Source organism: Benincasa hispida, chromosome 10 (assembly GCF_027475165.1).
Source record: "Benincasa hispida cultivar pf3 chromosome 10, pf3_genome.v1.1, whole genome shotgun sequence".
Classification (NCBI taxonomy): Eukaryota; Viridiplantae; Streptophyta; class Magnoliopsida; order Cucurbitales; family Cucurbitaceae; genus Benincasa; species Benincasa hispida.
The window spans coordinates 60652112-60724200 of record NC_143487.1 but is presented as its reverse complement, the minus strand read 5'-3'; the positions used below and the strand labels follow the sequence as shown (position 1 = coordinate 60724200).

The window sequence follows — 72089 nt, the reverse complement described above, 5'->3', positions numbered from 1 at the left end:
ATCGCCTTCTTTGAGATGGATAGCTAATGGACTATATGGTCAATGGTGGCAAAATATTATGGTTCTGTGGTCAATGGTTACTAGCATCACACAAAGAATCGGGATGATGTTAGAAGGGTTCAAAATAGTGGAGTTAGTATAACGGCTACCACAATGCAAGACTCTAGTGCTAAGGATAAAAAGGCTCGTCATGTCAGATATGAACTTTTATAGTGTAATACAAGAAATATGGGAGCTTGACTATCATGAATTATCATTTATTTTATTCAAATGTAATTGGGTTGAGAATAGAACTGGAGTCAAAACAGACGAGTTTAGGTTTACTATTATGGACCTCAATCGTATTGGACATAAATTAGACCCATTTATGTTAGCCTCCCAAGAAAAACAAGGGTTCTATGTAAAAGATCCCGCAAATTAGGGTTGGTCAATTGTTTTAACATCTCCACAACGAACAATTCAGGATGATTTTTATGAAGATGAAATAGTAGCCATGCTATAAGAGTGTGGTTATGAAGGTATGTAAAGAATGCCCAATGTTGATACATCTACTGAGATTGATGATACAACATCTACATACATTAGATATGATTGTGAGAGTAGATGGGTTGATAAATAATGTATTAAACATGGTATGTCATTTACTATGGTTATATGTATTTAAATATTAAGATTATATGTTTTTTGTGTGAGTAATGTTTTTTTTTTTTTTTTTTGTGTGCAGATTGACATGGAAACTTCAACAAGTAGTAGCGAGGATGATAGAAATATGATCCCACAAAAACATAGTAGAATAAGTATACCACGTGGCCCAACTACAATGTCTGAGTTGGCACAAATAAGGACATCTGGGCAACGGTTGACCATCGATTATAATGAACATGGACAATCGGTTGGATCTGAAGCAAAGAAGATGCAGAGTTATATAGGAGTTTGTGTTCGACAATAAATTCAACGTATGATTCTTGGAAAAAAGTTCCAAACCATTTAAAAGACAAACTTTTTGATTGTGTAGAGGTATGTTTTCTAAACTTTTAATTCATGTGCATAGTAGTTTATTAGTTTATTGTTTAACTATTTTTTTCATTGTGTAGATGTCGTTCAATGTGGACTCTAAGTTCAAACAGTGTATACTAATGTCTGCATCTAGGAAGTTTTAGACTTTCAAGACAACGTTGACTCAAAAGTTCATACTTCCATTTAAGGATGAACCTCGGTCTTGCAATTTCCACCGCAACAATATTCTCATATAGAGCAAGATCATTGGACATCGTTCGTCAATGAACGATTGAGTGAAGAATGGGAGGTAAGTCATTCACAATAAATTACATGTCAACATTATCATTGTTTTGATAGGTAACTTCAACTAGATTTGTTGTATAGAAAATCAGTCGTGTTCAAAAGGAAAGACGTGCGAAATGTGTATATAATCACCACATTTCTCGGAAGGGTTATGCGAATCTTGCCCAAGAATTAGTGAGTTATTCGACTTAAATTAAATATTTTATTCTAATATGTTTATGCTAATTAAATATGTATGTTCATGTAGAACCTATCGAATGACCCTTCTTATCGGGCGACTTTATGGAAAGAAGCAAGAAAAGGAAAGAATAATGAATACTTTGATGAAGTTACTCGAGAATGTGCCAATCGGATTGTAAGTATATATTATGCAAAATTTAAGATGACATATATATAAGTTTAAGATGATATAGATATTGTGTGAAAATTGTAATATGTTTTACAGAATAAATTGGCTGAAGTTCATGAAGGTGAAGATGTTCTCACCGAAGCATTGGGTACGTGTTAGAGGAATGTGTGATTTTGTTTCCCATTCTCAATATTTCAAATTAGTAAAACCAAAGTCCTCTATGAGCCAAGAAACTGAAGGAGGCCCTAGTAAAAAAATTGTTCGACATGGTAAAATGTCAAGAGAAAGAACTAACAGTAAACAATCTCATCAGTCCAAATCATCTGTTGGAAGTGTTGCACTAAGTGCATCTGAAGAAGATACTGAGAAGATGTCTAAAGAAGATTTGGAGGTAATTTATTTGTTGTGACTTTTAAATTTTAATCATATTGTACGTGCTTAACCATGCATGACATAAGTTCTTTTAAATTTGTTAAGGGGACACCATGCCACTTGGCTATAGGAACTGTAGATAATATTGTTGCAGTAGCCACAACATTTGATGATGATGTATCATGCTTAACTGTTAAAGTTCTGATTGACATTGTCATTGGAGAAGATTTGCCTATACCAATTCCTGTGAAGGGTAAAATAGAGTTCTTAAAGCAAGCAATGGGCAACTTCGTAAAATGGCCTCGTGAACTTGTAGTTATGGTTGACGAGAAAAAAGTATGTCTCTTTTCAGTATATATGAGTTTGGTTATTTATTATTTTTCCTACTTTGAATTTTTGTAACTTTGGTTATGGTAGGATCATTCACCAATTAAGAGCTTCAGCCAGTCCTCCAAATATACTAACACCAATGGTACTATCAAACTATTGAACGGACATGTCATGCATAACATGAACGATGTAGACATGATCCGTATCACTTTGGACGAGCATATATTTGGAAGAGACAAATTTATTTATTTAGGCCTGCGATGATCTGATCCAATATTGCAATATGGTTGAAATAGGCTATATGTGTATTTTGACATACATTGCGTAAGTATTACTCATCTAGATTCACTCATGTATACTTTGTTTCATGTTGATAAATAATAACTTTTACTTTGTTTAGGTATCTTTGGGATGAATGTGGTCGTGATATTACAAAGAAGTTTTTTTTTATAATTGATGAAGCAAGAATATCACCACACGTGAAGTCTCAAGATATCCGACGATCAGAAATTTAGCCAATCAACTAGAATTGGCTAATTTAGACCAATTAGTCTCATTCCATATAACATAAGGTAAGTAGATACAAGTTCTTAAGTTATTTTTAATTTGCATTATACACGTACTAATATTTCAAAATTGTTGCTTATTATAGTTATCATTGGATATTGATTGTAATCAATCTACAAGAAAATTATGTTTATGTTTTGGACTCTCTTTGAAATAAGGTTCAAGAGGATTTTCATGGAGTTATAAATATGTAAGTGTAATTGAACTTTCTTAGCTCTTAATTGAAGTATTTATGTTTAATTAATGTTTTTAAACTATTTAGTGGATTGAAAAACAAGGCAAGCCAAGCACGATCTCCAACACCATCGGTCTTCTCCAAAATGAAAACCTGTAAAGGTAAATTTGCATTCATTCTTTAAAAATTTATGTTCATTCAACTTCTTTATAACAATTTAACAATTTTTTTTAACTTCTTTATAAGTAGTGCCCTCGTCAATTAGATTCTATAGGATGCGGGTACTATATGCAAAAGTATAAACACAAAGTAGGGCATAATCCTACTACTCCCATTACTAGCCTCGTACGTAAATTATTTATTTTTTATATAGTACTAGCTTTAATTTAATAAATGGACGTAAACTAATGTTGAATTTATCTTTTTTTTTTTTCCTTTTTGTAGTTCAATACAAAAGATGCATAAACGCAAGGAGAGATTGACGTAATTCGAACCCAATGGACAAGTTTTATTGGCCGATTTGTGTAAGGATGTAATTCTTGTTTTTTGTCTCAATAGAATGTAAATGCTAGCTTAGAATGAATGTAAATTTATCTAACCATGATCTTTGTGAATGGAATTAGTACTAATTGATATTTGTGAATGAGAGAAATTGGCTTGGTGTAAGTATTCTATGAAAGTCTGGTTCTGGTATTGTGATTCTTGTTTGTGAATAAATTCATAGGTGGAAGACATGATCTGTTTATTATTGGAAGATTTATGTATAATATATTTTTTGTATTCATGAGGTATTTGGTGTTAAGTATTCATGGAATTAGTACTAATTGATATTTGTGAATGAGAGAAATGATGGCTTTGATGTAAGTAGTATTCTATGAAAGTCTGGTTCTGGTATTGTTATGCAAATGTTAATGGATAAATTCATAGATGGAAGACAAATATTGATGAGTATATGTAATGGATTGGAAATATTGATTCTTGTTTGTGGATAAATTCATAGGTGGAAGACAAATATTGATAGGCTTGTCATGCAAATTTTTTTATACTTTTTAATATAAAACAACGACGGACATTTCCTGACCCAACACGAGACATATAATGTTGTTTTTAACTTATTGACCAAAAAAATGGATTCGGCAACGAAATTTTTTTTTTTAAAAAAAAAGGGACAGATTCGGGCTTCAATGTCGGTTAAGAATTTAAAAAAAAAAACAGGTTTTAATGTCGATTGGAAATTTCACTGAAGACCTTTAATGTCGGTTGCAACCGACATTGAAGGCTGTGTTATTGAAGCTCTTTTAATGTTGGTTTAAAACCGACATTAAAGGCAACCGACATTAAAAGGCTTTAATAATACTATCTTTAATGTCAGTTGTCAACCGACATTAAAGCCCTTTAATGTTAGTTTAAAACCGACATTAAAGCCCGAATTTCTTCTAGTGTATGACCAAGTCCCTCTCGGGCCAAGAGAGGGTGTGGCCACTATGTCCAAGCCTCGGAATCAACCCTTAAGAGAGTAATTTATTTACTTGCCCCTGCATCGGGGAAGGAGTGAATTCTATCTCGTATAGCTATGTTCCTAACTCGCCAGTCAGACGAATCCCCAAAATGGTAGGCTTGTTAAGTTGGCAATCTGGCCACATGACCGCCATCATGAACAAGAGTTGTGAAATGTCACCTATGGTCATCTAAGTAAAATGTAAGTCTCTATTATTAATGGCGTTATATAAAGAGACTAATCATTTCGTGGTCCGATCTTATACAAACTATTTGTATAGGATACCTCGCTCACATGTCTCCACATGAATGATTAGGATTAGATCATTTGTAGCACTTTACAACACTTGTAACACTTACAAAGTGGGTCGTATCCATAGTGTCACAAGGATAAGGTACCCAGCCTTATCCATCTACTACAGACCATTTAGGTTATTATTTAAACAAGATCCACTTGTATGTCTCTACATACTTGTTTAGAATACATGAAATAACCTCATATATTAGTTTAATTGATGAGTTTGTACAAGATTGGACCACGAAATCAGTCATTCTTACTTTATAACGCTGTTTACTTTTTAAGACTGACTATTTCAAAGCGATGACCTAGATAACTTGACCTTAATCCTGAGCTAACTATGAACTTCTGTTTATTCGAGATTATCCTTAGATTTTCATGGGTGAGGGTTGGCGCAACAGCACAAATTCAATAAACCTTCATTTCAGGGATAAGACCGAATAGATAGCTGGGGACATAGGGTGCAAGATGGAATTCACTCCTACTCGCTTTTAGGGATACTAGAGAGGTTGTTTCTTTAAGTGCTGACTCCAGGTCTTGAACAAGGGGTCCCACCCTCTCATTGCCCTGAGAAGGACTCGGTTTGTTGATTGGATCACAGACCAATTGTTCATTAGAGGACTAGTGGGACTTAAGAAACAAGAGGTAATCTCGGGGGTAAAACAGACATTTGACCCAGTCGTTATTACGAACAACATGTGAAAGGTTAACTTACTAATCATGGTTATATCGAGTGGACATAATATATCTACAGTGAGAGGAGTGTAACTATGGGCTTTAGTGGAGTGACCCATTAGTTAACGAATGGGGGTTAATTCGGTGTAAAGAGTTTAGCCAATTAATCTCGGATCGTTGGAGCCTATGATCTGTAGGTCCACGAGGTCCCCCTACTAGCTCATAAATGGATTAGCCTTAGAGTAGCGTGATAAATTAATTTGAAATATTCAATTTAGAAGTAAAAGAATCAGTAATTATATGTATTATAATTATTTGTTTAATTTTTGGAATTAAACGGAATTTGAGAATCAATTAATATTTAAATATGATTTAAATACTAAATTCATGAATAGGAATTCATGATGGTGGAATTTGTGTAAAATTAATATAATATTTGATATTAAATTAATTAGTATTAATTAAGTTGTTTGATTAATTATTTATTATTATTATTTTAGAAAATTAATTTATGAAATTAATTTTGTAAAATTAATAAACTTTTTCAATTTTTTGAAATCATTGATTTTAGAAATCATTTTGAAATTAGAAAAAATTGGAAAAACACAAATTTGGAAAAGTTGGTTTTCTCCACTAAACCCAAAAACTCTGATTTCCAAGGATTACTTCATAGTTCCTATAATACTCATGTACAACTAAAGTATCTCCTACAGGCATAGAGATAAACAAATTCTCATTCATATGCTTAGGCACTCTATCTATATGCAATGCACATATGCTAGATATGAATGAGTGCGTAGCACCAGGATCAAATAATGTATAAGTAGATTGATTACATAAAGTTATCGTACCAGTTACGACATCTAGAGCCTCTTCGCTTCCTGGTGTGTCATAGCGTATACTCTACCCTGCTGCTGCTGCTGTTGCTGTTGGGGTCGTCTAGCTACCCTTTTCTGCTTAGCTATACCAGATCCCTCTCCTCTAGTTTTGGTCGCTCTAGGTTGGTTTATAGTCTGTGTAAGTCCTCTTTGCTCACTCTATGCTCCATGACCAAGCTAAGGACAATCTCTCTTGAAATGTTCCGCTTGTCCGCACTGGAAGCACACATTCCTATTGCCATAACATACTCTTGTATAAGATCTTCCACAGTTTATACAAAGTGGTCTTCTCCCTGTACTAGCTACTGACTCGCTAGCACGACCTGATACTGATCTACCCTCTGTCCAGCTGTAGGTCTTGACCTCTTTCGACCTGAACTTTGTTGGCTCATGCCTCCAGAAGACCTTATACCCCACTGTCCACAGAACGGGGGTCTAAATCTCTTACTTCTTGTTTCTCCAGGCATCATAAACTGTCCTTCACCTGGTTGGAGTACATCTTCCCTTGCTACACTCTGCTCTACTCGGATAGTGATCTCAACTAACTGAGTAAAATTCACCCAATTGGATGTAGAGGTAACGGGTGTACGTATTTTTCTTCTTAGGCCATTCTCAAATCTCTTACACCTCTCTTTTTCTTCCGCGATGATCAGAAGGGCATACTGAGATAACTCAGTAAATCTTTGTTCATACTCAGCAACCGTCATCACTCCCTGAGTTAGCCTAAGGAATTCCTCCCTCTTTGCTTCTTTAAAAAAACTAGTGTAGTATTTATCCTCAAATACCTGTCTGAACTCAAACCAAGTCATAGTTTCTGAACTATTCCTTCTGGCTTCTATCACTTTCCACCATTTCTCAGCCCCTTTATGTAGCAAGAATGCCGCTAGCTCGACCTTACAGTCCTCAGGGCATTTCATAACCTTAAAACATTTCTCAATCAAATCCAACCAGATCTCAGCATTTATTGGATCTATAGCTCCATCGAACGTCGTGGCTTCTAAAGCTTTCAGCCTCTCAATGCCAAATTTCTTTTCTGGATCGTTTTGAATCGATCCTACACTTGGTGCCAATCTTTTAGTGATTCTATCAAATACTTGATCCTTCATCTGGGGTTCTACATCTACCCTTGGTCTACTCGACTCGTTTGCAGAAGTTGCTTTCTACTCTACTGAGTCTCTAACTCTTTTTCCTTTCGAATCTGGGTCCCGTCTAACTTCAGAACCTCCGTTGGTAGGGTCAACATTCCTTTCCTCAGTCTGCTTGCTCCACTTTCCACTTCTCCTCAGCATCTTTGCCTAATTATTAAGTACACATGTTAGGGACTTATCTATGGGACTTAATCTAATGCATGAACTCTCTCTTTCACCCAAAACCTTATGCTAGCTCAAACCTTTCCCAAGTTCACATATACCTTTGCTTTGATACCAAGCTGGTATCAGCTAACTCTTTAACTTTCCCAGAAACTTATGCTCTGATACCAAGCTGTCACACCCTGCCCCAGACCACCCTCTTAGCCTAGAGAAGGGCGTCACTACAGCAGTTATCAACCCTTTGCCTGACACTTACTGCATAATAATTCTTGCGGAATAACTTGGATACCAAAATATAACTTATATACAACGGAATGTCTTTAGGCCAAAATTTATTAATTCAGAACATAACATATTTAGACTCATTACAACACTAGATTCACAAGTCTCAAAACCGAAAAACCCTAGTCCCTATATGAACAACAGTAACATGTGTACAATATTAACAGTAACCACCTAAACAGACGGGTTACAAATCTTTTTATCCTTTAGTGGCAGAGCAAATGCAGAGCTATCTTCAGAGGATTTGACCACTACCTGTGGGGGGAGAGAAAGAAAACATTTGAAAATGGGGTGAGCTTGCGCCCAGTGAGTGACTTAAGAAAGATAATTGATTCTCATGCAAAATCCCAATAAAGAGTTTAACTGAAATATAAGCTTCTACAGTACTTGTACTGCAGTATAAACATTTTCCAAGCATAGAACATATAAAGCTATTTTAATCATAAAACAGTAAAACTATTTCTTAGTTGAGGATAACCTTACTGTGGGTAAAAATAATCCCAACACTAACTACTAGTCAAGAGAGAACCCTTTTGCTCAATCTCTGACTCTACCTACGTGCACGTGGCCATATTAAGTACCGTCGTACCTTTGGTACTTCTGCTCAGATACCTTCTCAAACATTCTTTAGTATCTGGTTGGTTTGGTACCTTCTCAAACATCCTTCAGTACCAATAGATACCTTCTTAAATGTCCTTCAGTATCTAGTTGGGCGGATACCTTCTCAAATGTCCTTCGATATCACATTTTAAGTAAAACTAGTCATAAATGACTTTCTCTTTTCTCTTTAAAGCATGTAAAGTATAACTCATATAAAAACATGGCTTTAAAGGTACTAACGCATGCTGCACATATAAATAGCTTTTTAACAAACTTCTCACTCATGCATGCGTTTAAAACATAAATCATAGCTTGCTTGGAAATCACTTTGTAAAACTAGTTGGCATGAGAATATTCTTCTTTAAAACATACTTTCTATAACACATTGCAATCAAACATTTAAGAAAATGTTTTAATCAAAACGTTTTAGCCACTCACCTTGATTTCTTAGGAGCTTTTCACTCTAGTAGCTCCCTTTTCTACCTCGGGCTCTCTTTTCACCTCTAGAATCCATATTCAAATTATAGCTTAGTTTACGCATATTTCTAAATCTTATTTTGAGATACTTTATTCTATAAACATATTTGAAAATGTCTCAGGAACCTTACCCTAAAATTTGAGCTCATAACTTCTCATGGTTTGGCCGGAATCACAGAATCTTTAATACTGGCCCAAACTGATCCGATAGCCTGACCCTTCTAACTTCTTCTCAGTTTTCAGCTCGATCTCTTTGAGTTTTTCTTCCGGCAGCCCTACCCTGAAAACTAGACTTTTAGAAATTTCAGGTGGCTTTGAAATCACTCCAAATGCACAAGTAAATTGGGAGAACATCTCGTCCCAAGTTGATGCGTCCTTCTCAGACCTCACTATCCAATGCGTCCTCTATGTCTAACACATGGATTTGGCTTCAACGCAAGGTTTACTCCACTCTCTCACTCTTTTACGGTATTTCTGAGTTGTGAACTAAAAATGAAGTCTCTTGGCTCTATTTATAGGCTTCCAAACATTCTTCAGAGTTGACACCACCTACTTGGCTGCATGGCCAAGTGTCTCCTTCTCATCCCATCAACGCAATGTTGTGGTCATCGCAAGCTAAGTGTCTTCTTCCCATGTTGCCAATGCATGAGCCTCCAATCTGATGCCAACACCTCAAATTCTTAAGACTTAAGGCTTTCCTCCCAAAAAGACACATGGTTTTGATGATGTTATCCTGATGATTTCATCCTTGTATGCGTCCAACTCTCTGTTGCTCAATGCCTAGTCCATAAGCAATGCATAGCCTCTACTCAATGTATAGCAAGCCAATTCACTATCATGACAATTCAACTTAGCCATCACAAGGAGCTAACCATCACAAATGCATAGGGTGACCGTCTATTCTTGACGCATGGCTCACTCGCATGGCTTGCTTGGTATGGGCGCATGGTGTTGGCCACCAAGGCATAGGCGCACTGCATAGGCTGGTCGCTCGACGCATGGGCTGCACGCGGCGCCTTGATGCTTGGCCGGGTGCTTAGGCGCATGGGCGTGCGGCGTGTGCTGGCCATCGCTCGCTCGCTCGCATGGGCGCATGGCATGGGTTGCACGCTTGGCTGCATGGCAGGGCACCTCGACGCACGGTATGGCTGCTCGGCAGGGTGATCGCCACATGGGTGCACGACGCAAGGCAGGGGCGTCTAGCGAGGCTGCTTGACGCATTGCAAGGGTGCTGGCTGAGGCTGCTCGACGCATGGCTGGGCATTTGGCTGAGGTTGCTTGACACATGCCACCCCCTAGCCCTCATGCCATCCCAATGCCTCACTTCCATTTTCCTTCCTTCACCAATGCATCCAACGCATCCATCATCGAACGCATCCAACGCATCCAATGCATCCATCATCCAACACATCCAACGCATCCAATCCATCCATCATCCAACGCATCCAACGCATCTATCATCCAATGCATTCATCATCCAACACACCTTTCCAACACATTGGTCCCTTCCAACGCATCCCACACAAAATTCTATACTTAGCCAAATTTTCCAAATTTTCCCCAAGAGTTAAACTTCCAAATTTCCTCTTTTCTTCAAATCTCCATTTTTTCCTCTACCATTCCACACTAGTTTCCACATCACACTAGTCTTAGTAGGGAACATACTCAAGTAGAGAAATTAGGATTCGGGGTTCAATATAGGACCCTACGAGATTAGGGCATCAACTTCAGTGATTTAGGATAAAAGCCATCGAAGTGTAGTCAGTTGTCCCTTCGCTGAATTGAGACACTGACAACCAATCATTACACTAAAATAACTCTTATTCCTATAACAATCAATCATCATTTATTCGATCAAGAAATCATTAACTTGCTTAATAATTTCCCATAAGTGTGACCCTCCATTTTAGATCCTAGAGTTCCACCCCAATGAACCAACCGGAGGGAAAAATTGATTGGGCAAAAACTAAAGCGATCCTATCCATCTGGAATTCGCCTTGATGTTGACATACTGTAAAAACTATCTGAAAAGGAACACTCTCAGGGCGCCTCAAGGCCGTGCAAGAAGGTCTCACGATGCAAATCAATGAAAGAGACTGTAGGACATATTGACACATATCCCTTTCCCACTTACTATTAATACTCTCTCCATTCACCTTAATATTGACCCATGCAAATATCATCTAAAGGGGGACACTCCCAAGGCACCTCAAGGCCAAGCATGAGTCTCACGATATGAATATTATGGGAGAAACATGAGTGAAAAAATTGACGTATCATATACTTCTTTTCTACCCATTGAGTATTTTAACAACCTAAGGTTTAATTTACTTGGAAAAAATACGGCTAATTATTTTTACTAAGCGATTGTTTAAGTTTTCCCAAAAGTAACATTTACTTTGGAAAGTTAAACAATTTTGATTAATATTCGCTAAACACTTTAATAAATGTTAATCAACAATTGCATGCTTGTAGCAAATCTATCTAATTCACCTTTCTAGGTAGGTTCCCAGGTAGGGGTATTCCATTTCCATCATTTTAAGTACCCCAGCCTAGACAGAACCCGCCTTCGACAAAAGGTCCCTTATAGATATGTTTGCTACATATTAATCTTTTATTGAAATCAATTTAATCCTATTAAACCAATTTAAAAAGATTAATCTAATTTCTAATCTCATTAGAAATTTGTGAACTTAGGTCTATGTGAACCATATTTTAAAACTATTTTAAAAAATGATTTTACCTAAGTTTGCATGTACTTCTTAGTGATTGATCTTAATTTCTAATTTCATTTATTTATAACTCTTATAAAGTAAATGAAACAAATTAAAACCTACATTACATTGATTGACATACTTTATAAAATTATAACATTTATTGTTGGGTTTTATGTCCTAAAACTCGTGGTTTATAAACAATAAAACTTATTCTGAAAATTCAATAAGTTGTTATTGAATATATGTATTGCTTAATCCAATAAAACTAAAAGATCCATGACTATTACATGAGTACTTGAATTTATCTTGAGACATAAAAGTGGATCAGGTTCGAGTAAATAGTCAAAATAGTCTATAGTATATGAATGAGGTTGGGTGCCTTATTCTGATAACACTATCGGATGCGGCCCACTTTGTAGTTATTACAAAGAGTTATAAAGTGCTACAAATAATGTGATCCTAATTCATACATGTTATGACATGAGAAGTGGGGACATCCTATCCAATGGGTTTGTACAAGATCGGATCACGAAATCAGTCACTCTTACTTTATAACGTTGTTTACTATTTAAGACTGACTATTTCAAAGCGATGACCTAGGTAACTTGACCTTAATCCTAAGCCAACTATGAACTCCTATTTATTCGGGATTATCCTTATATTTGTATTTATGAGGGTTGGCTGCGCCGGCTCAATAAACCTCCATTTCAGGGGTAAGACCGGGTAGATAACTGGGGACATAGGATGCAAGATGGAATTCACACCTACCTGCTTTAAGGGATAGCAGAGAGGTTGTTCCCTTAAATGCTAACTTCGGATCTTGAACAAGGGGCCCCACTCTCTCATTGGCCCGAGACTGACTCGGTTTGTTGATTGGATCACAAACCAATTGTTCATTAGAGGATCAATGGGACTTAAAGAACAAGAGGTAATCTCGAGGGTAAAACAGAAATTTGACCCAGCCGTTATTACGAACAACTTATGAAGGGTTAACTCACTAATCATGGTTATATCGAGTGGACATAATATATCTACAGTGAGTGGAGTGCAACTATGAGCTTTAGTGGAGTGACCCATTAGTTAACGTATGAAGGTTAATTTGGTGTAAAGAGTTTAGCCAATTAATCTCGGATCGTTGGAGCCCATAATCTGTAGGTCCACGAGATCCCCCTACTAGCTCGTAAATGGGTTAGCCTTAGAGCAGCGTGATAAGTTAATTTTAAATGTTCGAATTAGAATTAAGGGAATTCGTAACTATATGTGATATAATTATGCGTTTAATTTTGGAATTAAACGGAATTGGAGACTCGAGTAATATTTAAATATGATTTAAATATTAAATTCATGAATAGGGATTCATGGGAATTTGTATAAAATTAATTTAATATTTGATTATTTGAATTAATTAAATGACTTAATTAATTATTTATTATTAATTTTATTAGAAAATTAATTTTGTAAAATCAATAAAGTTTTCAATTTTTGAAATCAAATTGATTCTAAAAATAATTTTAAAATTAGGAAAATTTGGAAAAACACAAATTTGGAAAAGTTGGTTTTCTCCACTAAATTAACCAAGTAGCTCACACTAATCCCACTTGATTTTTTATTCAAATCTCCAAGCATGAGCTACTCCTCATGCAGTCTTCTTCATTGTATGATTGTCTTGCAATAAATAGAAAAGATTGAAATGGAAATCGGGGATGCATCAGTTGAGTTTTTGTTGAAAAACTTGGGTTGAAAAAGATGTTCTTCAATAAGGGTGCAGTAGTGAGCTTGTTGTTCGAATTTCCTTCATTCAAGCTTATTTTGAGTCCCACAACTCAATCTAAGGCTCCAAGAGAATAGTAGGGAAGACCTTGAGGTGGTTCACAATAAGATTTGGAGAAGATTTGCAGCTGAATTTGAGATTCAAAAGGTTCTACAAATGTATGTTTTGAAACTCTCTTATTATTGTATGAGCGTGTTTTATTTACAGCCAAATTTGATGAAGTAGAATGTTTATTGATTCTTGTTGCTTTTGCTGCATGCTGATATAATCTTACATTTATAAGATTACCTAAAGTAATGACATGCATCATGCAATGTTTATTTCATTACAACATATATATAACACTTATATATAACAAAGTAATGAAATTAAATAACATACATCACATGCATACATTCAAACTATATATTATAACGATTATAATAAAAATGATGCATGACTATGTTATTTCCGCATGCAAGCATATAGTATAACACTTATATTATATGATGCATGAGCATGGTATAAAATTAAATCATGCATATACATATATTATAACATTTATAATATAAATGATGCATGAAATTAAATGCATAACCTATGGTGGGTTTTGATTCTATATGACATACAATATGACATATAAAAAAAACATATAGCATATGTATATTTAAAATAAACAGTTAATGGACCGGGATAGGACACCTAAAAGTAAATTTAAAAGGTTATTTATTACATAAGCAAGAGTCCTCTGGTTCAAAACAGGTGAACCAGGCCTTGAACCGCTTGAACCGAACCGCCCTTCAACGAACTTTCTGCAGTGATCATGTAGCAAAATGGATGTGCGATCTTGTAGCAAATGCTATACGATCATGTAGCAAAGTCTGCATGATCTTGATTATATGTAGCAAAATGAATGTGCGAACTTTCTGCAGTGATCTTGTAGCAAATAATAATTATACATATAATAACAACCTTATTATATGTATACGTTATATCCATATAACACATAATCTATAATTACATATTGTATCAAATACAATATAACCTAGAGATGTATTTTCTCTCAACCATACATGACATTTAATATAAATCACATTTGTATTAAATTCACTTATATGAATCTCATTCATATAATGAATATTTGAATCATATTCAAATATTTAATTCCTCTCAACTTATTTACGGTATTTAATATAAATCATATTTTAATTAAATTTAATTACATGAATCTCATTCATATAATTAGTATTTGAATCAAATTCAAATTCCTCTCATATTACCTTATATTATAATATATCATATACAGTATATTAATTATATCACATATATAATTAATATAATTATCAATTAAATCCCTGTTGAGCTACAGAGGAGACCTTATGGACCTGTAGATTGAAGCTCCAACGATACTTGGATAATTAATTAAACTCTTTAATTAAATTACCCAACATCCATTCAATGTCGATCATTCCACTAAAGATCGACAGTTGCACTCTTCACACTACAAATAAATTTCTATGTCCATTGGATATAACCAATCAACAGTGTAATTACCTTTCACAAATTGCTCGTTAGTACAGTTGGGCCAAAAATATCATTTTTCCCCTATAATTACATCTAACTTCTTAAGTACCACTGATCCCCCTAATGAAGAATAAGTCATAGTTCAACTATGATCAAGTCCCTCTCGGGGCAAGAGAGAGTGTGGCCACTATGTCAAGCCCTGGAATCAGCCCTTAAGAGAGCAATTTATCTACTTGCCGCTGCATCGGGGAAGAAGTGAATTATGTCTCGTGTAGCTTTGTTCCTAGCTTCCCAGTCAGACGAATACCCAAAATGGTAGGCTTGTTGAGTTGGCAATCTGGCCACTCTCACCCACACAAATCAAAGAACTGCCTTCATGAGCAAGAGTTCACAACTCACTCAAGATTCAGGTCATGTCACCTATGGTCATCCTAGTGAAATGTAAGTCTCTATTATTAACGGCTTAACATAAAGAGACTAATCATCTCGTGGTCCAGTCTTATACAAACTCTTTGTATAGGATACTCCTGTCCACATGTCTCCACATGAATGATCAGGATCATATCATTTGTAGTACTTTACAACACTTGTAACACCTATAAAGCGGGTCATATCTGAAGTGTCATCAGGATAAGATACCCATCCTTATCCATCTACTACAGACCGTTTAGGTTAGTATTTAAACAAGATCCACTAGTATGTCTCTACATACTTGTATAAATTACATGAAATAACCTTAGATCTTAGTTTATTGGACTGAATATATGCTTATAAAATAGCATTTATTTTATTAACAACAATATGTTTATACAAATTTTACAAACTACGAGATTATAAAGAGATTTAGGGCACCAATCTCAACACTATTGAGATTGATGTGTCCTAATCTTAGGTGCCAAAGACGGACATTTTCTTTAGGAGTAATTTTAAATTTTTTATTTTGAGTTACCGTAATTTTAAACATTTCAGCGTTAAGGATGTCTTTAGTTGTTAACGGTCTTAGCATATACAACTTATCTTCAAAACTAGCACAACAAATTAAAACTCCATTCTTGTAAATAAACATTTTATTTACTTGAAAATTAAGAGAATGCTGTTGTTCAAGAAGACATTTTACAGAAATCAGATTTCTTTCCAAATTTGGAACCACATATACATTATCTAAGCCCTACCATTGCCATAGTTGAAATGACATCCCAGTTCCAACACGCATTGTCATCTTCCCAGCTTCCAGTTTCCGCCAGAAACTAATTCCTTGAAATGAAGAACAAACATGGTTAGTGGTATCTGAATCAATTATCCAGGCTGAATCATCATTCTCCACTAAACACGTCTCTAATACAAGTAAATCATAGTTATCTTACTTGGCCTTCTTCTTTTCTGCCAAGTAATTGGGACAGTTCCTCTTCCACTTTCCCTCATGGTTGCAATGGAAACAAATTCCCTTTGTAGCCTTGGCCTTCTTGCCCCTTCTGGACAACAGCTGGTAGGTTAGCTTTCCCCTTTCCGTCTTTCTTCTTCTTTCAATTTTTGGTGCCGGAAGAAGAAGGCACAGACTTAGTTCCAGAGAACGATCCCCTATATAACTTCTTTCAGGAAAGACAACATTTGCCTTACCCTTTTGTTCCTTGCTTTTCATCAAAGACTGAAAAGTCTGAAGCTCATTGAGCAAGGTAGTTAGGTTGAAGTCACTCTTGTTCATAACAGCATTGCTTCGGAACTATAGAAAACTTTCAAGTAAAAATTCCAAGATGGAGCTAACCTGATTGGCTTCATCGATGACAAACCCATTCATCTCTGCCACATTGAAGTAGATCATCATGTTGAGAATGTGTTCTCTAATAGATGCCTCTTCTTCCATACGGGCATTGAAGATGTGTTTTAGAGCGTCGTGCCTTGGTTGTGCGGACGGTTGTCCGAACATCCCCCACATGGACTCCATGATCTTACGGGCAATGATCATGGGCTCATGCTTCTTGGCCAAGACTTCTGACAAGATATACGCTCGGGCCTTCTCGTTTGTCCATGTCCAGCGCTCGTATGTCTCTTGAACATTTCGAGTGACATTTTGAGCAGGAATAGGAAAACAAACCTCCATAAGAACAAAACGAAGGTCATCGATGATTAAAATTGTGTTGATTGTGTTTTTCTAGGTTGTATAGTTTTCACCCGTAAGTTTATCAACAGCGAGCAAATTAAGTATCGCGGAAGTCATAATTGATAAATTGCTAAAACCATATAAATTATTTATATTAATAATCTATGCATTAACCCATTTGGAAAAACCAATCAAATTTAGTAAAATAATCTAATGCATCCTAAGTGACATCTATTTTTCAATGATGTTTTAGTGAGATAGGACAAAAGTCACTGTAGGGTGATCAGGTGTCCCTTCACTGAAATGAGACTATCTTAACTAATAGACAAAACAACTCCTTATTACTGTAACTACCAATCAACATGTTCGGTCCAGAAATTTTTAAACTCGCTTAACATTTCTTGTAAGTATAATCCCCCATTTTAGATTTCAGAGTTCCGCCCCAATGAGCCAACCGTAGAGAGAAAAACCAATTGGGACAAAAACTAAAGTAATCCTATCCATTTCTTGAGGTAAAGAATCATGCAAATGTCATCCGTAAGGGGACACAAGCAAAGATGCCACAAGGTCGAGCATGAAACTTTACTACCAACTAATTAGAGAGACCGTGGGATATGTTGACATACATCCGCTCCCACTTACTATAAACACTCTCCCTATTCACCTTGTTATTGATCTATACAAACACCATCCATAGAGGGACACAAGAAAAGATGTCTCGAGGTCAAGTATAGATCTCATGGTGTAAATGTTTAGGGAGAAACGTGAAAAGATAAAATGAAGTATCACTGAGTGTTATACCTAGGGTTATTTAACTTAGGAAAATTCGACTACTGATTTTTAATTAAGTGTTTGTTTAATTTGCCCAAAAGTAACACTTACTTTGGATGGTTAAACAACTTTGATTAATGTTTATTAAACACTTTAATAAACTTCAATCAACCATTGCATGCTTATAACAAATCTATCTAATTTACCTTTCCAAGTAAGTTCCCAGGTACGAGTGTTACGTTTTCGTCAACTTAAATACCCCAGCCTAGAAAAAACTAACCTTTGTTACAAATTTAATCTTTTAATTACGAATCAATTTAATTATTTTAAACTGGTTCAAGATTTAACTTAATTTCTAATCTTATTAGAAAAGTGATCTTAGATCTATGTGAATAATGTTTTTAAACTATTTTAAAAATGATTTTAACCTAAGTTTTGCATACAATTCTGAATTATTGATTTTAGTTTCTAATTTCATTGAACTATAACTTTTATAAACAAATTAAATAAATTAAAATCATATAATTGCATTCATTGACATACTTAGTAAATTATAACAATTATAAATTATCTAAGGTAATGTCATGCTTCATGCAATTCCATATCATTACTAACTATATATAACTTTTATATAATAAGGTAATGAAATATTAAATAACATTCATCCATACATACATTAAACTATATATTATAACAATTATAATATAAATGATGCATGACAATGTTATTAATGCATGCAAACATATAGTATAACACTTATATTATATGATGCATGAGCATGCTATAATAATTAAATCATGCAACTATATATATTATAACATTTATAATATAAATGATGCATAAAATTGAATGCATAACATATGATGGGAGTTTATACTATATGACATACATTATGACATATATTTATAATTAAAATCATACATTAAATGCATAATTAATAGACCGAGATTGGATACCTAAATAAATTAATTATATTAATATAACACATATTATTTTAATTAATCAAAGTAACTATCTATTACAAAAATTAACAGTCAACCGGTTCAAAACAAATGAACCGAGCCTTGAACCGCACAAACCGGACCGCCAAGCACCCGAATCGGCCATAAATCACTCAAACCAACTGAACCAAACCGACGCGAACCGAATAGTTCTTTCTGTCTCACAGCATTGCAACGTTGTGTCCATTGGATATAACCAATTAACAGTACGATGATCCTTCACAAATTTCTCGTAAATACAACTAGGCCAAAATTACCATTTTACCTCTATAGTTTCATTTAACTCCATAAGTACCACTGATCCCTTTAATGAAAAATAAATCATAGTCCAACTATGACCAAACCCCTTTCAGGCCAAGAAAGTGTGTGGTGCCACATTGTTCAAGTCCTGGAATCAGCATTTAAGTGAGTAATTAATCTATTTACCTCGACCTCCGGGAAGGAGTGAATTTCGTCTTGTGTAGCTGTGTTCCCAACTCCCCAATCAGACGAATCCTCAAAATGGTAGGCTTGTTGAGTTGGCGATCTGGCCACTCTCACTCATACAAATCAAAGGATCGCCCTCATAGGTAGAAGTTCACAACTCACTCAAGATTCAAGTATGTCGCCAATAGTCATCCTGGTGAAATGTAAGTCTCTATTATGAACGGTATTATAATGAAACTAGTCGTTTTATGGTCTGGTCTTATACAAACTCCTTTGTATTTTGTATAGAATACCCCCGCTCACATGTCTTCACATGAATGATCAGGATCAGATCATTTATAGCACTTTACAAAAATTGTAACATCAACAAAGCGGGTCGTACTCATAGTGTCACTAGGATAACGTATCCAACCTTATCCATCTACTACAGATCATTTAGGTCCTTACTTAAATATGATCCACTTGTATATCTCTACATACATGTTTAAGCTACAGATGATAACCTTGGATGTTAGTTTATTGGTTTGTGGGTTTAATGCTACTAAATGTCAAATAAAACACCTCATATTTTATTAAATAAATAAAATGTTTGTACAATACAATTACAAACTATAGAACCCTACGAGATTTAGGGCATCAACCCCAACATAGCTGCCATCGACGTCAAATTCTACCACCATCCACGTTTTCTTCTGTCTTCAGCGGTCAGCCACCAACGGAACCACTAGTCGTGCCAAGTTCCTGAGCCACATACGCTAGATCTCGTTCAGTTATGTGCCATCATCCAATCAGATCTAAAACTGTTGGCCTTCGTTCGACACTGTCGCCTTCCATCTCTGCCCTAGCCAACCATTCGTCGCTCTCTGTCACCGCCTAACCATCGTTTCGCCTTCCTTCAGCCATAACTTCACCAGATCTTGGATTTAAGGCAAGATCTAATTGGTTTGAGGGGTTTCTTGAAGAATTTTTGGCATGCCCACTAAGTTTTGGCTTTGACTTGTCAATACCCATCATGTTTAAATGTTAGATCGAGGTTTTTGAAAGGATTGCACTGCTGTTTGGTTGGCTCGAAATTTGGTAAGATTTGTGGTCCTTGTTGTTGGTCTTTTGGGCACCCACTAATTATTGGATTAAATGTTGGCTTAACTCTCATATTTTGAAGGTTTAAAGTCGTTCTCCATTGGAATTAAAACCTATTTTTAGGGGAGATTTTGGATTTGAAATCTTGGAAGTGATTGTTGATCAAGCTTCTTTTTGGGTAAGTTAATTGGGGATCGTTGGAATAAATTTTGTATGTTTTGGAATTGGCCCCAAAGATTGAAATTGGATGTTTATGTTTTGTGTTAGGGGCATTAATTCAAGACTTATTTTTGTTGGAGACTAATTGCTTACGTTAATTTTGGAATTTATGTTCGAGGTAAGTAATCTTACTATTGAAACTGTCTATGTGTCAAGCAATAAATTTAAGATGTTTAAAAACATTGTTGATCCGTTTACAAAGGCCCCCACAGCTAAGGTGTTTGAGGATCACCTATAGAGTATGGGTCTATAAGACAGGCCACGTCTAGACTAGAATAAGTGGAAGATTTATACTGGGCACGTGTTATGCCCTAGTTTATTATTTGTGTACTTTGTATTTTGACTATATTGTACACCCCACTAGCTTTAGGTTAAGTGGGAGATTGTTAGAGTTGATACCCTAAATCTTGTAGGGTTCTATAGTTTGTAAATGTGTTGAACAAACTCATTATTTATTTAATAAAATATATGATATTTTATTCTATATTTTAGTTAAATTAACCACAAACCAATAAACTAGCATCCAAGGTTATCTTGTAGCTTAAACATGTTTGTAGAGACATACGGGTGGATCACACTTAAGTGATAACCTAAATGGTCTGTAGTAGATGGATAAGGCTGGGTACCTTATCCTGTTGACACTACAAGTATGGCCCACTGTGTAGGTGTTACAATTGTTGTAAAGTGCTACAAATGATCAGATCCTGATCATTCATGTATAGACATGTGAACAGGGATACTCTATACAAAGGAGTTTGTATGAGACCAGACCACAAGATGTTTAGTCTCATTATATAACGCCGGTCATAATAGAGACTTACATTTCACCAGGATGACCATAGGTAACATGACTTGAATCCTGAGTCAATTATGAACTCCTGCCTATGAGCACAGTCCTTTGATTTCTATGGGTGAGAGTGGCCAAATTTTCGACTCAATGAACCTACCATTTTAAGGATTCGTCTGATTAGGGAATTGGGAACACAACTACCCAAGAAGGAATTCACTTCTTCCTCGATGTCAGGGTAAGTAGATAAATTGCTCTCTTAAGGGTTGATTCCAGGGCTTGAACAATGTGGCGCCACACCCTCTCCTAGCCTGAGATTGGTTTAGTCATAATTGGACTATGATTTATTGTTCATTAAAGGGATCAGTGGTACTTAAGGAGTTAGATGTAACTATAGGGGTAAAACAGTAATTTTGGCCTAGTTATACTTACGAGCAATTTATGAAGGATCATCGTATTGTTGATTGGTTATATCCAATGGACACAAAAATATATCTATGGTGCGAAGAAAGCAGTTTTCGGTCTTTAGTGAAATGTCCAACAGTTAACAGATGGTGAATAATTTAATTAAGAAGTTTGATTAATTATTCATGTACTGTTGGAGCTTCAAGCTACAGGTCCATGAGGTCCCTTTGGTAGCTTAATAGGATTAAATGAGAACCAGTTTTTGGATTAATTTGAATTGTTCAAATTAATAGAGGGATTTAATTATATATGATATAATTAAGTTATTTTAATTATATATGATATAATTGGTATAATGTATTTTATACATTATGAGAGGAAATATATATTTGAATAAGATTCAAATATCGATTATATGAATTTGATTCATAATTGTTAAATTTGATATAAATGTGATTTGTATTAAATTCCATGTGAAAGAGAAAAGAAACTATAGGTTATATTGTATATGATCAATATTAAAAACTATAGGTTATATGTCATATTTGATATAACATATAATTTTATATATATATATTAAACACAAGGGTCATCAACATTCTGATCAAAGCCAAATGACTTGACAGCAGTGTCAAATTTGATGTTCCAAGATCTAAATGCTTGTTTCAGCCCATAAATGGACCTATTAAGCATGTAAACTCTTTGCTCTTGATCTGGAACTATGAACCCCTCTGGCTGAGTCATATAGATAGTCTCCTCAAGATTACCATTAAGAAAGGCAGTCTTGACGTCTATTTGCCATATTTCATAATCATAAAATGTGGCTATGGACAAGAGAATCCGGATAGACTTGAGCATGACAACAGGTGAGAAAGTTTCTTCATAGTCAACTCCCTCAACCTGGGTATAACCCTTTGCCACGAGTCTAGCCTTAAAGGTTTGCACCTTTTCATATACACCTCTCTTTCGCTTATAGATCCACTTACACCCAATAGATCTTACCCCATCAGGTGGATCAACAAGCTCCCAGAGTTATTAAAGTACATAGACTCTATTCCTGGTTCATGGCTTTAACCCATTCATCTTTGTCAACATTCTCCATTGCTTTTTGAAAAGACAACGGATCCTCAACCCCATCATTCATAATGATGTTTTGGGCTTTAATCAAACCCATGTAGCGTTCCGGGGGATTCATAACCCTCCCACTACGTCGAGACAATCTCAACTCTTGAACTGGTTGACTGATAGGACCCCAATTATGTGGCAATATCTAGAAAGAAAGAATAGAGGAGAGGTGGTTGAATCGGTTAAGAATGACTTCCAATTCCATTGGGAGAAGTAGAGGTTTAAAAGAAAAAGGAGACGGAAAGAGAAGTAGCGAAGTTTGAATATCAGAAGTGAGAAAAGGGGGCTCTCGAGAGTGGGAGTTCGGAAGACGTTGCCGTGGAGAAGCCATCACAATGTGCCACTCATCGTCTACTTCCACTAGGTGATCATGTAGCAGAGCTAAGTGATCGTGTAGCATTTGGTAGGCGATCGTATAGCAGTTGGTAGGCAATCGTGTAGAAACTGATAAGCGATCGTATAATAGATTGTATGCATTCATGTAGAAGTTTGTGAGCAATCGTGGAGGATTTAGTAAGCGATTGTTTAGTAATACTGAACGATCGTGTAGAAACTGTAAACGATCGTTTAGCGTTTGGTAAGCGATCAAATGATATTGAAAGCGACCGTTTGGTCTTGTTGACTATTATCGTTTAATAAAGAAGTTGTTCATCGTTTAATTACTTTTCTAGAAGATTGTACCAACTGTTTCGTTAATAAAGAATTCAAGAATCAGTTTCCTAACAAATTGGTATTAAAGTAATCACCTGGACAAGCATGGTTCAGAAAGGTTTTGAAGAGAAACTAGAATTACTAGAACAAGAGATCTTGGGATTCAAAGTCGAAATATAGAAGGTGTCGACCATAAAGAAGAAGTTGGCATTGATAGCGAAGAGCATTGAGAGATTGGAACTGCGGCCAGAGAAACATCAAGAAATGCTCGTTTCCCATGTTATAGAAATGACCAAAGAAAAAGCAAAGGTGACGGAAGAGGTAAAAGGCTCGAAGGCCAATAAGAGGTGCAAAACAAACAGCTCGGTGAAAACATTCGGTGAAGAATGGAATGGTGACCAGAGTGAATTCAAGAAAGTAGAAATGTTGATGTTTAGCGTAAGTGATTCAGATGATGGCTATATAGAGCAGACCGCTATTTTCAAGCTCAAAATTTGATTGGATCTAAGAAGAGATGGTGGCGGTTGTGAATTTCGATGGCATCGCATTAGACTGGTACCGGTCGGAGGTAGATAGAGGGTCGTTCGAAGATTGGGAAGACTTGAAGAAAAGGATGGTAGCCCAATTCTGATCTTTAAGAAAGGGAATGATCTGCGGGAAATTCTTGACTACTAGACAAGAAATGACTATGGAAGCATGTCGATCTGTGGAGGTGTCGAAGGTCATTGTATTGGACCAAGACAATGAGTTTGTGAATCACTTTTGGCAAGAGTTATTCTGACTGTCAGATACCAAACTCCATCATACCTTAGTTTCTCAAACTCAGTCGGATGGTTAGATAGAGGTGGTGAATTGCAGCGTAGAAATGAGTTGGAGGTGCTGCTGTGGTGAACGACCAAAAGAATGGATGAACGGGTGGCATTGGGTGAACTATTGGAGTAACAATACACACAATGATTTTACTCGCTTTGCCCCTTTTCAAATTGTGTATGGACGACAAGCATTAGTGTTGATTTACTGTAGGAAGAATTGTACGGCCAATGTGACCTTGGGCCAACAAATGCGAGACAAAGATGTTGCATTGTACAAGTTTAAGGAGCATTTGAGGCTGGTTCAAGAGAAAATAAAGAAGTTTGCTGACAAGAAGCGACATGATGTTGATGATTGGTTATGGCCGAAGTTGCAACCCTATTGCCAAATTTCAGTTCAGCAAAAGCAGTGTGAAATTATCTCCCAAGTATTATAGAGCACATCAATGGACAAAGTCGGATCAATAGCTTACAAGCTAAATCTTCAGACAACAGTGTCGATACGTTCAGTGTTTCATGTGACGCAGCTAAAGAAATTGGGTGGAGAACCAGAACTTTACCTTGAAGACAAAGTAAAAGTGGAGGGTGAAGGTAATGATAGGATCCCAATTATATGGCAATATCAAGAAAGAAAGAATAAAGGAGAGGTGGTTGAGTCGGTTAAGAATGACTTCCAATTCCGTTGGGAGAAGTGGAGGTTTAAAAGAAGAAGGAAACAGAAAGAGAGGTAGCGAAGTCTGAATATCAGAAGTGGGGAAAGGGGGCTCTCGAGAGTGGGAGTTCGGAAGATGCTATCGTGGAGAAGCCATCGCAGTGTGCCACTCATAGTCTATTTCCACTAGGCGATCATGTAGCAGAGCTAAGCGATCGTGTAGCATTTGGTAGGAGATTGTATAGCAGTTGGTAGGCGATTGTGTAGAAACTGGTAAGCGATCGTATAATAAATTATATGTGTTCGTGTAAAAGTTTGTCAGCGATCGCAGAGGATTTAGTAAGCGATCGTTTAGTAATACTGAGCGATCGTGTAGAAACTATAAACGATCATTTAGCGTTTGGTAAGCGATCGAGTGATAATTGTAAGCGACCATTTGGTCTTGTTAACTTTTATCATTTAATAAAGAAGTTGTTCATCGTTCAATTGCTTTTCCAGAAGATTGTACCAACTGTTTCGTTAATAAAGAATTTCAAGAATTAGTTTCCTAACATTGACTAGACGTTTCGACCTCAACAATTCTTATTGATCTATTGGCCTGTTCAACAACTCTTGTTGAACCCTCAGCAGTTTCAGTCTCACTAGAGATCTCACGTAAAACGAGCTTACTCCGTGGCTTATGATCCCTTATGTGGTCTTCTTCTGATAACTGGCATTTTTGCCAGTTATTATAATTTAGAATCATGAGGGCTAATAAGTAGAAAATGTTGTGATAATACTTAGAATTTGTGAAAAAACGAGTTTTGCGTCAATAAGCACCTAAAACCTCACTGACCCAATATTATGCGTTATTTCGTGTCAAAGTGTCTATTTTTGTAGCTATCGCAGGAATCAAACGCATGCGTTTGTAATAAGCAATCACAGAAAAACGCATGTGCTGAAGCCAGGCGACCGCAAAAGATGAACACAGACGGTAACCCCATGCGTCCAACGCATGGAAGTTGCAGTAAACGCATGCATCCAACACATGGAGAATGCGGTGAACAAATAAAGATTGCGGCCATGGAGTGATAGCCATAATAGAAGATCGCAAGATGGGTAGAACGCGTTGATAACTTCAGCTAAATTCAGCTCAGACGCATACCTTGGGAGTATCAACAAGATAAGGCGATAGACAATGCCCATACCGCGACAAAAGAAGTAATGAACCATACCTCTATCATTACAGCTGTCAGCATCCAAGTTCTATAAATAGCCCTTGAGGCCTTCATTTTGAGACATCCGAGCTTCTGCCTCAAGGTAGAAGTTTGTGATCACAGATGAGAGCTTGAAAGAGATTTCCAGTGAGAATTCTTCATCTCCACAACCCAGACCGAGTGACGATCGGAGCATTCTCCGGAGATAGAGCTCGAGAGAGACATCTCCACCATTCAACCATGGCATCACCGGCAGCCTTGACGTAGAGTCCTTCATCTCCCTTCTAATCTCTGTATTGTATTACATTTTAGCTTGAGATATTAAGATATTTTGTGATCAATGCAAATCTTACTCCTTCATTACCGTCTTCTTCATCATTTTCATCTCTATCATAGTTTATCTTCAGCATTTATTTATCAAAGTCAATCACATGCTTAATTGTGTAGCCTAGAAATAGGACGCATGTAGCAACCCACTGAGAGGTGTGTGTTGTGCGAGTATAGTGAGTTAATCCTCTTTGCTTGGTGAAAGTCTGTGGCAAGACCTGTCTATGGGATGTTCTATTGATTGTCTATAAGTTAAATAGCCGCGTCTAACTGTCTGAGAAGGTAAGAGATGAAACGCACTAAACAAGGTTCATGTTATTCCTAGAGATAGGCACAATCCTATGCTCAACGCAACCACGCACTATAGAGATGTAGTCATGCGGTTGACCACCGAGAGGTGTGATGCGTTAGTACAACGAGCTGAGATTACTCGAACGATTTAAGATAGTAAACATCACTATGCGTTATTGGTTGTTGTGTTTCTACCTATTCTCATTGTAAACCGCCTATTGCTCAATCTGTTTAGTTAGGAGTAGAAGTAGTGTATAAGTCATTTAAACTTTTATGCTTTATTTTTTATTCTTCGCCTCAAAAGTATCACTTCAAAAATATTATTGAGTGGCAAGCCCCCGTGTTCGACCTCAGATTACCTGAGAAACTTGTGTTTGTGTTATACTTGGCGCAAGCGTAAGAAAACTTGTGATAGGAACGCATGATCAGTGCATGCTAAGATTAACGCATCATTATTCCGACGCATGACCTCAGAAGCATTGGAGCAAACGCATCAGTTATGTTTAACGCATGACTTCATGTTCAAACCCATTCGTCCTTAATAAATAAAATAAAACAAAACGCGTCCCTAAATAATACCAACATCTTCCAAGAAGATAGCATTTGTAGAAACAAACACTTTGTTCTCACTCGGATTATAGAAGTATCTACCTCTCGTTTCCTTGGGGTACCTACAAGGAGGCAAACCCTTGAACGCAGTTCCAACTTCTTTGGGTTAGTCACTAGCACATGTGTCGGACAGCCCCAAATTCTGAAGTGGCATAAACTACCTTTACGGCCTCTCCATAACTCAAAGGGTGTTTCAGAAACACTTTTCAAGGGAATGTTGTTCAGGATGTAACATGCAGTCTCCACTACAAAATCCCAAAACGAGTCTGGAAGATGAGCATAACTCATCATAGACCAAACCATGTCCAACAAGGTTCTGGTTCTCCTTTCTGATACACCATTCTACTGAGCTGTACCAGGGGCCGAGAGTTGGGACGCAATCCCATGTTTTATCATATAGTTTTGGAATTGGAGGTCCATATACTCTCCACCACGATCAGATCGTAGTGTTTTTATCTTCTTACCTAACAAGTTTTCAACTTCAGCCTTATACTCCTTGAACTTGTCAAGGGCTTCAAACTTACGTTGCATTAGGTAGAGATATCCAAACCTTGAATAATCATCTATGAAAAAGATGAAATATTCATACCCACCCCGAGCTCTAACATTCATCAAACCACAGAGGTCTGAATGTACAAGCTCCAAGGCTTCCTTGGCTCTGTAACCTTTTCCAGTAAAAGGTTGTTTGGTCATCTTGCCTTCGAGGCATGATTCACATACCAGTAAGGAGTTTTCTTCTAAACTCTTTAGAAGTCCACTTTTCACCAACTTCTCAATCCTATTGAGGTTGATGTGACCTAACCTCATATCCAAAGATGGACGTTTTCCTTAGGATAAACCTTTGGTCCTTTAGCTATTGTTGTCGTACTGAACATTTCAGTGTTAAACAAGGCTTTTATGACTAACAGCCTTAGTAAATATAAGTTATTTTCCATTGAACCAAAACCAATCTCCATTCCATTCTTGAAAATAAACGCTTTATTCTTAGAAAAGGAAATGGTATAGCCTTGTTCAATAAGACAAGAAACCGAGATTAAGTTCCTCTTAATATGAGAAACTACAAAAATATTATCCAGTAATAGATAACGTTTCTTGTCAACAAATAACTTCAGCCTGCCTACAGCAACAGCTGAAACAACCTCACCAGTACCGACTCGAAGAGTCATCTCTCCCTATGGCAACGTTTGCCAAGAACTGAATCCTTGGTAAAAGAAATTAACATGATTGGTAGCATCTGAATCAAGGATCCAGGCAGAATCATCATGCTTTACCAGACACGTCTCCAAGACCAATAAATCATATTTACTGTCTTGTCTCCTATTTTGGAGAGTAGTGGGATCGAGGTCGTTTGCTCAAACACGATTCTTTCCACTGTAAGTAATTGGTCATATTAAAAGCTTTAAATGGAAATACTAACGAGTTGTTGAAAAGAAAAACACATTGACCTACGTTAAGTTTTAAGCAAATACTCGTTGTAAAACAAAACACATCCAATAAGGTTTTACCAAAACTAATATGAACCCCGTAGGACATCTAGTTTCGCAATGACTCTTCAAAGGTTTAAGATAAAAGTCACCGAAGGGAGGTCAATTATCCCTCCTCTAAATTGAGAAATTCTCAACCAGTCATTAACATCAGAACAACTCTTGCTCCTCTACGACTAGCCATCATTGATTTGGTTAAGAGATCATTAACTTACTTAACAATCTCCCGTAAGTGTGACCCGCCATTTTAGGCTCTAGAGGTCTACCTCAAAAAGCCAATTCGAAGGGTAAAAATCCGATTGAGGCAAAACCTAAAGCGACCCTATCCATTTCTGGAGTTCACCTTGATCTTGACCAACTGCACAAAACCCATCCGAAGGGGGATGCTCCCAGGGTGCCATGAGGGAGTACAAAATGATCTCACAGTGTGAACGAATAACAGAGACCATAGGACGTGTTGACACACGCCCTTTACCCACTTACTATAAACACTCTCTCCGTCCACCTTGATATTGACTCATGCAAACACCATCCGAAGGGAGATGCTCTCAGGGCACCATGAGGCCAAACATGAATTTCATGACGTGAACATTCAGAGAGAAACATGAGTGGAATCACTGACATATCAGATACATCTCTTCCTCCCACTGAGTATTTTATAACCTAGGGTTTAGGTTATTCAAAAAAAACACGGCTAAGGATTTTAACTAAGTGACTTTTTAGGTTTGCCCAAGAGTAACATTTACCTTGAATAATTGAAATAACTTTTGATCATCATCCATTAAACTCTTTAACAGAGTCTTTGACCAACTGTCGCATGCTTGCAGAAAATCTATCTAATTCAACTTTTCAGGTAGGTTTCCAGGTAGGGGTGTTCCGTTTCCATCAGCTTAAGTACCCCAACCTAGACAGAACCCGCCTAAGACAAAAGGTCCCTTATAGATAGATTTAATACAATTTAATCTTTTATGCCAACTAATTTAATCCTATTAAACTAATTTTAAAAGATTAAACTAGGTTAAACTCTTTAGAACCACTTGAACTTAGGTCTATCTCAATCCAAAACCCTTTTAAAAAACTTGAGTTTATCCTAAGTTCGCATGCAACTCTGAATTATTGATTTAGGTCTAATTTCCTTTATAACACTTATAAACAGAAACAACCACCACAATTCGAAGCTAACATTCATAACGCTTATAAATAGCCTAAGTGTCATGCTCAATGCATTGTCCATTCATTGTTACTTCTTTTATATAACACTTATACAAAATAGCAATGAAACAAGCAAAACATGCTTCCATTCACCCTTAGACTATAACAGTTATAATAAAAGGATTATGCATGATAATCCTCAATGCAAAATATAACTCTTGTATTTCATGATGCATGTGCATGCTTTCAAGTAATTTCTTCATACTCGATTATAACATTTATAATACATGATGCATGAATAATTGCACAACCTAAGGTGGGTTTTAATCTATATGTCAAACACTTTGGCATATAAGCACCATCATCACATGTATTAAACAATGTTGATGAACCGAGTGAAATTGCCTTAAAAACACAAAACTTAAAGCTAACTATTACAAAGACGAGGAGTCTTTGGTTCAAACAGGCGAACCGGGTCTTAAACCGCTCAGGCAAAGCATCACGTCTCCAACCATCGTGTACTAAACTCCCCGCGATCATTTACACAATAAAACAAACACTTTGTTCTATCGCTTACCAACGCTCCTAGAGCTAAATGATCGTTTAGCAATTATTACACGATCATTTAGCTATTACTACACGATCGTGTACCTTTTACTAAGCGATGAAGCTTGAGGTACACAATCGCTTAGCGCACTCCACACAACACCCACCTTCCCCGATCGTCTAAACGACTACAATGCCTCGAAGCACCATCGCCTAAGCGAACGCTTAGCTAGCGCCTTCATATCGTATACGCACGATCGCGTAGGTAGTAACTAAGCGATGAGGCTTGTTAACTACATGATTGTCTAGCACGCGCCTTTTACTAAACGATGAGCATCACATGCTCCCACTATGATCGTCTAGCTCTAACGCCTACGTGATCAGGCAACCAATGCTACGCGATAGAGTAAACGAATTACCCCATCACTTAGCATTAGCTAAATGATCGTTTAGTAAAAACTACACATCATTTAGAAAAATCTAAACAATCGCTTAGTTAAATCCCAACGATCATTTACCTGAGGCTACACGATACGACCAATGCTTGGTCTTCTTTTTCGCTGAGAACCGCATCTCCATGCTTCGAAACTTCATCACGAAAAACTCGACCAACTCAAACTCTTTGAATTACAGACTCGATTGAAAAGTTAATTATGCCAAAAAAAAAACACAGGGGTCATTACAAATTAACACGTTATAATTCAGAAAGCTTTAACTAAAGGCAATTAAACCCGAAACATTCATCAACTCATCCACAAATGCACTTAACGATTAAATACAAATGCAGAAACCCACCGTGACTGAAAAATGAAGTTCAATACAGAGTTGTAATTTGGAATATCAGAATAACCACTCTAATGCCAATTGATTTTTCAAGAGAGAAATCTCAAAATCAATTTTTTGACAAAAACTTTCTAAAATTAGGAAAATAATTTTTGTTTTAATTCACGATTACCATGAACCACCAATAACCTTCCACTCAATTAGTTATTAGAGAAAAAGATTTAATTATTCAATAATTAATATTATTATAAATATAAGTGATAACCAACTTATCATACTATATTTATAACCTATAGTTTTAATATTTCATCTCATGAAACATATAAACCATAGTTCTTTTTCTATTCCATGGTACTTAATGTAAATCTCATTTACATTAATCCTCCACTAGATGTATCTCATACATCATACCGATCATATCATATATAATCAAATTACCTCTTGTCAATTTGAACATTTCAAATCAACACCAAGAACTGATCCTCAATTGAATCCATTGAGCTACCAAGGGGACCTTATGGACCTGTAGCTCGAACCTCCAATGGTACGTGAATAACTGACTAAATTCTTTAGTCACGAGATCCACCATCTGTTAACTGCCAGGCACTCCACTAAAGGCCGACAGCTGAACTCTCTTTATCACAGATATATTATGTGTCCGTCTTAACTAATCAGAAGTGCGACACCTCTTCACAGATCGCTCGTAAGTATAGTTGGGCCAATAACCGTTATGCCCCTGTAGTTACATCTAACTTCTTAAGTACCTCTGATCTTTCTAATGAACATAAGTCATAGTCCTACTATGACTGAGTCCTCTTTTCTAAAGAAAAGTTGTGGCCACTATGTTCAAGCCCCGGAATCAGTCCTTAAGGAAGCAATCTCTCTACTTATCCCTGTTTCAGAAAAGGAGTGAATTCCATCTTGTGAATTGAGTTCCCAGCTCCCCAAATCAGACAAGTCCCCAAAAAGATAGGCATGTTGAGTTGGCAATCTGGCCACTCACCCATACTAATCAAAGGACCGCCCTCAGAGGCCGGAGTTTCCAAAACACTCAAGATTAAGGTCGTGTCACCTATGGTCGTTTAGGTGAGATGTAAGTCTCTAGTATCAACGACATTATATACAGAGTCTAGTCATCTCGTAGCCGGTCTTATACAAACTTTTTGTATAGGACACCCTCGCTCGCACGTCTCCACATGAATGGTCAGGATCTACCATCTGTAGTAGTTTACAACAACATACAAACCTCTAAAAAACGGATCGTATCCTTAGTGTCACCAGGATCAGGTATCCCACCTTAATCTTTATACTACAGACCTATTTAGGTTATCATTTAAAAATGATCCACTTGTATATCACATATACATGCTTAAGTTCACATAAAATAACCAATGAGCTTTGTATATTGGATATGAGTAAATGCCAGAATTAGAAAGCGATTATTTTATTCATCAAAAAATGTGTATCTTTACAAAACAACAAGACTCCGGAAGAATTAGGACACCAATCCCAACAATCTCCTACTTGTCCTAATGACTCAGGAGACTAATGTACAATACAATATAAAATTGTACAATATACAATAAACTAGGGTATGCCTCAGTATCAATATTTACATTTTAAATTTAATTAAAAGTATATTCATCCAAAATTTATGTTCTAAAATTTTAACCACGTGCATAACACATGTCCTCAAATTAGTATATTTGTATTATAAGTCTTTCAACCGTTTTAAATAAATTAAAACTTTCTTATTGCATGTTCGATTTTATCTTTATACATGTTTTTTTATTATTAATTGGTGGCAAAATGTCCAATGTCATACGCATAATAATCTACATTACATAATAATAAGGGACACACAAGGACGATAGATACTTAGTGTTAATATCGTGTTCAATTTCATGTTTATACGTGTATTTTTTTTTTTTTTTTTTATTAACTGGTGGCAAAATGTCCAATGTCATACGCACAATAATCTGCATCACACAATAATAAGAGACACACAAGGATGATAAATACTATTCGAACTTGGTTAGATTTTTTAGAGTTCAATTTGACAAATAATAGAAACAACAAAGAAAAAATAGTCTTCTTTTTCTTTTGAGTAAAAAATATAGAGCGTGTGATTGGAGATATAATCTCTTGGGATCATATTTTTATTTTTTTTGTCATATGCTCACGTTGGTAAGAAAGGGTATAGCTATTTAGTGATCGTAATAGCATTATTTTATAGCTTTTGTTTACCTAAACAATAAAAACTTAGAATTCAAAATTTCATAAAAGACAAAAAAAATGATTGTTCATTGCTTACGTGTGAGTGTATAGGCTAACAGATTCAAAGCGAGACCCTCGTACTAGGTTATTCGAAACGCCAGCAAATAGATTCAAGGTATTTCAACAGTATTTTAAATACTAATTTTTTTATTACAATATTTTTTAGATAAAGGAAAGAATGTATCAAGGTGCTTGATGAAGAATTATGTCAATGATTCCATGCGACTAGTGTTATCGTTTTCACTTAGTGTCATGTTTTTAAGTTTGTCTTTTATGTTTTAATGAGAATCATTGAATTACAATATTAAATTAAATATTTCTTTTTTATTAACGATTTAAGGGATCCCAAACTAAACTTTTTTTTTAATATTCTTTGAATTATTTCAGTAAACTTTTATTTATTTAGAAAATTTTTGTTTTAAGTCAAAATGGTCAACTAATTTTGGTTTGAAAAATGCATGCATTTAGTACTGACAAGTTGGGTTGCTAAATAGATGTTCAATCCACTGGGATGAGAAGCATTATTCCATGCACAATTCAAGCACCCACATTAAGATCTAGGGGAGATGCTACGACGATTTAAGTAATAGGAAAAGCCTAGTTGACAAATTGATTTCTTTCTAATCTAAAAATTGATCATGGAACGTTTGTTAATTATAAAAGCTAATCGAAAACCCAAGCACAATTCAATTATTGCTACTCGACAATCAATTTCAGAACAAATGATACGAGTTTGGTGTCACAATCAGGGCGTCAATCCCATCATAAATAAGTAGTAAATGATTAAAGTCATAAGCTTGATGATTGCCATCAAGATTGGAAGTTAATTCAAATCCTCCCAAAAATACAATTTAGGATTGACACAACCATCATAAACAAATCATCATCCTTCGATAGATGCAATTGTTAGAAGCTATAATTGCTACTGACGTCATCGATTGCGCACACAACTCTTCATCCCGCCGACCAGACCTAAGGTTTGAGCTAGCTTGGCAGAAGGCTAATATTAAGGGTCACTATAGTTGAGCTTGGGGCCACTAGAGAGGCTCTAAGCCTAAGAGACAGTAAGAGTTTGTGCTTTATGAAAGAGAAAAGTTAGAGAGTTTGTGCTTTATGAAAGAGAAAAGTTAGACCTTGATCACTAAGATCGTTGAGTTGAGCTCTCTGCCTTTCTAAAAGGGGTAATGGATGAGTCGAGCTGATTGCTGTTGACGTACTGCCATATCAACATACCCCCAATCTGACACTATAAGTGATGAGCGAAACCTCAAGTATATGTCAAGCAATGAAACTTAATTATGAATAAGCTAGATGCACCACACTAAGAGCTATGCAATACTAAATGCTTAGTCATACTAAACACTTCATCATAACTTAAGCATCGAATTACGTGTGACTTGACACTACATTGATGTGATATCTTTTGTAGGTTAGCTCCTCTACACATACGCAGTCTCAAACCAACCTGTTGAAACACGCACTACAACAAGTTTCATTATTGCATTCATATATACTTTTATTAAGATTATTAATTCAAGGATAGTTTTGTGATAGATCATGCAAAGAACATTTTAATGGCCAATCCAACATGACTAAAAAAATAAGGCACCAAATTACCATACCAAAGTTTGATGGTTATATCTTCAACTTTGTAATTGTTGAACATAAAAATTATAACTTCATCATATCCTCACAATTGATAAACTTATAAATAATATAAGTATTGTAATTTTTAAGAATAATAATCATAATAATGTGTGTGATTGCACTCTAAAATGATTCGCCCATTTCAAAAATAAATAACTCTAATTTTCTCATTTTATTTCCAAATCAATATAGTTTTTTACAAATATACTTGATTTCTACATTAATGTGACGTGTCAAATTCATACAATACTAAAATAATAAACTGTTCACACCATAAAGTTCATTTATTACACCTAAAATACTCCTTAGTTTAGTTAGATTGAAAAGCTTTTAATTGTTAACTTATAGCAATACAAATTCATACATAGAAGGAAAAATATAAATAAATAAATAATTTTTTAAAAAAAAAATAACAAACCGGACAACTTCACGAACATAAAAACCAAATTTAAAGTCTAAAATTTGTAATTGAACATATAAAAGAAAGTACTTAAAGAAAAAAAATTCTCAATTAATAAAAGAAAAAAGGGGGAAGTGGTCCATAATTGTACAATAAATTGTGCAACATACGTCACGATGGTGACGTCACTGAACTCACTTTAGATTGCCACGTGGACCCAGTGAAGAACTTTCAAAGCATCTTCTTAATAGGAAGCTGCTATGAAAGAGAGAGAAGAAAGCAAATATATCTTTTTTTATATATTTTATTATAATATGAAAAAATATATTTATTTCTTTTATTATAAAAACTCATCCACTCCTTACAAGAAGCTGCTTGTTTTCACCCCAAGTCCATTGCCCCAATGGCCAGCTTCCCTTATGAAGATTCAAACCCTAATCTTAACCCTAACCCTAATTACACTCATTTTCCTCCGATTCTGGATCCCAGTTCTTTCTTCGACTTTGAGATGTCCGGTTTCTTCGTGTTCGACGATGACAACAATAACGTCGACCAAGTTGCATCGTCCTCCCCAAGCATGACCTCTTCAGAGAAGATCACTGAAGTCGACAGTGGTGGTAGTTCTGCTGTAATCGATAGCGGATCTAGTATAGTAGTTTCATCGGGAGCATCAACCTCTATGCAAGTTCCTTAATTAGATCTAAATTCAATTTGCTTTTTTCTAATATGTTGAGAGTTTAAGGGTTTTTTCTCTTTGTGTTTTTCAGAAGAAGCAAAAATGGAGAGAAGAAAAGGAAGGGGGAAATGGGGTGTAGGGTTGCATTCAGAACCAAATCAGAACAAGAGATTATGGATGATGGCTACAAGTGGAGAAAGTATGGGAAAAAATCTGTGAAGAACAGTCCAAATCCCAGGTAATTTAATTCATTAAATCCAACAAAAAAAACCCCCAAAAAAATATTTAAGATCCTTTTCTTTTATATGTATACTTATATAATCTGTGAGGGTGTTAGACTCAAACTTTTAATCGTATAAAGTAGATAATTGAACATGCTCCAAAAAATTAACTTAATTTTCTGAAAATACGACAAGTTTAAGGGTAAAAGGGTTAGAATTTAAACTCTAATCTCAACGAAGTTTTATCAATATCTTTATCGTTTGAGCTATGTTTGTATATTAGACTAAATTGAGTTAGAATAATTTAGTTCATGGTCTCTTTTGATTTAGACATGTAATTTTAGGTGTCTTATTCAGCTGTCATACACCATGTTGGAGGCGGCTAGAATAGTCAAAACAGCACCCAGAAAAAAAAGAAAAAAAAAAACAAAAAGTTTTGGATAATATATATTTGTTGTGTGATTTACATTTGGTTTTGGAGAGACAGGAGGCGTGTGAAAAAAAAATAGTCTTTAACTTTTCTTTTTTTTTTTCTTTACGACATTTTGTGTATAGGAGCATATATTTATAAACTTTTCAACACTGGAATTTGATTGGTTCAATTGGATCTTGAACTATCGTGTTGTCTTATCGTAGGTTTTTAAATTTAAGCTTCTAAACACTAGTTTCATCGTATGCATAGTTTTTAAAAGCGTTTTTAAATCTCAGGAAAATTCTATTTATTCACCTCAATAAGATATCTATTTGCTTGTAATTAAAATGTATCTTAATTTTAAGATATATGAGAAAAAGCATAATAAAAATTTATGAAAGAAAAACTTTCAAAAATAGAAAAAATGTCAAACTATTTACAGAAATAATAAAAAAAAAATATACTAATAGACTTCTATTAACGTCTATCAGTGATAGACTTGTATCAGTTTTATCACTATGTATCAATGATATTCTATCAATTTCTATCACTGATAGACACTAATAAACTTCTATCAACATCTATTAATGATAAACTTCTATCAATTTCTATCACTGATAGACACTGATAGATTTCTGTCAGCGTCTATCAGTGATAGACTTCTACAATTTCTATCATCGATAGACAATGATAGACTTTTATCAACCTCTATAAAAGAAGATTAAATTTTGTTATTTTGTGTAAATAATTTTTCTTATTTGTTTATTTTTGAAGATCTCCCTCACTAAAATTGAGACAAATCAAACATAACATTATTTTACTAAGAGAAAAAAACATAAAATCAAATGGGATCTTGAATAATTGATTTTAAAGTTTGAAATATAAAAGATGAAAATTTATGCTGGTCTTGCAAATTATTCTTTCTTTTAACAAAAATATAGGAGTATATATACGCTATTTATTTACCTCAAATATATATTTAAATTAAAAGCTTGTTTGAATTGATTTGAGAAAAAAATATTTATCTAAAAATTTGTTTTTATTTAAATATTTGTAATAAAATTTGATTAAAATACATTATTTTTAGTAGTTGTCAAACACTTCATTTTCTTCCTTATTATTTAAATTAAATACTTCGAAAATGTATTCCAAATATATTTTAAGTGTATTAATAAATAGTATAACGTCAGTAATTTAAATAAATTTTTATATGTAAAATTTAAAAATTATTTCAACCTATTTAATAAATAGGCATGGATATGTTCCTGCTTTTTATTTAAATAGGCTAAAAAATAAGAATAAAAAAATTCATATAGGATTTGGATAGAACTTTTTTTTTCCTCAATGTTTATTCTTATTTTTATCTTTTTGGAGTTTAGTGGATGCAACTTTTGTTCTTATCGCTTTCGGCTCTTGTATGAATAAGCATGTTTTATTATTTTATATTTCTCATTCTTTGCCCAATTACTTTAAAGAACACGTGGAATAATTGAAATAAAATATTTATTTTAGATAAAAGTATATTCTTTGTGAGTTTGATTTTAATTTAGTCTCCTATTCCATAATGTTATAATTTTAATCTTGATATTTGAATTTTTTTAAAATTGATTCCTTGATTTTAAATTCAACATTTTTAAATTTTAAATTTTCTTTACTGAATATTCCTTGTATTGGTGCATATTAATTAATTTAAAATAATTTTAAAGTGAAATTTTTATTTATTTATAATAATGATAAAAATGATTTAATTAATTATAATTCTTTTTATTCTTTGAAGTTAATTAATAGATAATAATGTTAAAAAGTAAAAAGTAAATATTTAGAGAAAATTTGAAATTGAAAGTAGAAATTATGAAACTTAAAAACTAAATAGAAATCAAGTTCAAATTTTAAGAAATAAAAGTAGAACTCTACTTTGACATTTGAGTTCTTTTTTCAATTTGAGTTTTAAATTTTATATTTTTAACATTTAATTTTTTACTAAATACTCATTTTTAATATTTGACATTAATGTCTAATAATTAATTTAAAATAATATTGAAGTAAAAATTTAAATTCGATTATAATAATGATAAAAAAAATAGTGAAACTTAATTAATTATAATTATTTTAATTATTTTAAATTAATTAATAGATATTAACGTTAAAGACGAAAAGTGAATATTTAATAAAAATTTGAAATCAAAAGTGTAAATCATTAAGTTTAGGGACTGAATGAAACCAGATTCAAAACTTAAATAAAAATGCAACCGTTTGAAATCAATTAGAAACTAAACCCAAAATTTAGGATAAGAAAAAAAAGTATATCTCTCATTATTCTAAGTTTTTAACTTTAGTTTTTGTCTTAATAATAATTATAAAAAATATATAAGCATACCCAATAATTGATTATAAAAAATATATTAATTGATTTTAACAATTAAAGTTTTTTTAAAGAAATATTATAATAATTCAAGTTAACCAATGTATAGATTGTGAATATGAACCTAATCAAGAAAAAAGAGAAAAGAAAAGAAAAGGGCCCCAAATTGGGTCTTTTTCAACTCATTCTTTAATTAAATTTTCTGTTAATTTTTATTGAATGTTTCTTATTCAACATTTTAAATTTATTCTTACACTTCTCACATTAATCACTCTTACCTGTGATATTAGAAAGAACTAATAATTAAATTACGCATCACTAATTAATAATTACCAGATATGGGACGGGAGAATCTAAATCCTGATCTCAAAGTAAATAGTACAAATTTTATCCTAAATGAACTATAATTTGACTACTATAGTGTGCACGTATGTGTTCATTAATGATCAAAATAAGGAGCTTATAGTTCCAAACTAAAATAACAATAATAGAAAAACATTAGGAAATTAAGGCTCTGTTTGGTAACTATTTTGTTTTTTGTTTTTGGTTTTTGAAAATAAAGTCTATTTCCTTTCATTTTCTTACTATAGTTTACATCTTTTTTAAGTGCAAGAATTGAATTATTAGCTAAATTTTAAAAACAAAAACTTCTTTTTTAGTTTTCAAAAATTGGCTTAGTTTTTGAAACACTGGAAGGAAGTAGATAATAAAATAATAAATTTTGAGATGAAATTGGTGTTTATAAGTTTAATTTTTTAAAATTAAAAACAAAAATCTAAATAGTTACCAAACATCATCAAGCCACTTGAGGCCTTAAAAACGAGTTGAAAGTATGGTTTCAACGTTTGAATTTGAACAATATCTACACATTTGATTAGATATGAATCACCCGTTTTAAATTTAAAGTAACTAATGGAGCCAGTTACAATTAGGCCAATTAAAAAATATGCATATAGAAAGTTTTAAAAAAAGGCTTTAAAAGAGTGTCAAAGTGAACACGTATTATCAGCAATTGATACATATTCATACTCACTATAAGATTAGATGTTCAAATTCTCACATCCTACTTATAATAAAAGAAGTTGAAAGAGAGAAAAAAAAAAAAAAAAAAAAAAAAAAAAAAAAAGCTAATCAAATACTTTCTGAAAACTAAAGCTAAATTTTATAACTATAATAACACAATTTGATGAAAGAAAAAGTAATTGAAATTATCCAAAATTTAACTGAGAATACCAAGCTTTAAGTTGGGATAAAATTGTTGCATACACTAAACTATAACATCTAGTAATTAATAATGTTTTGATAGCTTGAACCAAATTATAAAGATCAAATTAAAACTTGATTGCATAATTAAATTTAAGGTTTAAAATCACTTTTTGTCTATAAACTTTTATAAATGTAATAATTGGTTCCTGAACTTTTATTTATAACAATTTAGTCCATGAACTTTTAATTTTGTAACAACATAGTCCTTAAACTTTCAATCTTTTAACAATTTAGTCTTTATACTTTAAAATTTATAACAATTTAATCCCTATTCTAGAAGTTAGTGTTAAGATTTAATGAGATTTCTTGCATAAATAAACCAATAAACTAATTCAATATTCAATATTTTCATAAAATACAAAGTCTACATCATAAAATAATAAAAATTGATATCTAATTTTTATTAACGTTTTACGTTATAGACTAGATTATTACATACTAAAGTTCAGGAACTAAATTGTTAAAAAATTGAAAATTTAGAGACTAAATCATAACTAACAAAAATTCATGAATTAAATTGTTACTTTCATGAATTTTTAAGGACCAAAAGTGTTTTTTAATTTTAATTTAATTTAAAATATAAATATAAAAAATTGGTTTAAGTGGAATATATATATATAATACATGGATTAATATTAGTATGATTTTGGGTACAGAAATTACTATAAATGTTCAAGTGAAGGATGCAATGTGAAGAAGAAGGTAGAAAGAGACAGAGAGGATGCAAGCTATGTGATTACAACTTATGAGGGAGTTCACAACCATGAGAGCCCCTTTGTTGTGTATTACAATCAAATTCCATCCTTTAGATCTACACCCACCTAAAAGTTTAACACTAAACTTTTTAAATACTTAAAAATACTTTTTTAATTTTTTAAAAAGTTGATCCAAATATAATTTCATATTGTCCCCTTTCATTTCCATGTATATGATCAATTTTATATTTTGTATAAATTTTGCATAGATAAATCTAGATGTGAAAGCTTTTTGAAATAATTAGCAAAATGGGTTGCTTTAAAATCATGATTTCAAAAATCTAAATTTTTTTTTTTAAAAAAAAAGTTTAGATTTTTATTTTGATGTATATTTTCTTACCATTATGCTCATATTTAGGTTTAGCTTTTTCCATAACTAAGAAGAGTTTATTCTCTTCATTTTATTCCCTAATTAAACTACATTTTATTGTTAAAGGGTTTTTAAGCAATCTTTTTTAATGTAACATATATTCTACGATATTTTCATTTATTGATTTGGATATTTTCACAATTTTAGCATGCATTTATTGTACGTATTACGACATACGTACATATCTATTTTATTTTTTTATTACGCTATTAAGACAAATTTTAGGTCATGGAATAAAGTTGTTTAGTCAGGAGAATTATCTAATCTATATTTTAAGTACATAATTATTTAATTTGGAGTTATAAAACTTATGTTTAAAGTGTATAATTATTTAACTTGGTATTATGATCCCTTAATTTATTTTTTTTTCTTTTTTTTTGCTAACTTTCTATTTACTATTACTATACCATTAAGAGCTAGATTTTATTTTATTTTTTTCCAATATTTAATAAGTCAATTCTAAAGTTGAGATTTTAAGTTATATTATTTTATCTTATTGTTTAAATGTCAATTTCAACTAAGATAAACAAGATAAGTTCGCTAGTTTATTACTACAAATGTGTGATGCATGTGTTATAAAAATTTTAAAAAATGAACCTCTTTATAGAAGTTGATATGTGATTCTATTATATATTGATAATTATGTCATTCATTTAATAAATTCAAGTTTGTTTTTTAAAATTTATTTTGTTAACCGCAATCTAGTTGAAGATGAATAGTGATTTTGAGAACCCTAAACCTCAATCTCATGCAATTTGATAATTAAAATAGTTATTGAATTATATATATATATATATATATATATGGAAAATTGTTACTTTTAACCTAAAAAAATTTCACGTTACAAAACTAACATTTTTTTATTAAAAACTACTTCTTCTAAACTCTTTCTTACTTTTTGAGATTTTAAGTGGATGGTCCCACATAATGAAAATACCATTTTATCTCTCATTTAAGTGTTTACCATTTTATCTTTTTCTAATACAACTTTTCAAACCCAATTATAATTCTAAATCTTAAACTTCATTTTTCCATTTTGTTTTTCACTATATTTTTTTTTGTAAGTTTCAACCAATTTTGTGATGGATTTGTTGTTATTTTTTATTAAAAAAATAGAAAATAAAATTTCAGTGGGATTTCTTGTAAAGACTGAAAATTATCTCCTAAAAAAAGTTTATGTAAAATTTTCCTTAAATTTGAAAATAAGGGGAAATTCAATAAATTTCAATTCTTACGAGAAATTAAACTAACTTAGAATTACAAGAAAAAAGTTGGAGTTGGAATTGGGTAAAAAAAAAATATTAACTTAAGTTGAAGTATAAAAAATAGAATTGATAAAAAAAAGGGGGAAAAAAAAGCTACCAAAAGATTTCTAGTAAACTAATTTCCTAGTAAGAAGCTTGCTGGAAAATATCCAATAAACTTAAAAGGAAAACTTCAATTAGCTTGGGTTTAAGTTTAAAGAAATTTGATTACAACCAAGATTCCTTAAAACTTTTCTTAAGAAAAAAAAAATCAAGATCAACTTATGAAAAAGTAAATCTTACGAGAATGTTGACTTTTTCATATAATCAATCTTTGGAGAAGCCAACCTTTATGATAAAGTCAACCTCGTAAAGTTGACTTCCCAAAAGTTGACTTTGACATTAATTTAACTTGTTAAAGAAAGTTTTCAGGAATATTTGTTGTCAATCCAATTTCTTTAAACTCAAACTCAAACTAACCAAAATTTTAAGTTTATTGGATATTTTTCAACAAGCTTTTTACCAGAAAATTAGTTTACTATAAATCTTTCATAAGCTTTTTTTTCTCCTTTTTATCAATTTTATTTTTTATCCTTCAACTTAAGTTAGGTTTTTTAATCCAATTCCAACTCTAACTTTTTTTCTTGTAAGTTTGAGATAATTTAATTTCTCGTAAGAATTGAAATTTATTGAATTTTTTTCAGTTTTCAATTGTAAGAAAAAATTTATATAAGAATTTTTTTTACTTGAAATTTTTCAATCCTTACTAGAAATCTCAACCAAAATTTGTTTTCCAATTTTTGTTTTAAAAATAACATCAAATCTACCACAAATATTGGTTGAAACTTGTAAAAAAAGGGGTGAAAAACCAAATATAAAATTGAAGTTTAAGGTATAAAATAGAAATTGAGTTGCAAAGTTGTATTAGAAAAAATAAAATTATAAACACTTGAAAGGAGAACAAATGATATTTTCTCCACGTGGGACCTTTCATTTCAAACCTCAAAAAGTAAGAAAGATAGAAAAAGTAATGTTTAAAAAAATGTTAGTTTTATAAGATGAAAATATTTTTAGATTAAAAATAGCAATTTTACAAACATATATATAATTTTAATAAATATATATTTAAATTAAAAAGAGAAACTCTTAATAAGAATAAACAAAAAGAAACAAGAAACCAGAAAAAAAAAATAAAATAAAATAAGAACATGAGGGATAATTGAAACAAATGAAAAATTGGAAGAGACGTCACATATGAAGTTGGAAAAAAAAATAAACTAAAAGAAGGAAAAAGAAACGTGGATGGTTCGTATTCTTAATGCAATTTTTTTAATTAAAAAAAAAAAAGAAAAGAGTTGATTTAAATACATGAAAAATTGGAGGAGTTGATTACTTATAGAGTTGTAAAAAAAACTTGAACAAATAAAATCTTAGAGGAAGAAGAAAAAAAAATAAAAACATTGAAAAAGATAACAAACCTTAATAAATAAATAAATAATGAAGGTGTGATGCGTAGCTATTTTTAGTCCTAAGAAAAGGAAAAAAGAAAAAAAAAACGATGAAAAATAAAAGATACCTTTAAGTAGAAAAGTTGTACGCAATGCAGAAAAAAACTTAGAAGCTTATTAAGTAAAGAAACACAAAAATGTGGCAATAATGTTAAACGAAATAAAAAAAAATACTTGAATGCTAAAGAAAATTATACTAAAAAATTAGGAAAATGAGTGTTGAATGAGAATTTCGACGAATCACGAGTTGCCACATCATCAATGAAAGTCTGAGCCTATTGAAAAAATTATAAGTTGGATTGGGCCAAGTAATTAAAGTCACTCGGTCCCAACCCAATTCAAACCCATGGTAAAATCCAATTTTAGCCCATTAAAGTAATTAAGTCCAAGTTCATGTAAGGCCCATGAAAAACCTCTATAAATAGAGGCATTATCTCTTCATTTGGGAGGAAGTAGGAGGAACCAAAATCTCTCTGAAAATCTAAAGTCTGAAGCTCTAAGGATCTAAAAAACATAACTCCTCCAAAGCTCTGAAGATCAGAAGACACTAAAGTTCTGAAGAAAGACATATCAAAGTTCTGAAGACCGAAGTGCTTTGAAGATACAAGCATTCTTCCAATACTTCAACTCCAAAATCATCACGTGCTTCGCTTCCTCAAATCAAGCGTACGCATTCGACTGAGAGAGAATCAGATGATCAAGTACTAGAGATCGAACCATAACGCATCAAATTAACATCAACATCAACACCAACTCAAGTTCAACTCCATGAAACAAATTTCTCCTCCTTAATTCACAAAGCCTAAAGTTGACATTTTCATATTGATTTTATGAAAAAAGAAATAAAAAGTCGAAGCCTCGTGCGAACACTAATCCTCCAAGAAGATCATCAAGCCTAAAAGCCAATTATCCAAGAAGATCAACAAGCCCAAAGGCCGATCGTCCAAGAAGATCATCAAGCCCAAAGGCCGATCATCCAAGAAGATCAATAAACCCAAAGGTCGATCATTCAAAAAGGTCAACCAGCTTAAAGACTATAGTTTATTTTGAAAGCATCAAAATATTATGTATTAGAGATTGAATTCACTTTCCACAAAATTAATACAAATACAAAGTTCAAGTTCCATGAAATAAATTTCTTTTGAAATCTCGTGTGAACAAATTGACACGCCCAGTGGGACATCTCTACCTCTCATCTCTCTCGACATCCAAGTCAATAAATCTACAAATGACACCAAAGAAAGTTGCATCCAAAGCTACTGTCGCAAGCAACCCTTACATAAGCTCTGTCATCACAGAACAGCTAATGGAATCTCCTAAAGGTGGGATCGTTATTAGAGAAAATCCCTTGTTCGATGGCTATGTTTCTCTTTCTGATCCATCAGATAAAGAATTACACTTTGATATAGTATCTGTCATGATGACTGACGTAACGGCTGAGTCAACCATGGCAGAGATGGAAAGGAAGATAAATTGCTTAATGAAAGCTATAGAAGAGCGAGATCATGAAATCGCTGCTTTAAGAGATCAAATATAGGCTCGAGAAACCACCGAGTCGAGTTAATCTCCAACTATAAAAGCCAATGACAAAGGAAAGACTGTCTTGCAGAAAAACCAGCCACAACAATCTACCTCTGTTGTCGCCCTATAAGTTCAACAACTATAGCATATGATTACAAACTCCATAAAGGCTCAGTATGGAGGACCATCGCAATCTTCCTTTATGTACTCCAAGCCATACATGAAGAGAATCGACAACTTGAGGATGTCAGCTGGGTATCAACCTATAAAGTTCCAATAGTTCGATGGAAAGGGTAATCCAAAACAACATGTTGCTCACTTCATTGAAACCTACGAAAATGCAAGAACCAGAGGAGACCAGCTAGTCAAGTAGTTTATTCGTACCTTCAAAGAAACACTTTCAATTGGTATACTGATCTAGAGCCAGAAGCGATTGACAGTTGGGAATAGTTGGAAAGAGAGTTCCTCAACCGCTTCTACAGCACAATGCACACCGTTAACATGATGGAGCTGATGAACACAAAACAGGGGAAAGAAGAGTCGGTCATCGACTACATCAACTAATGGAGAGCTCTGAGTCTGGATTGCAAAGATAAACTCACTAAATTATCTACAATGGAGATGTGCACCCAGGGCATGCACTGGGAACTTCTCTACATTTTGCAAGCGATAAAGTCCCGTACATTTGAGGAGTTGGCAACACGCACTCATGATATGGAGCTGAGTATTGCCAACAAGGGAACTAAAGATTTCCTAGTCCCTGAAGGGAGAAAATACAAGAATGAAGCCAAGGGCACTGAAAAGATTATGGGTAGTGCCACAAGAGAATCTATGGTCGTTCAGATGACCTAGCTGAAATTTTTCTCCAAAGGAAAAGAAACAAGTCTGAAAGAAAGCATGATGGTGGCCAAAAGCATCGCCCAACTCTTAAAGAAAGACAGAAGAAGGTTTATTCATTCCCTGACTCTGATGTTGCCGACATGTTGGAGCTTAGAGAAAAAACTTATTCAACTGTCGAAATGCAAGCGACTAGAATAGGCAAGAAAAGTAGATGATCTTAACTACTGTAAGTATCATCGAGTCGTTAATCACCAGTTGAAAGGTGCTTTGTGCTAAAGAAGTTTATTCTAAAGATGGCTTGTGAAAAGAATAATGAACTAGAGCTTGATGAAATAGCTCAAACAAATCACGCGGTAGTAGCAATGACTTCAAGTGTCCCAACACCGTCTACATCTCATGATCAAAGAGAAAGCTTCATCCAGGAATTTTTAGGGCCTATAGTCGTTCGGTTCCAACAAGAGATTCTAATAATAGATTTTCAAAGCAAAAATGATCCTGTTGAAGATGACAATAAAGGGTGGATAGTTGTGACTCGTCAAAAAAGAAGACAGCCAAATTCCGCTAAAAAAGAGTCACGCTCTTATTAAAGTTATAGAAGGAACAAGACTCATAAAAAAAAGGGAAAAATGAGATATGTAAGCCTAAGCCTGCTAAGGAAGAAGACGAATACTTTCCTTAACTTCGACGGCTGATAACTTTGGTAGAATTTCTCCTAAAAAACTTTCTCAATAATCATTCAGAGAAAGTATCCGAAGTTATTGGATGTCATGCTGTCAGCATAGCGAAAATTGACAACAACCATATAACTTTAAAGAAGTCAATGATTCAAAAGAAACCAAGCAAAGATTTTATATCTTTGATCATATCAAGCCTTCAGCTACTCGATCTCCAATCCAAAGATGAGTATGGCCACGATAGAAGAAAACCAATGTCCAATGTCTACTGCAACTTGAACTTCAGCTTTCAAGAGGCTGAGTATCTTCATATCAAAGAAAGATCGATCGTCAACATCTTCTTTTGATCGTCTCAAGACAACAAGCGATCAACATAAAGAAAGGATAAAATTTTTTAAGGCAATCATTTCATGAAGAAAACAATGACGAAAAGATTCACAGTGTGTTTCTTCATGCATGAAAAGGAAATTGTCTGTTGATATAAATACAGAAGGTTTCTTGATAGTGAAGCTAAGACTCATCCTATTGATGAATCCTATAAACAAAGAGGATCAAAGTGATGATGAAATAAGAGCTTCTGAAATTTAAATGTAGAAGCTCCTCAATAAGAGCTTAATTTAAATGTAGAAGCTCCTCATTGCAAGAGCCTAAACTGTATGATGCTCCTAACTCGCATAAACTTAAAATGTGAACGACCCAAAAAAAATCCTTGTACGAACTACGTTACGACTTGATTCCTGTCATTATAAATGGTACGTAGGAAACTTAGAGAAATTTAAGTTCAGACGCACATAAAAAAAATATTTTTTAACTACGTTATGACTTGATCCCTATCATTATGAAGTGTACGTAGGCAGCTTGAAAGAAACTTGAAAACTTGAAGTTCAATTCAGTTAAAAAAAACTTGAATTACGTCATTATTTGATCTCTTGGTACAAAGGCAACTTAAATTTATCTTTAAGGGTACGAAGACAACTTAAAGAAATTTATCTTTAAGGGTACGAAGACAACGAAAAATTGACAACTTAAAGAAATTTATCTTTAAGGGTACGAAGACAACTTAAAGAAATTTATCTTTAAGGGTACGAAGACAACTTAAAGAAATTTATGGTACGAAGACAACTTAAAAGAAAAATTTATCTTTAAGGGTACGAAGACAACTTAAAAGAAAAATTTATCTTTAAGGGTACGAAGACAACTTAAAAGAAAAATTTATCTTTAAGGGTACGAAGACAACTTAAAAGAAAAATTTATCTTTAAGGGTACGAAGACAACTTAAAGAAATTTGGTAGGCAACTTAAAGAAATTTATCTTTGCTCCGTCCTCAAAATTTAGGTGCAGCTGCAGGCATAGGTAGCCGACAGCAGCAATCGACCATCTTGAGCAGCAAGAGAAAGCAGAACCAACTACGATCAAGGAAGAGAAAGCGGGAGTAGCAAGCACACGCAGGAGGGACAAACCTCATTTTGATTTCATCATTGGTAGAGATGGAGCATATAAAAATGAAGGAAGGAACTATGGAAAGGAGGGGCACCACAATCAAGAAATTCATTCTTGTTACGTTAACTCATGCGGATAGAAGACCTATCACAAAGAAGGAGTTGGTGAGAGACCGGCTTAGGCAACTATTCGACAGTCAGGCTGTTTTAGTAGCAAAGGAACCACATAGTGAAGGTGGGTATCACCTGAATGTGGAGGTATTCAACCGGAATGCCACTAAGAAGATAAGAGAGTGCTTTACCGAGGGGAGGAGCTCTCTTCCAGATTCAATTATCGGAAGAAGATTGTCATAAGATGCTTCTACGCATAAGACTAATTAGAGTTCATGCTTTCCTATGAGACAAAGGAAGCTTAAAAGCTTAAGCATAATAAAAAGGAGAGGGTAGAATTGCAAAAAAAAAAAAAAAAAAAAGTTAGAATCAATTGATTGTCTAAGTTTACTCGTTTCTATAAGAGAAGAGAAAGAAAAGAATGAAAAAAATCGAAAAGAAAAAAAGTGAAAGAGAAAAGAAAATTAAAAAAAATGAAAAGAATAAGATGAAATAAAAAACAAAAGAAAAGAAAGAAAAGAAAAAATAAATAAAAGAAAACGAGAAAAAAAATAAAAGAGAAAAAAAAAAGTTGGAAAGAAAAAGGAAAGAAAAAAGGGAAAAGAAGATAGTTAAAAAAAGAAGAAATAAAGAAAAGGAAGGGAAATCGTAAAGGAAAGAAAAAAAAAAGGAAAAAATTAGGGAAAGAAAAAAAAAAGGAAAAGAAGATAGTTAAAAAAAGAAAAGAAAAGAAAAGAAAGAAATTAGGAAAAGAAAACAGAGGAATAAAAGGGAAAGAAGAAGAAAGTCCTAATTTTCTTATGTCTCTCTTTTTCTCTTCCAGCCGCCCCATCTTTCTCTCTTTTTTTCTCAAGTTCTGTTCTCGGCGGCTCATTGTCTCCCTTATACTCTCCAGGTCGGCAAAGAACCATCAATTGCTGCGGACAGCACCGACTACGACCATAGTGGCCTTTGAAGTTGGCAGCTGCGTTTGTGCAAAAGAAAAAGAAAAGAGAGAGAAACCACGACCGACGATGATGGCTCGATCTACCGCGACGGCCACCAGCAACCATGTGTCCAGGTGACGACAACGGATAGCGCGGCATTCCGATGGAGGCGTTCGTGACAGTGAGGTAAAAAGAGGAGATGAAGAAGAAGTTGAAGATGAGGATAAAAAAATGGTGACAATAAAAAAATTGAGGATACCGGCACGGCAACAACTAAGCTTGACTTCCAGTAAAGAAAGCAAAGGAAACACTAAAACATGCGTTGATATCGAAGAAGAAGAAGAAAAAGATTGAAAAAAATAAGGGCGGTGAAAAAGAGCTCTGAAAATCATAGTGAAGCTCATTTGATTGTCTTCTCAATTTATAGATGAAGATTTCTTATTGAGCAAGTCAAGAAAGTTGTGATTTGGAAAAAAATCTACATTCCATTTTAATCTCAAATCTTACTAAGATTTTTTAAAAAAGAAAAAAGAAAAAATATGTTAGTTTCAAATTTAGTCAAAGTATTTAAGTTATAATCGTGATTTTATATGTCTCTAACCAAACTCCATAGTATCCCACCTAATTTGGTGGGTCACATGTCTTCTAATGTTGACGTTGGAGTTATTTGAATACCAAATGTTGTTGTTCCAAATTTAGCTAAAGTTTGTTAAAATAGGAGGGAATTCAATGGTTGTCAGTCTCAAAGTTGATTCACCCAAATTTCAAGTTAAGATCTTTAGATTTCAATCTCTCTTCAAATCATAAAATTTAACAATTTCCAAAATTTATCCCAAATCTAAATTGTTTCTTGATCTTCAAATCAAATTAAATTGAGGGTAAAATATTAAATTTGTCAAAAATTTGGATAGCAATTTTTTAATCTCAAACCGAACTTGTCAAAATTGATTGCATTCCAGTCTAAAATTTCATTCCAAATTCAAGTAAATTGATTTGGGTAGAAATTCAATTCCACTTCTAATCACTAAAAGTTTGGAGTAAAAGTCGAACTAAGTCAAAGCTAAATTTAGGTAAAACAAATTTTGGAATATTTCAATTATAAATGGGATTTTAATCCAAATATAAACAAAAAATTTGAATTTAATACAAATTATATTCAAAATCAAATCATTCTCAAGTTAAATTTGGTGTACTCCAAATTTTATTAGAATAAAATTAAAATCATATTCCAAATTCAAGTCAAAATTCGAGTACTAGTCAAATTTTACCCCAATGTCAAAGCTTTGGCGTAATATCAATATTGTCTCAAATCAAAATATGCCGTATTCTAAGTTTTACCAAATCAAAGTTGAAGGAGGAGAAAGACGGAGTCAAAGTTCTACCTCAAATTTGCATCAAGAATTGAGTATATTCCAAAATCTAAAAAAATGATAGGATTTGGGATAATACTTAAAAATCAATTTGAAATTAAAGTGGAGCACAAATTCTACTTTAGTTAAAATTAAAGTTTATTCGGAAACAAAAAAAGTCAAGGACTAAAAATTCATCTTTTGTTTAATTGGTGAAAAGTATGTTAAACAAACAAAATTCCAAATCAAAATTTTGAGCTAAATTCTCATATTTTGATCATGATGATGCATTAAATTAAAAGAGTCAAAATCATATTTTGATTCCAAATTATTTTTTCCGAGATTCACATTGTATAGATGTGCATAAATCTCGAAAAGGGCCATTTGTTGAATGAGAAATTTTGGTGATTCACGAGTTGCCACATCATCAATAAAAGCCCGAGCCTATTGGAAAAATTATAAGTTGAACTGGGCCGGGTAATTAAAGTCGCTCGAGCCTAACCCAATTCAAACTCATGGTGGCCCATGTAAGGTCCATAAGAAACCTCTATAAATAGAGCCGAAGTCCTTTGAAGATACCAGCATTCTAACCACGCTTAAAGACTGAAGTCCTTTGAAGATACAAATATTCTGAAGATCGAAGTCTTTTGAAGATACAAGCATTCTTCAAAGACTTCAACTCCAAGATCATCACGCGTTTCGATTCCTCAAATCAAGCATACGCATTCGACTAAAAGAGAATCAGAGGATCAAGTACTAGAGATCGAACCACATCGCATGAAATCAACACCAACTGAAGTTCAACTCCACGAAACAAGTTTCTCCAGAAACCCCGTGCGAACACTAATCCTCTAAGAAGATCATTAAGCCCAAAGGTCGATCGTCCAAGAAGATCATCAACTCCAAAGGTCGATCGTCCAAGAAGATCATCAAGTCTAAAGGTCGATCGTCCAAGAAGATCATCAAGCCCAAGGCCGATCATCCAAGAAGATCATCAAGCCAAAGGCCGATCGTCCAAGAAGATCATCAAGCCCAAGGTCGATCGTCCAAGAAGATCATCAAGCCAAAGGCCGATCGTCCAAGAAGATCATCAAGCCCAAGGCCGATCGTCCAAGAAGATCATCAAGCCAAAGGTCGATCGTCCAAGAAGATCATCAAGCCAAAGGCCAATCGTCCAAGAAGATCATCAAGCCAAAGGCTGATCGTCCAAGAAGATCAACCAACTTAAAGCTATAGTTTATTTTGAAAGCATCAAAACATTATGTATTAAAGATTGTACTTACTTTCCACAAAATTAATATAAATACAAAGTTCAAGTTCCACGAAATAAATTTATTTCTAGTCCTAAAAAAAGAAAGAAAAAGGAAAAAAACGATGAATAATGAAATATAGAAAAATTATAGGTGATGCCTACCAAAAAAAACTTAGAAACTTAAAAAATAAGAAAAGAAACACAAAATGGTGGAATAATGTTGAACGAAATTAAAAAAATAATAATATTTAAATGCTACAAAAAAAAATTATATAAAAAATTAGGAATAGCGAATTAACAAAATTAAAAGAAAAAAAAAAAGATGAGGTACCTGATCCAAATTAAAGGTTTAACTTAACTATTTATAAAGGAAATTTAGATTTGAAATCCTAATTTGATTTTATATATAAAATGAGATTTTTTTAAAAAAAATGTATACTGATGTTTTTTTTTTTTTTTTTTACAACATGTGGGTTGGGGGAATTCAAACCTTTAAGCTCGAGGTTGATAATACAATCATTATGTCAGTTGAGTTATATTCATTTTAGCAAATAGTATAGATGTATTGTTTTGCTGTATTGTACCATTAAGAATAATTTCCAATATATTAAAAAAACTTTTATAAAGTTTTTTTTTTCATCAACTCTAAATTGAGATGATTTGATCTAAAATTTGATTAACTTTAAAATGAAATATATTCTTTAATGTTTTAAATTAATTAAGTTAAAAATAAAATATGAAATATTTATACTATTTTAATGTGATTAAGTTAAAACTACTATGTTTAAAAAACGTTAAGACTACTATATATTTCTGTTATTCATTATATGGTTTTATTTTATTTAAGTTGCAAAGGAAAATTAATGACAGTTTATTTTTGTTCCTTTGAACTAAATAAATTAATAGACTTTATGCGAATAAATAATTTAACGAGTGGTTCATGCTAACAAGTTCAGCTCTAAAATAAATTAGAAAATTCGCATTGATAATTGTAAACATTCTTATTTGAATCTAATATAAAGATTGATATAAAGATGCAAACATCAACACTACCCCGGTTAATCAAATATGGGCATTTAATTATCACACAATAGGATTCTAGCAATTATTTTCACAAATAATAACATAAATTAATTGCTAAAACTAAAAGACAATAATTGATAATATGAACAAATTCTAGCAAATAATTTTATCCAATAAATTATAACAACAAAAAATTATTGCAAAAGTTAAAATAGGATAAGGATGGAAAAGTTGATATCGACAATTTTACAATGATTCAGCACGATCGTCCTACTCTATCCCCAAACTTTTTTTAGGTATTTCACAATAAATGCTTTGACTATTTAAATTTACCACTTCAAGATTCTTTTTTTAGGAGTAAGAACAAACTCGATCGTCCTTTCTAAGATTGAGGATCAAATAGTTACATCTAACTTTTGTTTGGGAGCAAGAGTAATCCTTACTAGATTTGAAAATGAAAAGGTAGATAGAAAAACTAGAGTAGATAAACAAATCCAAACTCAATACTTTGTAAGAAGAAATTCTTACAAACAAAAGTCCTCTAATTGATATGAAAAAAATACAAATTTTAAAGCTCAAATAAGCTTTGAAGAGGTTAAAGGATTTGTACAAATTTTTTAAGAATTGTTCCATTTTTTTTTTCGAGCTTCAAATGAAGGAAGAAAGACTTTAGGATCGATATGACAAGGGTGAATAAGGTTTAATCGAACTAATTAAAACTTTTTTTCTAGTGTGGTCCAAACAAATAAATTAACAAACTTTTTGCTAGAAAGTAATTTAAATAATAATTTAAAGATATAATATCAATCCAAAATAATCAAGAGATCGACATAAACAAATTCAGGAACAAATTGTAGCAACTAATTTTATGTAATAAAATATATTACAAGTTAATTGCAAAATTAAAATAGGAGAGAGATAGAGAAAATTAACACCATAAATTTTTATAGTAGTTTAGTCAAACTCGACCTGTATCAATCTCAAGTGCCTCTCTTAGAATTTTGTATAATGATCTTACTGACTCTTTCCACATATTAGAGCCCAACCGCTACACCACTCTTTTTGTGAGTTCAAGAGTAAACTCAATTCTTTCTATAAATTGGGATTATACCGTTACAATCGTCAGATCAAAAGCAACCTTTACAAAATGTTTGAAAAAATTAAATAACACATTTGAGAAGCGCTCTAAAAGTGTGGATTTACAAATTTTGAACTCACAACAAGTCAATACTCACCATACATAAATCTCTCTTAATAATAAGATGAAAAAGAAGGAAATTGAAGCTCGAGAGAGCAACAATGAAGGCTTAATAAATTATGGAGGATTGTAAAAAGATGTGAAATTATTGTTTTAAATTTGAAGAGGATGAAGAATTTAAAAAGAAATGGGGTAAATGAAAACCATATTCAATTTGGATCCTTGGATGTTGGTAAAAGAAAATTGAATGATTGAGATTTAAACTAAATTAACCGACACAAACAAAAAATAAATATAATATATTTTTTAAAATAATTTCTTTTAAAACTAAACAAAAAGTAAATGTTCACAATGTGTCCAAAAATTAGTGGACACAAACATAAAATAATATTAAATTCATTTTCTTTTTAAAACCAATAAAAAAAATCAAAAGCTCACCATGTGTCGCTCCTCTATTGCTCCAAGTGACATTTTTTGATTTGGTCCACTTTGATGAAAAAAATTCTGCCACATCATCATCTCGGGAACTTTTTTGTTAAGCTAGTTTTGACCATATCTTTTTCTTTTAAACTCTTATTTGAGTGATTAAACTTGCGTTGAAATCATTCAAAATACTAAAATTGTTATAAATAAGTTCAAGTTTGTTATAATCAAAATATTAATTAATTAATTAATTAAAATGAATTAATTTGAGATTAAGAATCAAAATCAACAAAGGGAAAACTAGATATTGGCTGACACGTTTCAGTCTCTAATTGATCGCAAAAGAAAATAATTATATAATATTAAAAACTTGGCTAGCTGATTTTGTAATACTTGTCAGATGCTCTGCTGACAAACGTATTTATCGTTGCTATACTCCAATGAGGCTCTAGACATCCCAAGAAAAACAAAAATCTATTTCCAGATATTTCTCTTGATTATTCTTACAAACCACATTTAATCCAATCTTTTTCAGCATTGAATCTCGCAACAAACTGTGGTAACTTTGGAAAACGACTATTCTAACCTAAATGACTAATTTAACCTAACAATGATATTTAAAATTCAACACCAACATCCAATTTAAAGTGCCGAGAAAAAATGTTTAAGAATACATATGTGTCGGGTATCCACATATTTGAATCTCAAAAAGATTTTAACTCAGAATTTTAAGAAGAGAAAAGTAAAAAAGTAAAAATAAAGTTTGTACTGACAGAAAATAGATTCATTAGGTAAAAGAATACACTTAAGTTCTTAAATAAGATGAAATTACATACAACAATCAAATTGAAATATCAACCACAAACTTTATTTAGAACAAAATGAATAAGAGAAAAGAAAACAATAAAAACCTTGTACTTTCCAAGGAGAGACTAACGGAGTAATGAATTACGACTAATTGATTAAAAGTTTGATTAATTAATTTTGTATCTTTAAGCATATAATTTGTAAGTCTATAAAGTACCTTGCTAGCTAATAGTAACACTAAATGATCAACTTAATTAAGAGAAAATTTTGAAATGTTCAAATTAATATTTATTATATTGGACAGATTAATATAAAAGTGGAAAATATATACATTGTATTTGATAAATTATATATTAAAATCATTTATATATATATTAAATATATTAAAGAAAAATATATATTTTAAATTTGAATGATATTCAAAGAGGTTAATATACATGGTAGGAGATTAGAATGAGATTCAAATGTATATATATTAATATATCGAGCCATTAGATACAACTCACACATCTCCTCCTTGAAGAATAGGAAATTTTCTCTAGACCCCTCATTCTCCAATCTATTGTGAATTTGAGGCTCCCATAAGCATCGGTCACATGTTTGAGACATAGCAAAGAAGATCTTGTAGTGGTGATTTGACGTCGCCGTTGGAGAAAAGGTGATTAAAGACCTACCAAAAAAGTATCCATAATACTTAAAGTTAGTTATTTTCTTAACCTATATTTTTTTTAATTAAAAATAACATCAAAGACGATCTAATGCTTTTTTGCTATAGGTTTAATTTGATTATTCCCTTCAAATTTAAGTTTCATTGTTAGTTTTAATAGTTCACTTTGATTAATATAGTTCGTGTGAGATTCAATACTGAAAATATTAGATTAAATAAGTATTTTCACAAAAACAATCTAGAAAAAGTATCTCCAAATAGAAATTTGCTTTTTATACATAAAAATAGTTAAAGAGCCTTGGGAGTCATAAAATATTGTTTGCTTGATTTATCTAAGTTAAAATTGAATAGAAACATGTATTTAATTGCTTAAGTTCCTAAAGGCAATTAGAAAAGGGTTGAATAGGTATTGGACTTGACTCATAGTTTTAAGTGGTAAAAAAATAGTAGGTGCATATAAGGGTGGCATTTTGCTTGAATCATGCATAGCTCGACAAAAAATGATGCAGACATATATAGACAGCATACTCTAACAAGCTAAGCTTAATTGAGTAGCCTTATGGACGCATTTTCACTATGTTTAAACTATTTCGAATCTCTTCTTATATCTTAAACTATTTACATTTGGTGTTTGCTTTCCCTTATTTTGTTTTCAGTATTCAAAACTACAAACAATTCCAACTACTTTTTGGTTTACCTCAATTACAAATCTAGAGGAGGTCTTTGTATTGAAATTGGAATCTTGCAAACTTCGTTTCCTAGGGTTCCAAACTTGGACTACTTTTACTTTTATATTACTTGTTTGACAAACTACACTTGCACTTAGTATCATTACTTTCATCGTCTGTCTATATCAAGGTTTTGACATTGTTTCCAGAAAATGACAATTTTAACAAAGTTTTAATTTTTATCAAAGATTGGGATCAATTTGCAATCATATATCACAAGAGTAAAGGCAGGAGAAAAAAAGACACGATATAGAGTTTGATCACTTAAGACAATTTAATGCACGAAAAGTAATTTTGCTCATTCCCATTAAATAGTTTGTTCTTATTGAGTTTATTCCATAATTAGTCTAGATTGATCAATTAAATTAGTATACAAAAGTTGAGTTTAATCCTGAAAGAGTTAAATAAAACTTGGTTTTCATAAAACAATCTAGGATAAGTATTCAAACATACCCTAAACATAGGACAAAATCTTTAGGGGGCATTTGACACATATGTAATAAAATCAAATGACGATGTGCTTATTTGATGAGGTTTCAAAGAATCGAAATCACAAATGTCTGTATTTGGAATGCAAGGTTTGAAAATCTGAGTTTTTTAAGCCTGTATTTGGGGGGCAAATTATTTATACATGAGTTTGGCTGATCAATTTCTTTCTCCTGATTTTAGTGGTTGTGTTTATGAACGACATAACCTCTACCGTACTATTAATCAATTTTTATGATAATTTTGAATGAAATCTTTAATCTATTGATTTTAAAACAAAATTTATATTAATTATATATTTTGTACTCTTAAATTAATCAATTTTCTCTATTAATTTTCATGATAATAAATGACAATGATTTAGTTATTTTTTTAAAACAAATTTAGTTATTTTGGTAACATAGTATCTTGTGAAATTTAGTTTTATAATAAATTCATAACAAATTTACTTTTGCTTTAAATCTCTAATTTATCTCTCTTTAATAACAAATTAAGCTTTTGATAACAAATTTTGAAATTTAGTTTACTAGCACAATTATAACAAATTAGTTGTTTTTTTTTTTTAAATTTTCTAATTTATTTCTCTTTTTTTCTTGTTGTCATAAAATGAATTTTATCTTTGATCGATGTTTGTATTTAATAGAATTCTTAGTCCATCAGTCAATTTCTACTTTTTTTTCATGAAAATGAAGAAGAAGAAATGGAAAAGGAGAAATCAAACGAATGAGGAAGCAAGAAAGAGAGAAAAACCATTCGTTAGTGATCGTTAGTGGGTAACCAATAATGATTGGTTGGACAGCATGTGATGAAGAGAATTTAATGACCCACGACAGCACGATGGATGCCTCATTTTAATGGATGAAAGAGTTATTATTATTAAGTAAAAATGAGTAAGAAGGAGAGAGAAAAAAAGAAGAAGAGAAGAGGGAGGAAGAAGAAGAAAGAGGAAGAAAAACAAAAATCAATCACTAGTGGACGGTAATGGGCAGTGGACGACGAAGAAGATCCGACGATCCATGCCTAGCACAATTGATGTCACGCTTCAATATTAAAGCTCCTAGAAAAAAGAAGTTCGTTTTTATTTTTTGTGAAAATGAAGGTGGGGAACAAAATGAGAAATCCAGGGGAAGGGAAGGAAAAAAGAGAAATGGAAGGAGGGAAAAGAGAGAAAAAAAAAAGTTGTTGATGGCCAATGATCACAGGTAGTTAGTCAACGATTACTGGTGTCACGATTTCACTCTTGTAAGTGTCTCAAACCGATTGTGTAACACTTGTTTTCTCCCTTTAACAACTCATCCAATCCAAATTCGAATAGGCGGTGCCACAATGGACATTCTCACAATACCTCCATTCCCATTTCTTGAGAAAATAGTTTTAGAAAACGAATCAAGAGGAAAAGGTTTTCGCAAACGTTTGAAAGCATGCTTGAGAAAAGAAAGTTTGTCGTATGGCTAGAAAGCAATAAGAGACAAGAACGACTTAATAGCTTATAACTCCAAGTATGAAGGTATGATAGTTAGTCATACCCTCATATAGTATATTATAAGTATTTTTGTGATTGCAACCCTTACATACGCAAAGTGGTGAGTGATCACTTACAAAGAGAATTACAAAGAAAGTGAACTAACTTGCATAATGACTAACTATGTGATGAAAATATATGATGAAAACATGATAAAAAGGTATCAAATGGTCATGCAGCCATGGGTAACACACCCTAGACAAGATGACCGTGACACTTGGTGCCCAACAAAGGAGTCGTCAACCTTTGCATGTCATTTTCTTTTCACTATACTAGGTCATCGAATTGAATAAGTGATAATGGAGAGGTCTTTACCTAATAATTTTTTTTACAATAAAGATAAAGGTACGATGATTTGAACTATAAACCGCTTCCGCTCTACCTAGTGAATTTTTGAACTTTTTAAGAATATTTTTTAATAATTTTTTTTTTTTTAAAATGAATCTAAAAAACAAAACAAAAATCCCCGATCAAGGGTCGTTTTGTAAACGGACATTCACCAATGCGTTTCGTCGGTTTCATTTCATCTCTCTTCTTGCGCGCGCGGTGTTATCGCTCTTCTTCTTCCCAAGCTTCTCAAATCTGACTTCACTCTCAACTTTTCATCTCTTTCAGATCTCTCTCACACACCAATCTCACTTTCATGGTCATATCCCAGATCGTTAATGCTCTCTTCATTTTCCATTGCTCTCCAATCTTCAAACCCTCCACTCTTGTATGATTCTGCAACTAGATCTCTGCTTTTGGGCCTCTACAAGAAACTATCGACTCTGTTCAGAGATGTTTGGATATGGGTTCTCCGATTTCAGCTTTGATCTGCATTTAGTTCTTATGTAATATGGATCTCAGATTGAACTTAGAGGTGCCTATGCTCAGAAATTCTTCTTTGTCGAGATTGTGTCAATTTGACGGTACTTAATTATTCAATTCGTCTTCGGAGGTGAATACGGGTTAGAAGGTCTGAAAGAAAACATGTTCTGGAAGGACCGTGATAGAGAGCACAAAGAACTCAATGGCGGTCCTCTCTGTGGGCAGGTTCGAGTGCTTGTGGTTGGTGATTCAGGTGATTTTTTAATCGTTCTGGTGACTTTTCTTCTGCCTTTTGTGATTGAATGCTTCTTACCTTTTCTTTTCCTGGTAACTCCACTGAAATGTTATGTTAACTGGGAGCATCCTCTGGTTTTGATTTCTGTATTATCTGTTTAGCTAATCTCGATGGGCAGATAGTTATTTCCATAGCTGAGTTCAGAGTTTAATTTGCGTAATGGCGGAGGTTCTGATTTTGATCATTTTCATAGAGTTACTTGGAGTTGGAGGGTTAGTTGGGCTCCTTTGGAGTTATCCATATTTAAATGGGAACTTGACCAGTAAGGACTTTTAAAATTTTCAAAATCAGAGTGATTTGGCACTGTGGTGTTCCCGGACATAAAACTGAAAGATTTCATGACTGATAATCGTTTGCAAAAATTCTCCATTTGCGGCAAAATGTTTGATTTTAGAGGAAAGTTCATCTCATCTGGAATGTGATAAATCTGTTGCCTTATTTTTCACTTCAAGAAATGATTGATCTTTGAGGGAAGTTTTTAGACCCCGAGCATGTTCATCAGTCTAGGTCAATACATTTGAGATTTGGACTAATTCCGAGCTGAATTGCAAATTGGCCAACATTCATCATGTGAAAGTGCAAACAAGTTCCCTATGTAAAAATGCAAATTAATCTTTGTGGGGTTTAATTTCAGGTCCTAATTGATTTAGTAAATAATACTTTGTCATTTGATAGTTCTTTAAAATAATTTAGGCTTAACAGATTGAAGAAGATATTTTCTTGAGAAGTAGGACTTATTCTAATCTTCTTAGCTTTCAAAACTTTAACCTTCTATTCTAACCTTCTAATTTTTCTTGTACAATTAAAAACATATCAAGCAACTTTTTACAGGAATAGAGAGATGAATGAAAGAAAGACTGACTGGTTAAATAATATAAACTTATTTCCAAGTCTACTTTTGCAGTGATTTTGATATGATAACATGATTTTTCCATAGAGACCTTGGATTGAGGTGTGGCCCTTGTTAGGTGTTACACCTCTCTTGGGTCTTGTGTAAAGCTTTTTGTAATTGCCTTTTAGGTCTCATTTCGTTTGAACAAAGCCCCTTTTAGGTTAGTTTGGCCCATTTTGGTAGTTGGTATTTATGTATTCCCTTTGTTTCTCTTTTCTTCCCCCCAACACCACACCCACCCACCCACCCCCCCCCCCCCCAAATCAAAGCATAGTTTCTCATTTAAAATATGTGTATATATTATATATACAAGTAGTGTAGATTATATTTTGTAAGAAGGTTTCATTAGTTGATCCTTTTTATTGTATTCTTTGTCGAAAGGTAGAGAAAGACTTGGATGATCTGCTTTGGAGTTGTGAGTTTGCAAGGTTGACAAGGAACTACTTTTTCCACGAGTTTGGTTTAATGTTGGCTCCTCAGAGGAGTGTCAGTGGTTCAATTGAGGAGTTGCCTCCTCCATCTACCTTTTAGGGAGAAGGGTTACTTTCTTTGGTATTCAGGGGTGTACGCCATTCCTTGGGTGTTATGAGGAGAGAAATAATAGAGTGTTTAGAAGGTTGGAGAGGAACCCTATTGATTTTTGGTCCTTGGAGAAGTTTTATGTCTTCCTTTGTGTTTCACTTTTGAAGACCTCTGTAACTATTCTTTAGGCAACATTTTAGTTAGTTGGACCCCATTTCTTTGAGGGACCTTTTTTTTTTTTTCCTTTTTTACTTCCTTTTCTTTTTTTGTATGCCTTTATATTCTTCTATTTTTTTCTCAATGAAAGTTGTGTTTTCTATTTTTTTTTTAAAAAATATGGGATTGCCAATTTGCTTTAGCGATTTAGGATAAGCTCCAACATTCTTTTGGTGTTTAGATGGCTTTTGCAACAACTCAAACAGGGTTATCATGGAGGAGGTATTATTCAATTTCCCCTCGTGTGATATAGGGGTGTTTGATTGGCAAATTGGTTTCTTCGTAACTTTATAGGATATTTGGATATTTGGCTTCATGAGACATAGGAGTCTTCAATGATAAAAGAGTTCTCAAGAGGAGGTCTGGGTCTTGATTATTTCCTCTTTGGGCTTCCATTACTACAAACTTTAGTGATTATCCTTTCTCTCTCATTCTCTAAAATTGAGTCCCTTTCTTTCCTCTCTCTGTTTTTATGCTTTGAATTATTGTTGTTATTATTGATTTTTCTGGCCCCTTTTGGCATGGGTTTTCCTTTTTGCATTGTCCTTGTGTATTCTTTGATTTGTTTCCAATGAAAGTTGTTCTCTTCATTAAAGATATATATGTATATATTTGTATTTCTTTCCTCCTAATAATGAAATCAGACTTTATCTTTCTCAAAAATACAATTATCGGATAGATGATATTTGGTGCTTGGATTGTGGGTTCTCTGAGCCTAAGGGGTCAACATGACTGGCTGTGCTTGTATCTTGGATGCCATGAATGCTTAATTTATCTATGCCTGTATGTTAGAAAAGTTTGTTGCCCGTAATTGGTTGGTGACTTTAAAAAACTAGATAAAGTCGAATTTCATTATTGGTGCTTAGATCGTGGCTTCTCTGAAAACAGTCTACTGCTCGTAACTGATTTATGTTTCTCATAAAAATAAAATAATAGTAATGACAATAATAAATAAATAAACTTGATAAGTATTTTTCTGTTTTTCTATCATTCATTTCTCTGCACATTTAAAATTTCGGCCATATTTCTCTTGATAAATTAAATTTCAACATTTTTCTAGGTGTGGGAAAAACTTCTCTGGTTCATCTAATTGTAAACGGTGCTTCCATTTCTTGTCCTTCTCAAACTATTGGCTGTACAGTTGGAGTTAAGGTAAGACTCGCCTTCTGTCTCTAGCGATGCCAGTTATTCTTGAAAGTTCACTATTTATCTATTGTTCTATTTACAATTTTGATAGCATATCACCTATGGAAATGCTGGTAGCTCTTCAAGTAGCATAAAAGGTGATGCCGAGAGAGATTTCTTTGTTGAACTTTGGGATGTGTCAGGGCATGAGCGCTACAAAGACTGTCGCTCTCTTTTCTATTCTCAGATCAATGGTAAGACCTTTGTGCCTGTCAATTTTTCATATTTATTTTTAAAAATATTAGTTACAGAACTTTCAACTTGTATGAGCGTGTCTTTTTTTAAGCATGTTGCCTAGACAATTTTGGTAAGCATTAATCATTGACAATGTACTGGACCTACTGGTACTATTTGGGTTGTTTATCCTTGTGTCTGGCATATTTTTGAAGTTTCTTAGCCTGCTAAGGCATTACTTAGGTTATGTCAAATACATAATAGTTTGTGAGGCACACTGTATATAAAGAAAAATAAATAAATATATATGTAGATGAATATATACATAATAATAATAAGGATAAACATCCATGGAAATGAATGGTTTATAGCATAGGAAAGGTTCATATAAAACTTAAAAGGTAAACAAATTTCAAACTTTCTATTACTTGATGGAAAGTTTAGAGTAGGAGAGTAGGAGAGTAGGAGAAGAAGAATCTGGGAGAAATCTGGGTAGAGTAAGTGGTCTGTAGTGGACTTGTGACAAATTAATACGTCATTGTGTTGGGAAAAAAAACCTAGTTTGCATTTAGGATTAGGAATTTTTTTGTGCTTTTTAATTAAAGTGCCTTAGGGTTTCAATGGAACGCACAGGTGCTAGAGTTGTGTTTAGTGTCACAGTCATGCTTGTCCAGGGCGTGTTGCTCAAGGCTTCATGTCCATCTCCACCTCTTTTTACCATGCTTTCATCCTATGTATTTCATTTTGCTAGTTAGTTTACTTTCTATGTACTTTTCTTAGTGTATGACCGCTTGCCCGTTTCCATATGCAAGGGTGGCAAATGTCTTTTTGTTCAGAATGCACTATGTGGGGGTAAGACTAATTATCATATCCTCATACCCGGAGTGGTATGCTATAAAGCCGTTGTTGTTGCTTATTGCTTTCTAGCCTACTACAATCTTTCTTTGCTCAAATCATGTTTTCAAACGTTTGCAAAAATCTTTTCCTCTAAACCCATTTTCTAAAACTGTTTTCTCCGAAACAGGGGTGGAGGTTGTGAGAGGCACTCGGTGTGTCATCGGCGATCCAAATTCGAATTGGCTGACTTGTTCTTGAGCGAGAACAAGTGTCGCACAATCGCTAAGTGAAGCTTCCGAAAGGGTGATTGTGATTGTTGGTATCAGAGACAAGTTGGCTTGTGAAGTTGAGAAGCTGTGATCATATCTGCTACGTAACAGTTGGGCAAGTCCCATGTTGACCGGTTGGTCGAGATAGAAGAGTAAATGCTTTATCTAATAGAAGCCCTAATCAGGTTTGGTTACTAGAAACTTGGTTCAAAACGTCTCTGACAAGGCCAATGAAATCGACGCGGTGGTTGACTGCTTGGATGGGATGCCCGTCAAGGAATTGTTTACAAGGGTTGAGACCCTAGAAGCAAAAGCTATAAGAACTGGTAATTTCGAGCGTGAGAATGGCTTGTCGGGCTCGGTTGCCCCTATGGAAGAGCGTGTCGGGGAACTAGACAGCTCACAGAAAGCGATAATTCAGATGGTGACTAAGTTATCCGAAGGCTTTCGAGCCACTCTCAATGTCGTCCGGGCAGAGATCGCGGATATCAGTTCAAGAGTTAACCTCACCATGAGAGCGGTGGGAAACCAGACCCCAGCTGCGGGTGCAGTCTAATTCAACAGGGTAAAAGTACCCGAACCTAAGTCCTTTTGTGGGGCTCATGACCTGAAAGCGCTAGAAAATTTTATCTTTGATATGGAGTAGTATTTCAAAGCTAAGAACACAACTATTGAAGAGTCAAAGATCATTTGGCGATAATGCATCCAGCTGAGGATGCCAAGTTATGGTGGAGGTCCCGTTTCCTAGACATCCAAGAGGGTCGGTGCACCATTGACACGTGGGAGAGACTGAAACAAGAGTTGCGTTCTTGGTTCTTTCCCAAAAATGTTGAAATTTTGGCAAGACGTAAGCTATGAGAATTGAAACATACTGGCACTATTAGGGACTATGTGAAACAATTTTCCGGGTTGATGTTGGACATGCGGGATATGTCCGAAAAAGACAGTTTTCTATTTTGTCGAAGGTCTGAAACTGTGGGCAAAAACAAAATTATATGAACAAAGAGTACAGGAACTCCCAGTCGCGTACGCAACGGCCGAACGATTCTTAAGAGATGAGGCAACAATTGAGATCCCCAACTAGAAGGAGTAAGAGCAACTGTTCAAGCCCATCGAGAAATAGTGGGGGAGACATAGACACTAGTGGGGATGACAAACCACTTCAACCGAAGACTAGAAATACGTGGCGAGGGCCAAATCAACAGAATTTTTATCGGCTTCCATTCTGTTATATATACAAAGGGCATCACAAAGCAAGTGAGTGTCTGAAACGAGCAGTCTTTAATGCCTTTCAAGCCTCATTAGCCTCAGACTCGAAAGGCAAAGTTGTTCATACAGAGGAACCCGAAAAAGGGGGATTGATGTATGTAGATGCTTAGGTCAACCAATAGATCGGCCAAGAGTACCGTGGTCAACTCTGGAGCCACCCATAATTTTATGTCTAAAACAGAAACTAACTCATGAGCAAAGCTGCCTTTTACCGCCCTTCATGTAGCATATAGCGGATCTTCACTAAAAGCTGGCTCCATTGGTGGATGGATAAGGCCCCTCACTCTAACATGAGAACAAAGAAAGCCGCATGAGATCCTTGTAGCTTTGTCCTTGCCGCTGGCGCACTTCTCCTAGCTATTGCCCATTTATTCTGGAATAATCTTTTTAGGAGGGACAATTTTACATATTTCTGCCAAATCCTTCTCTAGACAGTCGAATCTCCGTTGGGAAGGAGGTACAAGAAAAATGAAAGCAGTGAACTCTGCAGCCTTCCCTATTATAGGAATGGTAAAGAGAATAGTCGTAAAGTTGGGGGATTGGAGTGGCCTTGCCGATTTCGTGATCGTTAAAATGGACGACTTTGATGTGATGTTGAGGATAGAATTCTTGCTCGGGCACAAGGTAATACTGATACCTCTAGCCAAATGCTTAGTGATCACAGAGTCTACGTCCACCGTTGTGCATGCCGGGATCAAACAGCCGAATGAGATAAAGATGATCTCGGCCCTCCAGTTGGAGAGGGACATTACTCACGAGTCAGTTGAAACCATGGAAGGGAAAGCCCTTCAAGACATTCTGTGCATCTTGGAAAAGTTTCGCATTGTCGAGTCGGACAACTTAAACAAGTCCCTGCCTTCAAAGAGGAGGAAAAGGAAGCTCAGATGCCGAGAGTTCTTACTAGGGGAAAAAGTACGGATAAAATTGCATCCAGAGCAGTTTCGATTGTGAGGTCAAAGAGAATGTCACCTCGTGAGAAGATATGAAGGACCGGTGGAAGTCACCAAAAAGGTTGGAAAAGCCTCTTGTCAGGTGCAATTACCGTCGTGGTTGGAGATTCATCCTGTCATCCACGTAAGTAGATTGAAGCCCTATCACCTCAACCATGCTGATGAGCGATGTAGTGTTGTGTCATGTCCGTCTGCCATGACGAAGAGAACGACAGAGGAAGAAGTCAATGAGAGACTTGCTGGAAGAAAGCAGCAGAGTTAGAAGACCAGGACAAGGTTTGGGAGAGTTCTTGGAGAGGTGGAAAAACCTCCAAGACAGAGAAGTTCATTGGGAGCGCACAGAAGACCTTAAGGCAACTGCTCAACAATTTGCTGAGTTCGAGCAGAGTCGGTTGATGGGGACGTCAACCAATTGAGTGGGGGAGAATATCACGCTCATGCTTGTCCAGGGCGTGTTGCCCATGGCCGCATGTCCACCTTCACCTCTTTTTACCATGCTTTCATTCTATGTATTTCATTTTGCTAGTTAGTGTACTTGCTATGTACTTTTCTTAGTGTATGACCGCTCGCCCGTTTTCATATGCAAGGGTGGCGGATGTCTTTTTGTTCAAAATGCACTATATAGGGGAAAGACCAATCATCATATCCTCATATCCGGAGTGCTATGCTATAAAGTTGTCGTTGTTGCTTATTGCTTTCTAGCCTACAATCTTTCTTTGCTCAAATCATGCTTTCAAACGTTTGCAAAACCCTTTTCCTCCAAACCCGTTTTCTCCAAAACGGGGGTGGAGGTTGTGAGAGGCACTCGGTGTGCCATCGGCGATCCAAATTCGAATTGGCTGACTTGTTCTTGAGCGAGAACAAGTATCGCACAATCGCTAAGTGAAGCTTCCAAAAGGATGATTGTGACACCGAGCACCTAGGCCCACACCTGATGGTGTCTTTTAAAACACTGAATCTATTTGGGTAGTAAGTATTAAAAGTATCCGAAGAAGTTAATTTTTATTGAACACACTCATAAAAGTTCATAAAAGTGTTAGCACTCCTGACCTTAAAGGCTTATCTTTTAGCTTTATCTCCCATGTTGGTGCTCTCTATGTAAAATGAACTTGGATTCCTAAGGACACATTTTTAGAACTTTCTGCTTTGCTGGAAATTTTCGGACTTGGTTGGCAGGTGGCTCTAACCGTCAATTTTTGGAGGCCACCCTTTTAAAAGAGAGAAATGCTTGTTCTTCAATTCTTGAGAGATTTCTTTTTAGATTTTATGGCTTGAGTTGCTCTTTCATGGTGGAAATTTGATGTCTCTTGTAATTCTTACAGTTTAAGTTCTCTTAATGTCATTTGCAATATATATATATATATATATATATAGTAACTTGGATTGGGGCTTGCCTTTTCTCCCTTCTCTGTTTTTTCTTGGTAATTTCACATTTTCTGTGAATACATTTTTTTCTTAAGCTTTTCTTTTCCTGAAGTTTAATATATATTTTATTTCAGTTCATGCTTAAATTGTGTACACAGGCGTTATTTTTGTTCACGATCTTTCCCAGAGAAGAACAAAATCAAGCCTACAGAAGTGGGCAGTTGAGATTGCAACGATTGGGACATTTTCAGCTCCTTTAGGATCTGGAGGCCCTGGTGGCCTTCCTGTGCCATATATTGTTATTGGTAACAAAGCGGATATTGCTGCTAAAGAGGGTACGAGAGGAAGTAGTGGTAATCTAGTTGATGTTGCTCGCCAGTGGGTTGAGAAGCAGGGTCTGCTTTCCTTCAGTGAGGAAATCCCTTTAACTGAAAGTTTCCCGGGCGGTGGAGGACTTCTTGCTGTAAGAATCATAATTTTGCCCTCACATTTATCAGTATTTTATCCAAATCAATATCTAATATGTTATTTAGATTGTAGATTGTGGGTAATAGCTTTGAATTCGTTTATTGGTTAGATGGTTTGGTCAAATGGTTCCATTTCATCCATGTCTTCTATACTTCCCTATTTCCTCCAACTTTTTGAAGCAAACCAGTACTTTGTGCTGTAGAAAAGTTTGACATTATTTGAGAGATGAATCCGCTAGTATGACAATGTAAAATAATGAAGCTAAACCTCTGTGTGCTTGGTTATTGACTAGTGAACGTGCTTGTAAAAAATAGCACCCAATTCCTTTAGATTGTAATGATAATTTCGACATTCTCAAGCTGCAAATGTTACTCTACCATTCCAATTTTCATTAGTCTTATGGTGGATTTTCTCTACATAGGCTGCCAAAGAGGCGAGATATGACAAGGAAGCCGTGACCAAATTTTTTCGCATGGTCAGTTTTCCTATTGCTATTTTCTTGTTTCCTGCTCTTCTTTTACTTGTAAATCACTGCTCCTTTCTCTCCCCATACTATCAATGTGTTGATTTGCTTTTTCCAGCTCATCCGGAGAAGATATTTCTCAGATAATTTACCTGCAACAAACACTTGGTCCATTTCTCCGGTTCCAAAAGCTGTACAGCGACTTGATGACACTATCAGTGATGAGGAACAGTCCTACAGTCGTGCAAGGTACTTTTTTCAGAAAAATGCTGCTTCCTTTTCCCCCTTTTGGTTGAAAGTTGAAAAGCTGTTTTTTCCTCTTTTAAATGATAGGCTTTCATGTTAATGAGTGGGTGTTTATCTAATAGCAAGATGATTCCAATACTGTTTATTAATAGGACGTTAGGAATCCGATTCACCTGCACAAGAAATAACACAAACACACTTCAAAACTAGACACCCAACTCCAATAATCAGGGTCCCCGAAATATAGTATTAGATAACAACCAAGAATAATGTTCAAACAAGAGTCTAGTTCAGAAATACAAAATAGCAAGCTAACACAGACAGTAAGCATAAATAAAGGATAATCAGCAATTCGAGAGGCTATCTCTCCCAAGAGTCTCACTCCAAAAACATCCCCACTACTCTCTCTTCCCCAAATCCTACAAATACACAATTCGCTGGTCCCCCCTCCGTACACGGAACCTCTACGCGCATCCGCTGCCTCTAACGGTTTGTTTTTCCTATGGTGTCCCTCCTTGCTGGTCCCCTCCTTCATTTCAGCGTCCACACATCCCTTTTTACCCCTATTCCTCTCATACACCTTCGTAATTGGGGGTCTCACATAGGATTCTTGTCTAGTTTAGCCATTTATCTTTTCTCTTTATGCATAACAATAAATTTGCTGTTTTTTTGACACCATAATCGTAGGTTAGTAATTTTTTTGACCAGTTCTGGAGGTTGGGTGGCTGCTTGAGATATGTATGCCTTTATTAGAACAAAGTAATTAGAGATGGATGAGACGATGAAAAAGAATTTTTTGTTTTCCATCTTGAATGAACTTCTGATTGATTGGATGTTCATTAGTTATTTTTCAGCTTATATCTCGGGCACGAAATATAGTATTAAAGGACAGTTTTGTAGGTGGAAGGGAAATTAGTAGCCATGAGTTCAAACTTTGTATTCGGACGTTTCTTGGTGCTCCAAAGAAGGGAAAGAACTAAAGAAGGAGGTTTCTATATGTGAATCTTTTTTAATTATTATATGGTTAATTATCACATTGGCCTGAAAGAGGATTTAAGACATACAAATTCTTGTGCGTAAGCGACTTGCAAAATGCTTATGTGATTCCATAATATCTCTTCCTTTCCTTATATTACATTAACTCGACTGTAGCTTATTATACTGATGTTTCAACTAATTGCAGTTTCAGTAGCGAAACGTACACGTACAACGCACTTCCTCCACTCCCGGCACAGCGTAATCTTACTCCACCTCCAACGCTTTATCCCCAGCAACCATTTTCAGCCTCTGAGAATTATAGCCTTCCGAAATTTGCTCTTTCATCCTCCCAGGAGATCAACAATTCCACCAGATCAAAGCGCTCGGATATTAATGTATGATCCGATCGGTGAATGACTAGCATGGGCGATACCGATGGCTGTGGCATACTATAAATATACCTATATGAGTTGTCTGCACTTTGGTTGATATAAAATCAGTTCATTAATTCTTTCATGGCTTAAGGAATCCGTCTCTGTAATCGGTGGTGCTCGATTCATGGTATATGTTTAATGATATGATATGCTATGCTATAGAACAACTACAGTCCATTCTTTCCTATCAAACTGCTTGTTCTCGTGCATGAAAAAAATTGCTTTAATCATGGTTGGACTGATGTTAAGATTTGAAATTATCTGTGCAAATAATATTAGGGTAAATACGCCTTTGTTCTGAAGCTTGTTGAGATATTTATTTAGTGCATAGGTTTCAAAATTTATACTTTTATCTCAAGGTTTCAACGATGATCGATTTGGTTCATTTCTTCAGTTTTTCTCGTTAGGAAGTCGGTGAAAATTCAGCCACCAGGAATATTATCTTTAGCGATCAGAGTCAATATCATCGTACTTGTACTTGTTAAGTCATGGATGGATCCAAAAGCTTAAATTGATGGGTGAATGTATGTTTAATATATAACATTATCACACTTTCTTTCACTTATGGGTTTGAAATATGTAGCACATTAAATCATGTTTTATAAGATGATGGCGTGGGGACATAAAAATACAAATTGCAAAAATTTTTCAAAGAATGACTGCCAACACATTATGATAGAATAATTTTTCTTTGTTTTTTGAATCATTGAGTCAAGTCATATCCATGTACAAAAAAGGAATGAGATATGATCAACGGTTTAAACTATGGAATATTGTATAACAGTCAACATTACACTAGCCAACAAACAACATACAAAATAAAAACAAACAAATGTGAGAGGCAAATTTGAGAATACATAGAAACTGACAACAGCCAATCGTACGAAGGTTCTAAAACAAAGCAACACAAATTGTGAGAATAAGGGGAGGATTTTGGGTTTTCAAATGACACAGTTAGCTTTTTAATTTAACATACTCTCGCTTCCAGATTGTATATGCTCACGTTTAATGAATCTCGCTCTTGGTTGACGAATTTTGACGTTTCTGACACGTATTTTCCAAAGAATTATTTCTCTACATACATTTTTTCCAAACTA

At 34.0% G+C, this 72089-nt stretch overlaps 2 protein-coding genes and 1 pseudogene across 3 annotated transcripts; all 3 read left to right on the top strand.

Moving 5' to 3' along the window:
- The first annotated feature begins 769 nt into the window (after positions 1-769).
- Positions 770-2617, top strand: LOC150033529 (uncharacterized; annotated as a pseudogene).
- A 33497-nt stretch (positions 2618-36114) lies between these two features.
- Positions 36115-50862, top strand: LOC120088223 (putative WRKY transcription factor 51). 2 transcript variants are annotated; one of them, XM_039045364.2, is made up of 3 exons: positions 36115-36520; positions 36607-36753; positions 41433-41769. In XM_039045364.2, exons 1-3 carry the CDS (start codon positions 36243-36245, stop codon positions 41599-41601), a joined length of 594 nt encoding a protein of 197 aa, XP_038901292.2. In that variant the 5' UTR covers positions 36115-36242; the 3' UTR covers positions 41602-41769. The 2 variants fall into 2 exon arrangements, with proteins under 2 accessions (XP_038901292.2, XP_038901293.2); XM_039045365.2 differs by lacking the exon at positions 41433-41769 and adding an exon at positions 50134-50862 and having other exon boundaries at positions 36159-36520.
- Positions 50863-60086: 9224 nt separating this feature from the next.
- On the top strand, positions 60087-71294 carry LOC120088120 (Ras-related small GTP-binding family protein). The gene is made up of 7 exons (XM_039045195.2): positions 60087-60682; positions 63415-63506; positions 63592-63733; positions 68562-68866; positions 69293-69346; positions 69453-69583; positions 70764-71294. The coding sequence occupies exons 1-7, from the start codon at positions 60592-60594 to the stop codon at positions 70957-70959; spliced, it is 1011 nt and encodes a 336-aa protein (XP_038901123.1). The 5' UTR covers positions 60087-60591; the 3' UTR covers positions 70960-71294.
- Positions 71295-72089: the final 795 nt, after the last annotated feature.

Excerpts from the sequence above, each read along its gene's own strand:
- LOC120088223 (XM_039045365.2), top strand. The coding sequence starts at position 36,243 with ATGGCCAGCTTCCCTTATGAAGATTCAAACCCTAATCTTAACCCTAAC. Across the intron at positions 36,521-36,606 it reads TCGGGAGCATCAACCTCTAT|AAGAAGCAAAAATGGAGAGA; the intron begins GCAAGTTCCTTA and ends TGTGTTTTTCAG. Across the intron at positions 36,754-50,133 it reads AAGAACAGTCCAAATCCCAG|GTCGGCAAAGAACCATCAAT; the intron begins GTAATTTAATTC and ends TATACTCTCCAG.
- LOC120088120 (XM_039045195.2), top strand. The coding sequence starts at position 60,592 with ATGTTCTGGAAGGACCGTGATAGAGAGCACAAAGAACTCAATGGCGGT. Across the intron at positions 68,867-69,292 it reads GCGGTGGAGGACTTCTTGCT|GCTGCCAAAGAGGCGAGATA; the intron begins GTAAGAATCATA and ends TTCTCTACATAG. Across the intron at positions 69,347-69,452 it reads TGACCAAATTTTTTCGCATG|CTCATCCGGAGAAGATATTT; the intron begins GTCAGTTTTCCT and ends TGCTTTTTCCAG.